At 35.0% G+C, this 72,089-nt stretch overlaps 1 long non-coding RNA gene across 1 annotated transcript; it reads left to right on the forward strand.

Annotated features, from left to right (window-relative positions):
• The first annotated feature begins 32,921 nt into the window (after positions 1-32,921).
• LOC122467998 lies at positions 32,922-39,639 on the forward strand. The gene is made up of 2 exons (XR_006293131.1): positions 32,922-33,080; positions 38,634-39,639. It is a non-coding gene; the product is annotated as an uncharacterized LOC122467998 (long non-coding RNA).
• The last annotated feature ends 32,450 nt before the right edge of the window (positions 39,640-72,089 follow it).

The following is a 72,089-nucleotide window of genomic DNA, read 5'->3' on the forward strand; positions in this document are numbered from 1 at the left end:
TGACCATGTAATTCTAACTATTCATCCAAGACAAATGAAAGTGTTAAGTACAGAAGAATAATTTCACATGCACCATATGTTTATAGGAGCTTTATTATAGCAAAACATCAAAAGCGCCTCAGATGCCCATAAACATGAGAAAGTCAAACACTGAAATATTCATATAATGAAATATTACTCAGCAATAAAAAAAAAACCTGATATATGAAAAACATAGCTAAAGCTCATAAGCATTTTGTTGAAAGAAACACTCTAGTCACACAAAAAAAGACATTATTCATTGTATTACATGTATGAATTTCTAGATATGACAAATTCAATGTTTTGGAAAAATCAGAACAATGGGGTGGGAGGGGTGCCTATGTGGCTTAGTCGGTTGAGCATCCAACTTCAGCTCAGGTCATGATCTCATGGTTTGTGAGTTCGAGCCCTGCATCGGACTCTGTGCTGACAGCTCAGAGCCTGGATACTGCTTCAGATTGTGTCCCCTCTCTTTTTCCCCCTCCCCCAATCACACTCTCTCTCTTTCTCTCAAATATAAATAAACATTAACAACAACAAAAAAAAAAGATCAATGGTGCAGTGACACTTGACACTAGGAAGGCACAAGGAAAGTGTCTGGGGTCATCAAAATGTATTTATTTGGACTGCAGTATTTTTTACATGGATGTATACATTAGTCAGAATTGTCACAGTATCTGTGCAGTTCATTTTATGTAAATTTTACTTCATTTGAAGAAAAGGAGCGAGAAGATACAGATTAAAACTTTAAGAAGCCATGCTATCACAATATGTGGTCCTTCTTTGTATTTTGTTTCAAAGAAATAATATGTTATAATCACTTATAAGACACCTTAAGAAATGTGAATATTGAGCAAAAATTATGAAGCTATTTTTAATTTTTAACAACAATAACATGGTATTGTGTTGTAATTTTTTAAGTCCCTATATTTTAGGAAAACATACTGATATATTTAGAGCATATCATATCTGATGTTTGGGGAGACTCAATGCATTGTATAAAGATAAACCAAGATTTTCCAGGTACGAATACTGAGTGTCATGAGTATATTTTATAGTACTGTATAATTTTATTCTTGAAAAGTTATATAATATTTTTTTATGAAATTTATTGACAAATTGGTTTCCATACAACACCCAGTGCTCATCCCAAAAGGTGCCCTCCTCAATACCCATCACCCACCCTCTCCTCCCTCCCACCCCCCATCAACCCTCAGTTTGTTCTCAGTTTTTAACAGTCTCTTATGCTTTGGCTCTCTCCAAAAAAAGTTATATAATATTTTTAAAAGCATTCCCTACTGATGACCCATATTTCATGCACTGTTGTCAGTACAGATATTTAGAAGGTCCGATTATTTTCAAAGAATTTGTGATCCAGATAAGACACCAAATAAAAGTAAAACCTACTGAAACAATTTCATAACAATTACTGCTGTACCATAAGAAATTTTTGTGGTAAGACAAAAGAATCCTTACTAATTAAATCTGAGAAAAAGAGAGAACACATCTTGAGTTGAGACTGGGTGGGACAAGGAAGTTGGGGAGTATGAGCAGCAGAGCCATAAGAGGGAACTCAAACAAACAACGAAAAAGCCCAAGTTTTAGACTTCATACTTTGCCTTAGCCTAGTCCTGCCACTAGGGTACCAGCTAAGGGCAAGCCCTGTGTTGTTCATTACCGCACACACTTTACCTTTGACTGACTTTATTCAGGATACTCCATAACATGACTTAATGAAAAGGAAACAACAGTGAGGGTCTGGAAAAAGAAATGTATGAGAAAGGAAAGAATTTTTTTTTAATAGGAGCAGGCACCAGGATTGGAAAAACCATGGAAAAAATCTGTATTATAAGCAAATGGATGAAATTAAGCCTTTGGAGCAAAGAAAGGTGATCAACCATTAGTAGTGAAGTCACTGTCTGGAGTTTGCCCTCTTTTCTTATACAGAGCTGTGTTTGTTCAGCAGATATACACTAGCCCCAGTACAAACATGGTATAAGAAATAATTTCAGGGCACCTGGTAGCTCAGTCAGTTTGTGTCCGACTGTTGATTTCAGCTCAGGTCATGATCTCAGGGCCGTGAACTTGAGCCCTGCATCTCCATGGAGCCTGCTTGGGATTCTCTCTCTCCCTCCCTCTAAAACGGATATAAAATGATAGACAGATGATAGATAGATAGATAGATATTTGATAGATAGATAGGTTCTCCAAACAATTTATTGTGACATGCTGAGAAGCCATGAGTGGGTTACTGGTGTCCCAAGACTGCAAACTCCTCTGTCCATGGGATCACTCAACAAATCTCAAATATTATCACGTTGCATTTTGCCACAACATAAAAACATCTGGGAAAGCACTGTTCTCATCTAAGGCATATAAAGTTCCAAAGGAGACCTCGAAAGACTACTTCTTTATCTTTTGCACCCTAAAGGGAAGCCTCAGAAGCACTCATGCAAGTGCTTGGCCAAGAAAGAACTAGCCCCAAGTCCTATTCAGTTTTACTGCCCTTCGACCAGATACATCGAGTCAATTTTGGTTGCTGGAAATTAATGTAAATACTCCTTTGCTGGCTTCTAGTTCTGGGTCTAGTGCTGGTATTTGAGTGATTTCCCCAAGGAAACACAAAATATATAAAAATCTCATATTGGTATTAATTGTGTATTGTGTGAGGGTATTCCTATTTTTCATATTCTCCTTAGTAAGCGTGCCAGCCTCTCAGTACATCAGTGAAGCAAATCCAAGCAAACCACCAGCAGAGTTCTGAATTCTTAACAACACTTTCTATCTATCATACTATATACAAAAGCACTGTACAAAGGACATTTTAGGAAAAAATTTCGAACCCATTAGTGGAGTTCTAATTTAATCTGTGTCTTTTGTCTGTTGCATCACTTTTTTAGCAAAAAAATGGGGGCACTGTTGGTTGGCTGACTCACCCTATCAATAACTACCTTTTCCAAAGTTACCTTCCAAGCATTGGTCAAAGGTGCCCATGTAACTTTGTTTTGGCCAATGGGATATAAGAAGGCTTCATGGGGTGAAACTTCCAGGAAGGTTTATAAGGGCAAATATGCTATACGGGCATCATGTCCTTTTGCCCTTTGTTTTTCTGCTGCATCAGGATATCCTAAGAGATTTTGAAGGTGAAGCAGGCATCTTGCAAGTACACAAAAGAAAGCTACACTCAAAAGATGACAGAGAAAGAAATTCTAAGAGATCCCCAAGTTCCTGATAGCACGTCCAAATATTTTCTAATTCCTCTCTCTGTATATTTCAATCATAGGCAGGGATAATATAAAACATAAAATGCATCCTTTTATCTTCCAAAAATCCATTGAAATTGTATTTTTTAATAACTCAAAGAATTTTCTGAACATTTTTATGCATTTTCTATATTTTCACCCTAGAAAAGTGTTAACTTTATTGTTAACTTATCATATAGGTATCAAGTTTTAGACAATGGTTGTTACAAGGGGTTCTTTTACGTCATTATGTGTCTAACACTTCACTCTTTTTTATTGATTTTGTAAATGGGCTCATTCTCCCACTACTGCTATTACTGGTGTCATGACACTTTCAGGGCATGTATCTAGACACCTTGTAAGTTACAAAGTAAGGCTCAGAATTACAGGAAGAATTTTCTTCCCAGCAATTGTTAACTCAAATGCCACTATTTCAGGCAAATTTTTGAGTTAATGTAGAGTTTAACGGTTTTTCAGCCCACTCTACTTAAATACATTGAAATTAATTTTAACCATTGAGACAGTAACAATTTGCACATCCCCCTTCAATAGAACAAATGGACTTAGTTTAAGGACAAATAAATAAAGACAAATGGATAAATTTATTTCTAATAGCAAGATGCATGCAGAAATCCACATTGTTTATACACTTAATTATTATTTTTAAAATATGTATTGATATCTAATAAAGGCCAGAACTAAGTTCAATTCAGGTAATGACATGAAAAAGGAAAAATATCAACCATAATATGAATCCGTTTCAGGGCTGCTTTTTTTCCAAGGCCCACAAGTGTAAAATCTGACAACACAATGTAAAAAGTGTTAGGACAGAGGTATACATTTTGTACCATGAAGGTACTGATGACAAAGTATCGAATGTGCTAGAGATGAAGAGGAAAGGCAGGAGTGGTAATTGGTACCATTAAGCAATTTTCAAAAGAGGTGACAGAAAGCAACCTTGGCTTTTATTAGACTAAAGTTGCCCTGAATTTATGGCTTAATAACTGTGTGTTCTCAACAAGGAAATTAAGAAATAAAATTAATGTCATACACATTCATACAAACAAAAAGAACAATTTTTAAAAATATACATGAATTAGAAGATACTGGGGTTTACTTAAAACAACTTTTTTCACTAGTCACAATATTGTGGAGTTTATCATACTGGTTCTGGGTAGCACCCAAGTTACATCTAAATTCTGTTAAGTTGATCACCTTTTAACTGGTATTTGTAATTTTCTTCCCATAATCATGATATATTATTGTGAACAATACTATAAAATCCTTTGTGGGGCGCCTGGGTGGCGCAGTCGGTTAAGCGTCCGACTTCAGCCAGGTCACGATCTCGTGGTCCGTGAGTTCGAGCCCCGCGTCAGGCTCTGGGCTGATGGCTCAGAGCCTGGAGCCTGTTTCCAATTCTGTGTCTCCCTCTCTCTCTGCCCCTCCCCCGTTCATGCTCTGTCTCTCTCTGTCCCAAAAATAAATAAACGTTGAAAAAAAAATTAAAAAAATAAAATCCTTTGAAATAGTTGGGTTTAAACAGTACCACATTAAGGTACTCACATTGGAATATCATTTCCTATAATTCCGATTTATTGCTATTCATTCCCAAGTATGAACCAGATTTGTTTTGTTATCTTTGACTTTATAGCAGCCATATTTAAAGATAAATCAGATACAAAGGGCTACTGAAAATTTTTTGGCTTGACTTAAACATTTTTTTTCTGATGCATCTGCTTTCTCAGAGAATATTTTCTATTTTCTTTAGTCAAAAAATACATCCTATAGTAATTGAGACTTAAAATATATGACATTTCTATGTAGTATGAGAGGTAATACCCTTTTCAGTTAGTGTCATATTCATTCATAAAGAGTTCACAGCTGTCTACTGAAAAGGTGAAACTGATCAAACACAATCAAGCGTTTGTAATTCTATAAAATACCAATGAGAACAAACTGCAAAAAACAAAAAAATTCTGATTAACAATTTTAAGTTGTTTTAAATAAAAACCTCTACAGTGGTTCTTGAAAAAGAAACTACATATACTTAGATTTTAGACTAGAATTTAAAATATGTTCAGAATTACCCAAATAACATGTTGAATTTGTATTTGAAATGATTTAGGATTAACAGTACTTTGTATTCAAAACCTCCCATAGAATAAAAACAGATTTTTATGGGATTATTGATTTTGAAATATAAAAAGTCCTTACTTTAGGTTCCCTGTTAAGACAAAGGAAGAAAGGAAACTTGGTTAAACCAAAGGGAAAGTTAAAAACCATGGCTGGGTAAGTTTTATTTTGAAGACTTTTATAAAATATTTACCCACAAATAGATACAATGAAGGGATCACAGAGTTACAACACTCAGATCCTTCAATTGCCAATCTCCATCAGAGTTGCCTTCAGCCTCTCAAGAAAGTTACACTTCAAAGGAAAGGTGATGAAGTTCTCATCAAACAGTTAAAAACCCCTGTAACTCTCCTTGATTTTTTCTCAAGATGGTTTAGTAGTGATTGAAGTAAGTAACATTCTGTCAAAATAGTGTTATCTGAAAGGAATTTCTTAAGAAAACCTAGCAGCTACACATACAGTATGCTTTCCCATACAGTATCCATCAGCCTCAGGACATAGCACTACTGATTCAAGTAGGATTTACTGAATTATTAACATGTTTAATCAGCAAGGTTCCCTGTGAGTTATAATTAAAAACACTACATAGTAGTTCTAACTTTAAAAAAAAAAAACTTCCCAAAACCAAACCAGACCCACGTTAAATTTCAGATTCTTTAAAATATGTAATTTTCAATAACTGTCAGGTTATAATTGCTCATTATTTGCCTTCAAGAGTTTAGCATTAAGAAAAGATATAAATGTTGCACCATTTCAATTTTGTTTTATATTTTCAAAAGCTGAAAAATGATGTATATTACATGGTTGATTATTCAAACACTCAAGGTATTTGTTTATCATACAAACCTCCTCTGCTAGTTCAGGTAAGTTCATATAGTTTTTCTCTTCTATAGAGAGAGATGCCATTAGACTATTGATTATGACAGAAACGTATCTGTGTGGGAAATTAGGTATTGCTCTTTTACTGAAAAATATTTTTTCTTCTCTAAATCTAGCTAAGTATTGATGTCTAGATTAGTATTAATAATAATAGGATTATTATCGCTCTTGAGTTTGGAGTAGAGCTATAAGAGACTTAGAATTTAAGCTTCACCTTTATAATTCTTTGAACCTAGTTATGGTCCTATTTCAATAGGATAAATAAGCAAAGCAAAACAGTCGATCTGTTACACTCTTACAATGCTTTTTTTCAACCATATTAGGTTTTTTTTGTTATTATATCCAATACTCTAGCATTCTCTTTTTAAATAAAAACCTCTACAGTCGCTCTTGAAAAAGAAAATCCATGTACTTGGATTTTAGACTAGAATTTAGAATATATTCAGAATTATCTGAATCACATGTTGAATAGCATGTACAAATACGCTCACTCCTGGCCTGAGTGTTATCCCAAAGAGAAGTGCCTCTTTGAGAAGTAGGTTTCTATGGTAGCAAACTCACATGCTTCTACTCTAGAGAATTGTGAAACCTGAAAATGCTAATTCTATTCATGTTGTATTTCAGGAACAGGTAAATGAAGACTCAAAATTTAATTTCTGATATCAATAGAAGTTTAAGAGGTAAAAATAATTATACAACACCATTAACAATTTTAGGAAGGTGAAACATCAATTAATAATGGGTTCAATTCTTTAAGCCAGCCTCTAGAGGCACTGACACTGTTCCTACTGGGAAACAAAGGGGAAAAAAAGTGTATTTCCACCCACTCAAGAGATTTACTTGGCTGCTGCCAAGATTTTGTTCTAGGCTGTGCTGGCAGCTAATGAAAGCAATTCTTTCTATGTGTTGAAATTCAATGGGTTATCTGGGCCTCATATTGCTAGTCAATGGTTGTTAGAGGCTTGCAAGGATCTTGTACATTGGGAGCAAAAAAAGCTGAAGGCTAAGTCAAGATGAAGGTGGTCCTTCAAAAAAATACAAATTTTTTTTAATCACTATCCTTACTGTTCCCTTTCAGTGCTATTTATACTCACTGTGGTTTCCTGTTCTCTTCCTTTCTCTTACCCTAAGTGAGCATCTGGATTAATTGCAAGATACAGCATCTCAGTTAAGATGTCTAACAAAAAGGGCATTTCTTGTTATTAGCTAGCTTCTTTCCATGTCTTTCTCTCTTGGCTTCAACGGTCTCTCTTTTCGGTTGTCTTCCTTATTCTCACACCTTTTTCTCTAAACAAGGTTTTCTATAATAATCTGAAGTTCCTGTTCAGTAACAAAAATTTCTTCAGATAGTTTTGAATTTTCATACTTCCAAACATGGCTTTATTTGTAAGTGGCCTTGAAATTTGTTAAGCAATGATGATATTAAATTTTCCATACCATCTCAAACTCCAGGACAGTTCTTCCTCAGAAGTTAACAATCAGTGTCTTAGTAACTTTTACCTGAAAACAATGAGTACCTAAAATACTCCCTCAGTTTAATACATTAGATACTGACTCCATAATGTCTCTCTTCTCTTTTTACGGAAGTCCCCACCAGAAATCCAACTTCTCAGCTCCTTTTATATAAACTAATTATAAAGCCTATAATACTTTTAAACAGCAAATCTGAAACATATATGCTACCATAAGCAACTCCCTTTAAACTTCTCCAGCTCCCTAAATGTTCATATTCCATCCCTGAGTAAATGAGTTCCTACTGAAAACACCATTCCTCTGCAGCTTTCTCAAGTGGAGACTTATTTTCTCTCCTAATGTATTTAATTCAGATCTTAGTGGAGAAGTACGCAGAACAAACTATCCTACTGACTATTGACTACCACCAGGACGATGCAGACTCAGATGTTTTAACTTGTAGGTATTCCTATCACTCCTTCCTTTTCCAACTCAGTGGCTTAGTAGCTAATAACACTTCAGACAATGGAGATGTCTGATCTTCTTTGGCGCTCCCTTAAAAGCACCACACGCAGAACACAGTCAATATTTTCTACAAATTTGCAACTTCCTACAAAATCTCTATTCTCAGAGTGATGATTTTTTAAAAATTTATCTCAGAGAGTTGTGCTCAGCTATGGGGTGGGGGCTGAGAATAGACCAGTCAACAATAATAATTGGAGACTTCAATATTCCACTTTTAATAATGGGAGGAATAACTAGGGAGAAGATCAACAAGAAAATAGAAGACTTGAACAACATAACAAACCAATTATACCTAACAGAAGTGTACAGAACTTCCAGGCTACAACAGCAGAGTATGCATTCTTCTCAAGACTACATGATCATACAAACATAGTACAAACTATAATAATCAAGGCTGTATGGTACTGGTATAAGAAGAGAATGATAATTTGTTTCACTTTATACTATTAACTGTAATGTTGAACTTGACATATAATTTAAAATTCCATGTATTCATTCATTTTTCAGTTAACTTGTTCTTTTTGTTATTTAACTTTATTTCTGCCTTTATTATTTTACCAGACTGCAAGCCATTACTGTTATTGGGCCTTACTTTATTGCCATTAAACATAAAAAATCATATATATAAAATTGAAACAACTAAGGAACCAACTTAAAAATAATGATCATGCTTCATGCATTGGTAGTATTGGAGGAACAAAATTTTTCACATGAGTATGTGCTTTTTTATAGGCCTTATTCCCTAGGAATCTTTGTTTTTGACTAAATATGAAAAAAAAAACATTTCCAAACATTTCTCAAAAGGTACTTGCTTGCTCTTTTACATATCTGCAATAGGTTTGCAGTGATGCATAGAGGATTTTATATGATTTAAACTTTATTCTCTCTGCATTAAATGATCACCTGAGCTCTCCTTTTTTGTTGTCTATAAAATCTCTCTTCCAGGAACTCTAAGGGATAAGAGTTCCAGGTTATACCTGAAGTGTTCTCTCTCTGGCCAGCCTGATTGTTACAAAAGACTTCTGATCTACTATCCCTTCTAAGAAAGCTATTTAAATTAATAAACCTAATTTTATGAACAATTGTAAAATCCCATATATCTGGAAGGGAGTTGTCCACTATCCCTTTAAGTGTGCAAACTGTGGGATAGTACCTTACCAGGCCACTTTCCCTTATTTTTGGCCATGTACCTGTACTAAGTTTAAAGAAATCTTGTTTTTGATTAAGTTAAGGCACTACTTTTTTTATTCTTTAATTAGCAAAAATAAAAATAATGCCCATAAAGGCATTTAAAATATGTAAAACATAGGAGTGCCTGGGTGGCTCAGTCAGTTGAACACCTGACTTCAGTTCAGGTCATGATATCACAGTTTGTGAGTTGGAGCCTCGCATTGAGCTGACTGCTATCAGCACAGAGCCTGCTTCAGATTCTCTGTCCCCCTCTTTCTCTGCTCCTCCCCAACTCACACTCTCTATCTCAAAAATGAATAAACATTTAAAAGTAAAATAAATAAAATAAAATATGTGAAACATTAAAATGACTTTTAAAATGAAAATTATGGCAGTACTGGGGTGTTTTTTTGACTAATAATTTAATACATGTAGAAATTCATGTCTTTGAGAACTCTGAATGAATAAAATACAGAAATCCAAAATAATAATGTAAATCACATTCACATAGATACAGAATGATACTATCCCAACAAAAACTACTGATAATTGTAAAGAATAAAGTTTTTAAATCATAAAACGTATTGGAACTGATAATAAATAGTCTTAGGAGTTTTTTAAATATATGATTCTTATATGAAATAAGACTATTAACTTTTAAACTTTTTTTTTTCTAGGCGATTCATTGTACCCTCCCATCAAACTAAAGGGAATCATCTTAGAATAACTTGACTCAAGGAAACATGCTAGGAATATTCATGGTTATAGCAGTTTTCAAATTTATGTAATTAATTTACATAAATTAGGTATAAAGTGGGTTTTTTGTTTATTTTAGGATTAAAATAGTTTATCTTAAACACAGTGCTACCGCAAGGAATTCTTCTTTACATTCTCAAAACCAGCTGTATCTCTCTCTATATATTTTTTTCCTGTCTTTAAGTTCGTTTTTTGGCTTTTTTTCCTAAAACAAAAATGCTTTTCACTTCTAAAAATGAAAGATGTGAACATTTTTTAAGAATAAAATGTTTGCATTCAGTCTCAGTGGAATGTTTAACAATCAAATTACAGATCTATACTCTAATTTATCCTTAGTCTTAAGTTTAGGAGAGTGACCTTAGCAAATGTTAGAATCAAAGAAAATCATGCAAATATTTTAGCTGTAAATGGAGAAACACAGAGAACATGGGCTATATTCTCTGTGGGATATATATTGGTCTATAGCTTTCAATTAATGGTGTACAGTTTTCATTTTAACAGTGTACGGTGATTGATGCCAGTGATTAAGAACAAACTAGATTATCTCTGAAATTCTTTAATGACTTCATAATGTTGATATTAAAGACAATTCTTCCCTAATATATGTCACCTAGCATATGTTTATACGATGCTAGTTTTATAAATCTTGAAATGCTAACTAACTCTCTTTCCTATGGAAATGTGTGTATAGTATGTATACATATAGTAAACTATACGTATATATAGTTTACACATATATAGAGATGTATAATGACTGTTTTAAACGATTTCTATTTTCCCAAGTGGACTTGCTATTTCCCTCACCCATAAAATCAGGCCATTGCCATCACTGATTCCTAGGGCTCATTCAAGTTCTTAACTTTTCTTAATATACCCAACCTTCCTGAAATGTAAGTCAATTTTTTCTCTGTCATTTTTCTTTGTCTTTTATAATTTTGTGCCATTACTAGTGAAGATAAAGAACAGCTGCCACAATCCTTTCCTAAAAATATATTTATAGCCTGAGAAGGGCCTTGGGGAGATCATCGATCCTTCCCATTTATGGAGAAGGTGCAGGGTAACAGTGAAGGTCACCCAGCAAATCCATGGTGAGGCTGGGACTGAAGGAGCGGTCTTGTGACAAGCCTGTGCTCTCTCTAGTCTTCAAAGCTTATGTGCATTATTGGTCACCCTAGAGCTTTTTCTTTCTGGCCTCAAGACAAAAACAAATTTTACGATTTTCCTTAAAGTTAATTTATAGAACCATTGGACAGACAAGCAGAAAATAAGTCAATATAGTCAAACTTCTTAAATTGGGGAAAGAAAAGCTTAACCCCTGACAAGTTACTTCCTCAATTTAAATCTAATAGTGAGCTATCATTAAATATAGTCTAAGGATCCCTTTTAGAATAAAGTTTACAATGATACTGTAGTTAATGTATATAAGATTTATTGAAATAAAGCCATTATAAAATAAATGATCAGTAATACTGAATCATTTTGTAAATGTTTATTTATTGATTTTGAGAGAGCATGAGCTGGAACATGAGCGGGGGAGGGGCAGAGTGGGAGTGACAGAAAATCCCAAACACTCTCAGTGCTGTCAGCCGGGAGCCCGAGGCTCACTAACCATGAGATCATGACCTGAGCAGAGATCAAGAGTTGAATGATTAACCAAGTGAGCCACCCAGGAGCCCCTGAATGATTTTTGTACTTGGTGTAGGCTGGTTGGTGTTAGTAATGAAGCAGAAATAACAGTATTTGTAAGCATTTTCTCTTTTTTAATAAAGAAAATTAGACAATTCAGGTAAGTCTTAGCACTAGTAAAAGTATTAACTATTATTTTTAAGCAGAATTTCTAGAATTACACAGAGATAAACATAATAAATGCATTTTTATTAAGTGGGTATATTTAAAACCTTGTATTTATACTACCTTATTAGATAGTAATTACGCTAACAACAAAATCACTAGTTTTATATATGGGCATTATATTGAACATAATTGTGGGTTCAGTTCCAGACCACCACAATATAGCAAATATCACAATCAAGTGAGTCAAATGAATTTTTTGGCCTCCCAGTGCATATAAAAGTTATGTTTACACTATACTGTAGTATGTTAAGCATGCAATAGCATTATGTCTAAAAAAATAATGTGCACACCTTAATTAAAAATTCTTTATTGCTAAAATATGCTAACCATCATCTGAGCTTTCAGGCAATCATAATCTTTTTGCTAGCAGAAGCTCTTGCCTCATTGTTGATGGCTGCTGACTGAACAGGATTGTAGTTGGGGTGACTGTGGTAATTTCTTGAAATTTTCCACATTGATTGACTGTTGCTTTCATGAAAAAGTTCTGTGCAGCATGTGATGCTGTTTGATAGCATTTTACCCTCAGTAGAACTACTTTCAAAATTGGAGTCAGTCCTCTCAAACCCTGCCACTGCTTTATCAATTACGTTTATGTACTATTCTAATTCTTTGTTGTCATTTCAACAATATTCACAGCATCTTCACCAGGAGTAGTTCCATCTCAAGAAACCATTTTCTTTGCTTACCCATTAGCAACTCTTTATCCATTAGTTTTATCATGAGATTATAGCAACTCCCTCATATCTTCAGACTCTACATCCAACTCTAGTTCTCTTGCTAAGTCCACCACATCTGTGGTGACTTCCTCCACTGAAGTCTTTAAGTCATCCATGAGGGCTGGAATCAACTTCCAAACTCCTGTTAATATTGAAATTTGACCACTTCCCATGAATCATATATGTTCTTAATGACATCCAGAATGGTGAATCCTATCCAGGAGGTTTTCAATAGACTTTTCCTAGATCCATCAGAGGAATCACTATCTATGGCAGTTACAGCCTTACAAAATGTATTTCTTAAGTAAAAAGACTGGAAAGAAAAATTAAGCTTTCACCTATAAGCTGCAGAACAGATATTGTATTAGTGGACATAAAAACATTAATCTCATTGTACATCTCCATCAGAGCTTTTGGGTGACCAGATGCATTGTCAATAAACAGTAATATTTTGAAAGGAATTTGTGTTTTGAGCAGTAGATCTCCAGAGAAGGTTTAAAATATTCTGTAAACTATGCTGTAAAGAGATGTTCTGTCATCCATCCAGGTTTTATTGTTCCATCTACAGAGCACAGGAAGGGTAGATTTAACATAATTTGTAAGGGCCCTAGGGTTTTTGGAATGGTCAATGATCGTTAGCTTCAACTTAAAGTCACCAGCTGCATAACTCCTTAATAAGAAAGTTATCCTGTCCTTTGAAGCTTTGAAGCTTGACATCAAGTTCTCTTTCCCAGCTGTGAAAGCCCTAGATGACATAGCCTTCCAACAGAAGGCTGTTGTGTCTACATTGAAAATCTGTTGTTTAGTGTAGGCTCTTAAATTCTCTTAGCTAGATCTTCTGGATAACTTGCTGCAGCTTCTACATCAGCACTTACTGCTTCACCTTGCACTTTCAAGCTACGGAGAGAGCTTCTTTCCTTAAAACTCATAAACCAACCTCGCTAGCTTTAAACTTTTCTGCTATAGCTTCATCATTTCTCTCAGCCATAAGAGAATTGAAGAGAGTTAGGGCCTTGCTCTGTATTTAGCTTTGATTTAAGGGAATATATTATGGCTGGTTTGCTCTCAACCCCATACCACTGAAACTTTCTCCATATCAGCAATAATGCTGTTTCACTTACTAACCATTCATGTGTACAATGGAGTAGCACTTTTAATTTCCTTCAAGAACTTTCCCTTTGCATTCACAATTTGGCTAAGTGGCACAATAGGCCAAGCTTTCAGCTTATCTCAGCTTTTGTTTGACATGGCTTCCTCATTAAATTTAATCATTTCTAGCTTTTGATTTAAAGTGAGAGACATGTAACTCTTCCTTGCACTTGAATACTTAAGAGGCCATTGTAGTGTTATTAATTGGTCTTAATTTCAATATTGTTGTGTCTTAGGGAATAGGGAGGCCTGAGGAGAGACAGACATGTGGAAGAAGATTTATCAGGGGAACAGTCCAAACAGTCCATTTATTAAGTTTTCTGTGCTATAGGAGCACAGTTTGTGGTTCCCCCCCCCCAAATTACAATAGTAATATGAAAGATCACTGATCACAGATTACCATAACAAATATAATAATGATGAAAACGTTTGAAATACTTCAAGAATCAAAAATGACACAAAGACATGAAATGAGCAAATTCTGTTAGAAAAACAGTGCTGATAGACTTGCTCAACACAAGGTTGGCACAAACTTTCAATTTATAAGAAGCATAATATCTGAGAAGTGCAATAAAGTGCAATAAAATAATGTATACCTGTTTTTTATGTTAAAACATACATATTAAATATGATTACTTCATATATTTTCTGGTCAATAACATATTTCTTTTATTTTTTTATTTTTTTGTGTGTGTTTATTTATTTTTGAGAGAGAGAGAGAGAGAGAGAGAGTAATACAGAGAGTGAGAAGGGGAGAGGCAGAGAGACAGGAAGACATAGAATCTGAAACTGGCTCCAGAGTCTGAGCTATCAGCACAGAGCCCGATGCAGGGCTTGAACTCATGAACCGTGAGATCATGACCTGAGCTGAAGTTGGACGCCCAACCGACTGAGCCACCCAGGTATCCCAATATTATATTTCAATGCTATGCACAATGCAATATCTTTGGATAAATTTTCATTCATAATTAATTTTTTTCATAATTATGATAATTTATAACATTATGTACATTTGAGGTAATTTTTGTGCAAATGTTATAGTTATATCAGTTAGACACCTGAGCCCCAGAAGTTAATAACTATAAACCATAAAAAGAACAGCATCAAGATTTTCTTAAAACAAACAACAAAAATGATGTCAAGGTTAATTGCATTTTTTATTCAAAACAATAGGTTAAATTTTGGAAGTCTGTTAATAGGTAAGAAATCATAGAGAAGATGAATAAATGACAACACTTTGCTACAAATAAAGAGTAGATTTAATTTTGTTAATTTTGTTGTTTTTAAATTTATGAAATCTTTCAGATTTCCGTATCTCTCTCCTTCCTTCCTCCATCTCTCTCTTACTCTCCTGACACATATACACGATTTTAAATATGCATATATAATGACATACATACATACACACACATATGTATATATGTATATATACATATATATATATATGTAATATTCTTAAATTCAATGATTGTAAGGTTTTCTTCTGTGTCCCAAGACTTATACCCTAGAAGAAACCAATCTGAACTGTGAAAATCCTCATTTCCACTGGGAACTTTATTTTTAGATTTTCACTCTTCATCCATCTGCGTTTGAGCAATTTTCTGTGCTTCAAGCATGAGCAAGCAGTATTAATCCAATTTCTAGTTTCTGTGAAGCACATTATGTTAGATCATATGCACTTCAGTGCTTCTTCTTAGAAACTTTGTGTTTACTTAACTATTTCACTATCAACCTTTATAGATGAGAGTAGCAAAGAAATACAAAATCTAGGTTAAAATGTTATTAATTTTATTTTCCATCTAAAAAAGCGTCCAGTATTTCAAAACCAATGAAATAATATGATATAACAAAATACTGTCACACAGAGCAAAATTACACATTGCTACTTGAGCAAACATCAATAAACTATGAAAAATAGTTTATTGTTGTTCTAATGGTCAGATACTTCAGCTATGTTTGAGGAAGCATATGAAAACTTCTTCAGTATTAATAAGACAAGATCATTTTATATGAACTCATTATGATTTATATGAATTTATTTCCTTGGTTTCAAACTTATTTTGAGATGTTAGAAAATGCAATATACCCACCCAACATATAAACTTACCATAGGAATTAGGTAATATGAATTTAAAAGCTATATTAACTTCTAAAAGTCAAATGAAAACGTGCAATTATAACCTTTATTATTTTCTAAGTATAGTCACAGCCCTCCAAAACAGATTTAATATATATGATTCAAAGTTTTAAATAAATATTGAAAATTTGATTAAATATTAGATTGATGATAAATTTGAAATGAATGAGCCTTTCAATATTCCCCAAAATTCCTGGCCAATTCCAGAGATACCAACAAGGCTTATTGTATTATCTAAAGGGAGTACCATTTGAGCATATGGTGTCAATCTATCAATATATTTAGTAGCACAACAATTAAACAGTCCTAAGAATTTCATGTTAGAAAGGATTTAGAACATATGTTCTTCAACTGAAACCAGCTGTAAAAAATTTAATTCAATTTCACACATTCTAGGTAAAAACTAGGAAAAAGGCACTGTCGTATAAGCTATGTTAGTCAAACCCCTCAAAATTCAAAAAAAAAAAATCACTGCGTGGTAATAAAAAGAAATTTTAAAAAATTAAAGCCTATACATAAGGAAGAGAATAAAACAGAATGAAATGTTCTTCCCCCCCCCCGCTTTATTGAGATATAATTGACCGAAGAAATTGTATACATTTAGGTGTACAACTCATGTTTTGATATACATATACATTATGAAATGAACACCACAATGAAACTAACATCTATCATCTCACAGTTATACTTGCTCCCTGTGGTGAAAGCACTTAAGATCTACCCTCTTAGCTAATGTGAGGTATACAATGCAGTATTAACTATAGCTCCTGTTCTATATATTAGATCTCCAAAGCATATTCATCTTGCATAACTAAAACACCATACCCTTTGACTGACCAACATTTCCCCATTTCTCCCTCTCCCAGACCCTGGTAACCATCTTTCTAGTCTCTGCTTCTACAGATTTGACTATATTAGAGTCCATATATAAGTGAGATCATACAGTATTTGTCTTTCTGTATCTGACTTATTTTATTTAGCATAATGTCCTCCAGGGTCAGGCATGTTGTTCCAATGGCAAAATTTCTTTCATTATTAAGACTGAATAATACTCCATTATATATATATATATATATATATATATTTGTATACCACATTTTCTTTATAAAATCATCAGTCAACAAACATTTAGGTTGTGTCGACATCTTGGCTATTGTGAATAATACTGCAGTGAACATGGGAGTGCAGATATCTGAGATACTGATTTCATTTCCTTTGTATATAAACCAAAAAGTGGAATTATCCAATCATGTGGTACTTCTATTTAACATTTTTGAGGAATTTCTGCACTGTTTTCCATAACAACTATACACACTCTTACCAATTGTGTACAAGGATTCCCTTTTCTCCACATCCTTAACAACACTTGTTATCACTTGTCATTTTGATAACAGCTATTCTAATTAAGTGTGCAACAATATATCATTATTGTTTTGATTTTCATTTTCCCAGTGATTAGTAATGTTGGGCACCTTTTCATATACTGTTGGCCATCTGTGTGTCTTCTTTTGAGAAGCATCTATTTAGGTCCGTTGCCATTTTTTTTTAATTGGGTTAGTTGTTCTGTTTATTTGTTTTGCTTTGTTTTGTTTTTGCTATTGAGTTGTGTAAGTTCTTTATATATTTTGGACATAATGCCCTTATCAAATGTATAGTTTACAAATATTTTCTCCCATTCCATAAGTTGCCTTTTCACTCTGTTGATTTTTTTCTTTGCTGTGCAAAAGCTTTTTAGTTTGATAAGGTCCCATTTATTTATTTTTGTTTCTGTTGCCTGTGGTTTTGGGGGGTCAAAACCAATGTCAAAAAGCTCCTCGCTGTGTTATGATTTCAGGTCTTGCATTAAAGTCTTTAACCCATTTTGAATTGATGTCTTTTATATGATGTTAAATAAGGATCCAATTTCATTTTTCTGCATGTGAATATTCAATTTTCCCAACACCACTAGTTGAAGGGATTGTCCCTTCCCCACTGTGTGTTCTTGACACACTTCTTGAAGACCTATTGAAAGTAAATGCACAGATTTATTTCTGGGTTCTCCATTCTGTTTCACTGGTCTATATGTCTGTTCTGTTTTGTCAGCACAGTAATGTTTCTATTACTTGGCTTTGTAATATATTTTGGAATCAGGAAGCTGATGCCTCCCTCTTTGTTTATCTTGCTCAAGATTGCTTTGACTATCTGAGCAGTTTGTGGTTGCATGTGAATTTTTGGATTGTTTTTTCTATTTCCATAGAGAATGACATTGAAATTTTGATAGAGTTTTCACTGAATCTATAGATAGCTTTAAATGGTATAGATGTTGTAACAATATCAATTCTTTCAACTCATGAACTTGAGGTGTCTTCCATTTACCTGTCTTTTTAATTCTTTTATCAATGTCTTATTATTTTCAGTTACAACTATTTTACATCTTCTGTTAATTCTAAGTATCTTATTATTTTTGCTGCTATTGTGAACACAATTTTTTTTATTTGCCTTTTCAGATTTTTCATTGTTTATATATAGAAATGCCAAGTTTTTGTATGTTGATTTTATATCCTGCAACTTTACTGAATTCTTATCAGTTCTAACAATTTTTATTGTTGAGTCTTTAGGACTTTCTGAAAATGCTCTTTGGTAGTTAGAAACTACTTGCTTTGTCTTCACAGCAACCTTATTCTGCTACGCATTATCCATTCAAAGTATACTGTGAATTAAGGTGATTAATCATTTTTGATGTCTTAGATCAATAAGTGTCTGTACTTGACATAAAAGAATAGGTGTTTAATAGATCTTTGCAGTATGAAATAATTAAGGCCAGAGCTTAGCTCAGGTGCTGATCTTTCTCCTTAAATTGCAGGCCTCTTCCCTGCAGATCACTACTGCTCAGTAGAAATGCAAAAATATTACCTGGGAGGCAGTACTTTGATCTATTACCAGCTATTATCATTCATTTTAACCCTGTGGTATATTAACAAAACAGGTAGGTTAAAATAATTTCTATAGAACATTACTGTTAAAGTAGAAGAATGAAGAAAGAAGGAATGGAGAAGGACAAACTAGATAGAGTGACCTTGACAACCAAGGATAGAGTATGGACTAGAGATGCAAAACTCAAGGCATTAAAACAAACACATTTACAAGCATACAAAAAGAAAAATGCTACCAGAAACAAGGACACAATTAGGATTGGTGACATTCCTGGAAGGGAATAAAATGTGTCCCACATGGCTAATATGAAGACATTGCTGAGGACTTGTAGGCAGGATTAATGGAGCACATACAATTTAGTAAGGCATCCAGACACCAGTCATGTTAGGGAGCTGTTACTATCCGAACACTTGAAGGAAAAAAAGACAGAAATATTTTTAATTTCTCAGTGAAACTTGAATTAGTGAGGAAGGACTATCCAGCCCCTCGTTGTGCAGAGAAGTAGCTGTGGACACAATGCATCTGCAAAGCAGATAAGAATAGATACTCTCTCTTTACTCCTGCCCTCTAATCTCATGCTGTTGCTTTCCATTTTTAAACCTAATCAGAACGCAGCCAGCATGGGATTCCTGGTGATATTTTCTACAGGGGTTGATCCCTGATGCTCAAGTGGGCAAGGAAACAAAACATGGAGGGGGTAGGAAAGTAAAAAAGAACCACCACATAATTTATCCACTGCTCACATTCTGAAGAAAAAGACTAGTTTGCTTTTACATTTTTATGAATTCACTTAAGTAACTACAAGTGGTCTAGAATGCCCATTTCCAGTTTGGCAAATCACTAGCACTCCGTGCCAAATGTCTAGTCTCTGGAAGACAGAATCACAGCATCAATGACAGTGTTGGCTTAAAACCAAAAGACAGTGTAATTTGGGGAATTTACACTGCCACACTTTCCTCAACTCATTCGTATTTCATTTCATCTTTTAGTTCTTATTTCATTTAAAATGACCATGTTTAGGTCCTACTTAACTTAGTAACTTAGCAGTAAATACATTTTATTTTGTAAAACCTTTACCTATAGATGGAAATTTTAAAGAACTAAATACATTTTTCCATCTGGGAAATTTACATATAACTTGAATTTTTAAAAGTTTGAGTAGCACCTACAAGGGAAAGACCAGCTGAACTCAGGAACAGATATTTTATGTTCTTGGTTATGTAGTGGTACTATGTCAAAATGTTTATATGTTTGTTTGTTTGTTTGTTTGTTTGTTTGTTTGTTTTTATCCCCAAGCTCATAAAGACCTTTACATATAGAAATGATAAAATCTGTCTTGAGAAGCCAAGAATGAAAGAAGCCAAGGAGTGACTCCTTTCCAGCTTCTGCCCTACTGCACATACATTTTATTTGGTATTGTTATTTAAGAAGCTTTTAATTTGAATTTTTTCTTGAGTCTCACCTTTCAGCAATATCTGGCATTAATAACACAGTCATCAAAAATGTATATTAATTCTGTTTTCAGATTTTAAAGTTAAATTAATAGTAGCATGGAAAGAGCATTATATGTGACAATAGGACATATGTGAGCTCAAATCCCAACCACCCTCTCTTTCAACTCTCCCCCCACACTCACAAATAAACACGTCCACATACTTCTATTCTTTCATTCCAACTTTGGATTTGTGCAATGATAACAATACTCGGCACTGAACAACCTCATCTCCCTTCTGAGATTAAAGCAACTATTGCTAATCCTGAGGATTCTTTCTTATTGACTAGAGATACAGCCAAAGGGTTCTTTTCATCATTCCTCTACAGCCAGAATAAATTGACAGGTAGTTGCAAGAAAGTTGAAACTTATTTGTCTTCCCTGAGCTACTTACTCATCATTTTCAAATTGTGGAGTCTTCAGTGGTAAATTGAAATTAACATACATATATCTCAGATCATTTATTTATATTTCATATGATATATATGTAAAGTGACATTTCACAGGCACTTAATAAATATTAACTTGGGTCCTACTTTCTCCCTCTACCATCATCAACACTATCAAAAATACCTACTGTTTACAATAGCAAAAAAAAAAAAAAAAACACAAAAAAGCCCAAACCATCAGATTAAAAAATGGGAAAATAGACATTTTTCTAAAGACATACATAGGACAAATAAGTACATGAAAAGATGCTCTACATCACTAATCATCAGGGAAAGGCAAATAATAACCATAATGAGATATCACCCCACACCTGTTAGAATGGCTATTATCAAAAAGACTAGAAATAGTAAGTGTTGCTAAGAATATGAAGAAAAAAGAAACCTTGTGCATTGTTGGTGGAAATATAAATTGGTGCATCCATTATGAAAAACAGTATGGATGTTCCTCAAAAATTTTTAAATTAAAACTACCATATGATCCAGCCATTCCATTTTTCAGTATTTATCTAAAGAAAACAAACTGCTGACTCAAAGAGACATGTACACCATGTTCACTGCACCATTATTTACAATAGTCAAGATATGAAAACAACATGAGTGTCCACTGATGGATGAATTAGATAAAGATGTGGTACACACACACACACACACACACACACACACACATATACAATGGAATATTATTCAGCCATAAAAATAGAATGAAATTGTGTCATTTCTGACAATATGGATGTACCTCGAGGGCACTATGCTAAGTGAAGTAAGTCAAAGAAAAACATATATTCTGATGACCTCTCTTATAAGTGCAATCTGTAAATAGTAAGTAAATAAATAAATAAATGGCCTTGGCCATAGACACAGAGAACAGAATAGTAGTTTCCAGAGGTAGAGGGTGAGGGGTAGGAGACATGAGTGAACTCTTTTTGTTTTTGTTTTAGTACAATAAATTGAATTAAAAAATAGCAACTTACACTATCTCATTATCTATTAACTTATACTATTTAATTATATTTTCATATAATTTTTGTATATTTAATATTAATATAGTCCATACAATCTACTTTCACATTTCTTTCATTTTACATAATAAATTTATATAGGTTAATGTAAAACTTATTGAATGACTAATTTACTGCATATATGTGTATGTTTAGCTCGATTCAATTCTAAAATGTTTATTGAGTAGTAAACATATAAACAATATCAGACCTCCCTGGAAGAGACAATGAAGTTAAAAGAGGATATAAAGCAAAATACTTCCATTCCAAGAGTTCAAAAATTGAAAGAGAAAAGAGACAAATACCTAAATTAATAGTTTATCATCTTTATTGATGTTCCCATTGTTTTTTACACTGGTTTTAGCAAAGTTTTTTTCCTCTACAGTCAATCTGTAGAGATTGATCTCATCTCGGATTAAATGTCACTACTCTCATCATATTCAGGCTAGAATAACACGTGGGCCTTAATGGAATACTGAGAAATTGCCTATTTATCAGAGTTCCTTCATGCAACCCAAGAGTGGCCTTGAGCACTTCACTGTACCCTCCAGTTGTTTTCCAAAGGTCAGATGGCATCACAGACGTTCTGTCCCTCCAATTCTCCAATTGTAATATATTGAAAATCTCTGTGTGTGTGTCTCTCTCATGTGCACCTGTATACATGCATAGTCTTCTCAAATAGTGCCAAATCTAAGCAGAAAATACAAACAATTTTCCACTTGCCTCAACTCACAAGTTCACATAACTGTAATGGAGTTAGCATGGTCTCATTACTAGGCAGTACGGTGATGCTTCCCTTCCTTCATCCTCCCACCCTCCCTTTTTAAATGTGCTATTTCAGGTCTACCTGGAATAACAAATGAGCTAATGCTGACCCATATATCTCTTACAGCCTGCTACCTTAGCTACACTAAGACCAGGTGGAGGCTTTGAAATTACTTCTTATAAGCACTTGATTAAATTCTTAGCCAAGGGCCATTTTTCTCCCAAATCTCTCCATGGGGAAGAAATAGTCATTTTCTTCTTCCAGTTATAAGAGCTTTTCAAGAAGGAACAAGTGGTCTGTGATTTTGATTGCCGTGGAGAGGTCTTGTTGAGTAAGGACTTAGAAGAGACCATTGAATTTGTTAATTAGTAGGTCATTGGTGAATTGAGCTCTCAAAGACAGTAGTTTCAGCAAATTGGCAGGAGGAAGAATAACAAAGAGTTATTGTAAGTTGAGACGGAAAAAGGTAGTGGAGCAACAGTACTATTTTAAGAATTCGGACAGTGAATAAATTGAAAGAGAATGGAGATTGGGAAAATACTGATTTCAGAAGATAACATTATAAATTTCATATTTAAGAATGTTTAGTATTCATAACTGATGAGACACTGTAGTATTTTTAAAGCCTGAACTTCTAGAAAAATATTATAAACAGAAGAAATTTGTATAGAAACCAACTTCTCTTTGGGGATGGTTAGATAACCAGCATATTTTTTTTGGAAAGTGTGTACAAAGAATTTTGAATGTTGGCCTGATTTTTTTCTTAGGATTTGTTCATATTTCAAAACCATAACCAAACTTTTAGAACTGTCTGGGATGTCCCTCTACTCATAGTGTTTGAAGAAGTACTCCTTTAGTCTCTGTGAGTGTACTGGGGCAGCCCTGTAGAAGGGACCGAAAAATTGGAACTTTGCATCGTTCTGGCAATGTCCCAATAGCCTGAGAGCTAAGGTTGTTAAAAGAGCACTCCAAATTTCATACAACGGGGAATCTATATTCATCTTACCTCTACCCTTGCTCCACTTCACATAACAAGAATTCCTTGTGGACAGACATGGAAACAAACTGGCAACTCAGGAGAGTTTCCTTTTCTCACATCAAGGATGCCACATGAATTGGGCAGCAGGCATCGTGTCTCATCTCTTCAATGGTTTTGCACTAGACTTGAACCACTCCAAAACCTAATTCATTGCTGAGGCCCTAAATCAATTATTCCTGCCTCTCAACAGGGCTGGTATGGGAAACCCAGCCATTGATCACTAGGGAGTGTGGGCTCCAGGGTCAGTTCCCTCAGTCCCAGTCCTGCTCTGTTGCTTGCTAGGAAGCTACAGTCAAATCACCAAACTTATAGAATTTTAAGTCTCCTCATCTATGACATGGAGGTAATAGTGGTATCTTAGCCCATGGTTCTTCTGAATAATAAATAAGATCATATAAGTGATACTCTTATATGATAAACACTTAATAAATTAAAAGCTATTAATACTATCTGTCCATGTATTTCACTATTTTCTATCTTCTATCTACATATATATTTTCCTAATGTTCAGCAAAATGTAGTTTATACTTGATCACTGATCAATTGTGAGTTCAATGATTGCTCAGATTACATGAAAAGCAAGTCCAAAAGTCTTTGGGCAAATCTACTGAAAAATTAGCCTGGCCACAATTAGTATTAACCAGTGAACACTAGAAAAACATACCTGTGCATGTAAAGTGCTACACATCATACTTATCATTCTAGTTCTATTTCTCTGAACAAAAAGTATACAAGGTGAAACAATGATAAGAAACCAATAATACTATAGACTAAAAAATAAGACAGTTTTGTTTTTTTCAAAACAAGATTATATGGATAGAATATTATTTATTATTACACTCCATAAAATGTCTGGAATTGCTTCTTAAGAAAAGGGTTGCATCATCAAAGATGACTGAAAAGTGGAGCTGTGTTCTTCCCACCTTTGGAAAGCACATCAGATTAAGTAATCTAAAAAAAAATCTCTAAAAGGAACCTGTTCAATTTTATCTAAAATTTCCCCCCAAATACTGAAATGTCACAAATACTAATTTTTTGGACAATATACCCCATAAAATGCCGATGGAGTTTGAAATCACATTTTCTTATTCCATCTCTGACCAAACAGGCTGATCAATTTCTAAATGTACAAAACTTATACTCCTGCTGAAGTTCGGAAGGATGAAGTAAGGACTTGACTATGCTAGCAAAGATAATGAAGAAAAGAACACAGAGAACAAAATCAGTCAAACTCTGCTTTGTGCAAGTCAGTGGTCAGACCTATGGGGAAAAGCCAACTTGTTAGGAAGTCTAGTTTTTCATGGTTTTGTTTTACTTTTTTTTTTAATTTTTTTTTTATAAAACACAAATACATTCTGCCATTCTGCCTCAAAAAATATTTCATTTTCTGTAAAATGTGTTTACACTTTTCACTTTTTCCACAATCTTTAAGAGAGATGGGTTAGGAGGCAACAAAGCCATCAGCTAGCTCTTAAAGCACTGAGTCCACAAACTTGGTGACACTCACCATCAGAGATGTCTCTATGCTGTGTTATTACACTATAATTTGATACTACTTTGTTGAAAAAGAAAAATAAATCATTTGACTGTACTGTTTAGAAAACAGCATTTCAAGACAAAATCTCCTTTGATGTCTTATATTCTGTAGTGATTGAAACATTCACCAGACCCACTTTAAGCAAAAAGCTGTTGGTCATGGTCTGGCACCAATCACAACCTTGAACTCCATATATGTTCTTCTTTCATCATTATGGTTTTTGAGATTGAAAGAAATTTTGAAACTTCAAAAAATGTAGGTTAACTTTTATTTTCCTACTACTATATCATCCTGTAAAGGAGACTTTTATCCTCCAACAGAAGGTAAATATAGATAGTTCTCTTTTTAAAAAGTAAGAGAAATTGGTTTATTTGCACCATTATATTATTCACTTTTATTGATTTGTGGTAGTGTTAGCAACCTGAGTTTCAAAAACAAAAGGTATAAGTTTCCTACCTACTGAAATCTTACAGATTACTAAAAGAAACGGACTTTTTTTTTCTAATTTTTTTAATGTTTATTTATTTTTGAGAGACAGAGAGCACGAGCAGGTGAGGGGCAGAGAAAGGGAAATACAGAACCTGAAGTAGGCTCCAGGCTCTAAGCTGTCAGCACAGAGCCTGACTCAGGGCTCTAACCCACAACTGCAAGACCATGACCTGAGTCAAAGTTGGACACTTAACCAACTGAGTCACCCAGGAGCCCCAAGGAAACAGAATTTTAATCAAAATAATTCCAGTGAAGCATGTGAAGTACCATAGTAGCAAAATGTGCCAAATGCCAAATATTGTGGTAGCACAAAGGTTGAAATTAGCCATCCCCCTTAGTGTGGAAGGGGGTAAAGAGTGGAGTAGACTGGGGTTGGCCTAAGACAAGCTTCACAGAGTAGATCACTGAGATGGGGCTTAATGGATCAATAGGATTTCTAATTATGTAAGATTTGAAAGGCAGAAAATGACAGAATCACGTGTATCATATAGAAATTTCACAGTTGTTACCGTATAAATGCTAGGTACTATAACATAAACAATATTAAGTCTATAAATTAAAGATAACTTATAAATGAACTAGACCTAGTATGATACATAGATTTAAATCTTGAGAGTTTAGGTAGTTTGTTGAAACAAACTCAATGAGTACAGAGAATCATTAATAGGTCTAGAATACTGAAGAAATAACTATTTTGATGAAAACATAAGTTTTGATAATGCTATATTTGAGGTGTCTGTGTGTATGCACATGGACTATCTAATGGAGGAATTAGATACATTGATTTAAATCTCAAAAGAGAGGTGTGGGTTGTAGGGAAAAATTTGGAAGAGATCATCTAATTTTTCATGAATAATTTTATATCTATAATAAGGAACACACCTTAATAGTTTTTAGGAAAATATCTTTTGAACAGACAGGGCAACTCTTTGGAGTTGGTAGTCTACTAGGTGTAGGAAAAAAATTATTTTCTGTGTGCTCTGTACAACACAATCTTCAAGGTTGTTCAATGTTACTCTTTCCTTTCATTGGAACTATTTTACAACTCCATAACTTGTAAGTATCTGATAGCAGTGAAAAATAATTACTGGCAATAGATGTGTAAAATTCTGTCCAACAGTCTGTTCAAATGACTTTCATCTATCACCATGTAAACATCCTTTATTGTGTCTATTTTCACAGTCGTTTTGAAATTCCTGAACTGTAAGTACATCTGTTCTTTGGATTCTTTATTAAACTGGTTAAAACACCATCCTAATAATGAACTAAATACAATATTTAACACATTTTAATTTTTTAAGTTTTTTTTTTCATTTTGAGAGAAGATTTAGAGGTAAATAAAGTGCTGATTTTAAATAATGGATTCCATTGGAGTTGGACAGAAAGAAGAAATGGGGATAATTTTGAATACAAAAAGGCATTCAAAACCAAATACAGAAGGTCTTCCAAGAATATTTACTTCCTCACAAGGTCAACAGAATGATATTCAAAAAATTTAGGCTAAGAATGTGATGATGGATTTTATCTTTTTTTTTTTCATTCCAGGTGCTGAAAAAAAAAATAAGCTTAATGATGGCAAGGTGATACATGGAAACTGATTAGGAATAATTAGAGAAAAAACATTACACAGATATTTATAAGAACATCTTGAACATATAGTTCAATGTATATTTACTAAATAAATGAGTGAGTGTGGAATGAGGAATCCAAAATAACTCCTCAAACTATGGATTATGCAACTGGGTGATAGCCAGTGCTATTTGGTGAAATAGGGTTTATCCTATGAGAAAATCTCAAATATGCTTAAATGTTGATAATACACGATAAAGAAAAAAATAGAGAAAAAAGTAGTAACAATCAATAACGTTCATCCAGAGAAAGTAGAAGAAAATAAATACAGAGCCTAGGGCTCTGTACAGTTAAGACACTGTATCCCTTTTCCCATGTGAAAGGAGGGAGAGAGTGTAAGGGTACAAGTTTATGTATTTAGGTTGGTGTATTTAGATGTGGAGAGTTAAAGGAGATGCAGGAGTTTCTGATGAAAAAAGGAAGTTTGCTGATTTCATTAACCACTCACATTCTGTAACTCACTAGAAAACATGGAATTGGGCTGGTTGCTTAGTATTTCTGAACTTTTTCCTGAAAAGTACAATGGTATAAAGTAGTGTTTCTCAAATTTTAGTTTTAGAAGACTCACCTGGATAACCTGTTGAGCCACAGATTCCAGAGAAGTTGGGTTTTGTTTTGTTTAACTGTTTTCTTTTGTTGTGTTTTGTTTTGTTTTTAATCTGGGATGTGGCTTGAGAATATGCACTTTCTATCAGTTTACAAAAATAATTCAGGCCACAATTTGAGTTACACTTCTAAGGGTAGGTAATGTGATCTCACAGAGATAATGAGATACTGTATATAAACGTTACTTGATATACAGGAGGCAATCAAGTATCAGTTACTTTTCTCATCTCAATGAATATTTGCTTGTTGCTGACATCTGAACAGGTATAAAAGTACAAGGAACTGTTTTGTCATTGAGCTAAGTGTATTGTGTCTATGTTGCTTCCCTCCAAAAAGATCAGGATGTTTAAAAATATGTTCAAACAATAAAACTGCTAATACAGAATGTTTATAAATAACACTACAGGAATAACAGAGAACCATATATGCCATCATATATATGAGTCATAGATATATATGTATATGAGAATACATATATAGTCACTGTAACTGAGCATTCAATTTAGCTCTCAGTTTAGGTACAAATAAAACTATAATGGTTTTATATAATTTTTGTTGTGTAATAAAAGAAAAAATCAATTCCTCAGGATAATTAGTATTATTTTTTAGAAATGACTTTTAAAAGGAATTTATCACTTGGGACCTTATTCAATGAATATTGAACAAAACAATAGACAATACAGTTAAAGGTACTTTTGTAGTTAAATAGAGATTTAATAGTCATATAAAATGGTGAAAATTGAATTTAACTTGGGCTCTGTGCTCCCAAAGATTAGTGATGGTAAAAAACATCTCCTCCCACACTTTTGTGTTCCAAAAAGAGCTAACCTCAAAAGAACCACCCTTCTCCATATAACTTACTGTCCATGGACTCTCATGAGTTCAAAGATAACTCCCTTGTTTATCTGTCTGTATAAAACTCTAGGTCCCCTCTTTTTCTTTGAGGGCTTCCTCCCTTAAAGGGCATTCTTCCTGTGCAATAAAGCTGAATAAAATCATCCTCTTAATCAGTCTTTCACATTATCTTGATGCTGCATAGATATTGGGGGTATAACATGAAAGTATTTTTTTCTTTTCAGGGTCTCAACCTTACTCACTTGGCTAACTTCTTTTTTTCCCTATTAAAGAAAGTTTAGAAAATAGGTCAGACAGCTAATTCCCATTACTTTTTTTTTAAGTTTGATTTTTATACATATATTTTGTGAGTCTTAAGGCTTTAAGCTTTCCCAAGTCTTGATGTTTTTATCTGTACATACTTAGTGTTCTAAAACAGAGAGAATTGCAAAGTGATTTTTGTAAAGGTGAAAGGATAATGAGGTAAAATTGAAGAAAGGAAAAAGAAAAAGAGTAAAAAGATAGTTTCAGGTTTTTGTTCTCTACAGGTCTTTAGTCTTGACTTGCTATTTTTTTTTTTCAAAATCTTCCATCTATGAGCTAAATATTTTGTGGTGGCCATTTCCATAGAAAAGAGTTCATTGTGACACTTCTATTTGCATATTCTGGCTTACTCTCTGTACTGCCTGTCCTTTTCTGGTGATAATGAACCAAGAAGTTCCACTTTTAACATTTAAAAATTTGGGTGTTGGCACTTTCTGTCCTTAGGTTTAACTTTCAATTCCCTTCCTTAGACATTGTCCAACTTACATATTTCACTTTTCTTTGCTTCAGAAAATAACAAAGATTTTCTTCACTCTATTTTCCTTCAAATCTGAAACTAACTGAGCTACTCTACTAAACAAAGGCACTATTCTATTAACATGAGAAACACTTCAACCTGTAGTCCTTTCTGGAATTCTACTCAGGTGTCTTGATCAGGATCTCCTCAGACTCAATCCTGAACAGTCTCCATGCTATCTCCCTATTCAGGCTCCTATCTAAGTACTAAATATTTGATAAATCATACATAAAATTGTACATGTACATTGCAACCATGTAAGCTAAGAGAATGTGACACTCATACAAGATGAACTATTCCACTTATTTACTGATACAGAAATTAAATTGTCACCAACACATAAAACTGGTTGGTATAGATGTCAGAACTTTTGTTTTTATGTCCTATATTTACTATTAATCATTAACACTCTTATTCTCTTAACTTGTTCCATGACAGCATGTTTGTTTCTTATAATACTTGGTGAATTATATTTGCTGAGATCAATGGAGATATGGCCTCTGTTTCATCTTAACACAAAGTCATTCTTTATTTGGCATAGTAACTATAGTTATTGAAGTGATCCTTAAACAGCATTGAAACAAACAAATAATATACTATCTTTTGAAATATTGTTTCCATTCATAAAGTAGATCTCAAAAATAACATTCTCATATTGTTTAATTATATTATGAATGATTACGCAGAAAAAAAGAGGACACAAATTTTAGCAAAATATTTCAAATCAAGCATTTACAACACTGCATGTAAATATTCTCATGAAAATTGCTATATTTCATATAAACTTTTCATTAAAATGCTAGAAGAAATGTGAAAATATTTCCTCCATTCTAACTGTAGGCATTTTTTATTAGCCACTTTACCATAAACAGATGTTCATCTTAGATCTAATATTTATTTTTGAAGTTGATAACAAGTAGAAATTACTCTTGGGTAGGGGTGTCTGGGTGGCTCCATCAGTTAAGCTTCTGACTTCGGCTCAGGTCATGATCTCAGAGTGCCTGAGTTCCAGCCCTGTGTAGGGCTCTGTGATGATAGATCAGAGCCTGGACCCTGCTTTGGATTGTGTCTCCCTGTCTCTCTGTCCCTCCCCCCACTCACGCTCTGTCTCTCTCTTTCCAAAGTAAATAAACATTTAAAAAAAAACCTGAAAAATAGAAATTATTCTTGGGTAAAATACATCATCATTTTACAAATTTTTAGTTAAGTTTGAGTTTATCACATCTTGATGTTCACACTGATGCAGGAAGAAGCATTTGAAACATCAGATAGTTGCCAGTTATAAGCAACTAAAATGTGAATATTTAGTAAAGTTAAATTAGATGCTTGTGCTGAGAACTTATTGTTCAAGGTGTTCATAGTTAATCTCCTTAGAAAGTATTATTTAGGCTGCTAAAGATTTAAATAAAGAAGATATGTAATTAGTAACATGTCCTGGAGCAAAGGAAGACTATTGAGACTAGAAATCTGTCATTAGGGAACTCTGTTTATTGAAAGGCTTATTAGTAACCTTAATTTTAGAACCGAAGAATTTTTTAAAAAGACCAAGATTAACTATTAAAACAGAGCACAGTATGTAAAAATATAAACAGTCCCTCTTATTTTACCTGAAATGAAGAATAATTTTCTCTCTATATAACTTAGTTTAGATTTCATGTAGCTAATTACTGACTACACAAAAAATAGTAAAAATGAAGTTCTCAATAAATTTTGGAAAACAATCATCAGTTGTTTATTGAAACTAGGGAATTATCTGGTAGTCACGAATGCATATTCCTTTTGACCAGAAATCCACTTTTCCTACAGAAATAAAAGGAGCAGTTACTAAACATCTCGCAATATCGTCTGTGATAATAAAAACAGGAAATGCTCCTAGCACCCATCTCTAGGGTGATTGTTAGATAAAATATATTATGTCTATGTTACAAAACACTTAGAGGTATTTCAAAATAATGATACAGATCTATATGTACTATAATGGAAATGAGACTGTGAGGATTTAACTGGAAAAAAACACAAATAATAGAAATGCTATATTCAATATCTATAATAAAAACAAGTTGTGTGTGTACATATATGTGTGGTGTGATTATAGATCTCTAACTCAAGTGTCCAAAAATGTAACTTTTAAAATCTTCTCTGTAATCCAATTTAATCTTTAAATTGTCAGTTGGTGGAAATTTAATCTCAATGAATTTAGGAGTTTATCAGTCAATTTAGCCTAACCTTGGTCTCCCCAGAGGTTCCATGTAATCCTGGGATCTTCCATAGTGCTAAGGCATTGGTGAAGAGTGAACATATAATCCTTGTTCCTTAGAATCGATTCATGATGGTATCTGCTAAAACTTATTCATCATTTATTTATTTGATCATCTGTTGTCACCCCACACAGTTGGAATTTATGGTTCCCTTGACTGTGAGAGCAATGCTCTTATGAATAAACAACTTTTGAGTAAGAAAATTTGGAGATGCTTAGGTAGCAAAGTTAATTGTGAAGGATGTGTCCAGGTAATCACTCTTCTCCCAGAATTAAGGAACAAAAGCAGAGTAGTGGTGAGATACAAAATTACTCTTTTGGGGGCACTTGGGTGGCTCAGTTGGTTAAGCGTCAGACTTTTGCTCGGGTCATGATCTCACGTTTCCTGAATTCTAGCCCTGCATTGGGTTCTGTGCTGATGGCTCAAAGCCTGGAGCCTGCTTAGGATGCCTTGTCTCCCTCTCTGTCTGCCCCTCCCCCGCTCACACTCTGTCTCTCTCTCTCTCTCTCAAAAATCAACATTAAAAAAATTTTTAATTACACTTTTCTTCACTAATTAACATCAACCAAAACTAGTTCAAGCCAACATGGGTTCAGGTTAGAAATACAGTCAATTACAACTAAATTTACTACTGATAAACTCTTTGTAATGAATATACTTTTTAACATAAGGCAGTATTTTATTTTATTTTTGTTTTCATTTGATAGCTCAATAGAAAATGTGAAAGGAATTCTTTCAGAGCATTTGCCAAATTTAAGTGGGAGCTGGAAATTCCAACAGAAAGTAACTGATAATGGGCTAAGAAGCTGAGCAGAAATTTTGGCTTTCACAGATTATGGGCTGCCGAGACAAAAATTAAAGAACATTCCAACCAGAATAAATAATAGAAAAACTGGGTATTCCAGTATCTACTAAAATATAAATATATAACTAAATATTTCTAATTATCAAATCCAAGATGTTTTCTCTGCCAAATTATACACATACACATATTTCTTTCCCCCTTGGCTTTATGAGGTCAGCAAATTCTTGATTTCAAAATCTGACAAGGATATCAAGAGAATGAGAATCAGCAGACAACCTCTATCATAATCATAGATGAAAAATAACCAATATATTAGCAAACTGAATCAAGCTATATGTGAAAAGAATAATTTAAGTGTCGTGACCAAGTGAAGTTTAATTCCAAGAGAAGGTAAGAGTTACAAAACTTTAACTCAAAACATAAAGAGAAAATGAAAAAAAGATTATCTCAAGAGGTACAGACAACTAATGTGATATAATTTAACATTCACTGGTGATAAAATCTGTTAGCAAACTAGATTAAAATAAAGTTAGGGTGCTTTTTTAAAAATAAACGGGAGGTGTATGTATATCAGGAGCCAGAAACCTTGGGACCCTTATAGAATTCTGCTTCCTACATGTAACTATCAAAAATTGTCAGCATTCAATATATTCAATGGTAGGGATTTTTCCCTAAGAATGGAAACAAAATGTCCATTCTCACAACTTGTCTTTAAAACTAACTCTTATCCAATGCAATAATGCAAGACTAAGAAATGGAGAACACAAAGATTAAAGAGGAAAAAATTAAAATGTCATTTTTCCAGACTCAAGATACTATACATAAAAATTTCAAAATAATCTGCCCAAAACAATTGGTATCAATAATTGAATTTATGAAGTGTGCTGAATGAATTCAAATGAAGCTCAATATATCATTAAAATAATTTAAAATTGGGGCACCTGGGTAGCTCAGTTGGTTGAGTGTCTGACTTTGGCTCAGGTCATGATCTCATAGCTCATGAGTCTGAGCCCCATGACAGGCTGGCGTCTGTGCTGACAGCTCAGAGCCTGGAGCCTGCTTCAAGTTCTGTGTCTCCCTCTCTCTCTGCCCCTCCCCCACTCACGCTCTGTCTCTATCTCTCAAAAATAAATAAACTTTAAAAAAATAATAATAATTCAAAATGAAATTAATAAATGAGACCATTCACCATACCCTCAAGAAACTTCAATACCTAGAAATAAACCTAATGAACATTGTTCAAACATTCCACTTAGAAAACTACAAAATACAGAAAATGAATGAAGCATAAATGCTTTCACTATACATGTTCATGAATTGGAATACTGAATGTTTATAAGTGTCAATTCTCCCAAAATTTCTCTATAGATTGAAGGCATTCTCAAAATCACAGAATTTTGTTTTGTTTTGTTTTGGAATATGGCAAGTACATTCTAAAGTTCATATGGGGCGCCTGGGTGGCTCAGTCGGTTAAGCGTCCGACTTCAGCTCAGGTCACGATTTCATGGCTTGTGAGTTCCAGCTCTGCATCGGGCTCTGTGCTGACAACTCAGAGCCTGGAGCCTCTTCAGATTCTGTGTCTTTCTCTCTCTCTCTCTGCCCCTCCCCTGCTCACACTCTGTCTCTCTCTGTCTCTCAAAAATAAATAAATACAAAAAAATTAAAGTTCATATGGAAATCTAAATATTTTGAAATCCAAGAAGCTATAGCATCAACAATGAAGCCGATGGAAAATTGGCACTTGAGAAAAAGAATATGTAAAATATCCTCAAGACATGAAAAAGTTACTCAAACTTGTGAGCGATCAGGAAAATCCAATTTAAATCCCAATGGTAAACATGCCAAGAGAAATTAATAAAATTCAGAAACCTAACAAATAACAAATTGTGGATATGGTGGTAATATTTATGCCAAACCTGGTAGGATTCTATATGTATCCAATCATTATGAAAAACTATTTAGCAATGTCAACCTTAAATAAAACAAATGGTAATTTGCTAATTAAGCAAAGATGAGTTTATTCAAGAATAGCAGAGGAATTGCAATTCAGGACAAGCAAACTATGGCAAACCACAGGCAAGTCCAAAGAGACAAAGAGGACGCTAGAATTTATTAGGTTCTAGGAGGAATACAGAGGGTTATTTTGAACATTTCATTGGAAGAGAATGAGAGTTTGAGTTTATGGCAGTTTCTCACTGGCTGTCAGTGGTGGGCAGTTTGCTGTTACTGAGGCATGTAGAAATCTTCCTTCTTCCTACTGGTCATGTGAGTTGAAACAAATGGTACCTGCATAAGACCTCTCCCTTCATGGCTTCTTGACTCTATTTTTTTTTAAATTTTTTTTTCAACGTTTATTTATTTTTGGGACAGAGAGAGACAGAGCATGAACGGGGGAGGGGCAGAGAGAGAGGGAGACACAGAATCAGAAACAGGCTCCAGGGTCTGAACCATCAGCCCAGAGCCCGACGCGGGGCTCAAACTCACGGACCGCGAGATCGTGACCTGGCTGAAGTCGGACGCTTAACCGACTGCGCCACCCAGGCGCCCCTTCTTGACTCTATTTTAAATCAAGTTTCCTTTACTCCTTTTCACAGCAGTATCTTATAAATTAGATGATTATGTACCTTCCAGAACCAGCACTTCTACTCCCTGGCACATTTCAATCACAAATGAATAAAAATATGACAAAATGATATATATGTATATTTATTGAAGCATTATTTGTTATCACCCCAAAACGGATATGAACAACTCTCCTACAATAGTAGAGCACATATATTTTGGGATGAGGACACAATCCAGTATTATATAATAACATAAAGGCAAAAAAAGAAAATAAAACATGTTACATGCAGTAATGTGATTAAATAACACACACATAATATTGCCAGAAAGAAGCCAGACAAAAAAGTAAAAATTGTAAAATTTCAATTATAGAAGTTTTAAAACTGGTAAAAGCTAACCCACGATGCTAGAAATTAGGATAGTGATTATCTTTGGAGATGAGTGTGAATAACTGGAAATGCCCTGAGTTTTGCCACTGATGTCCTCGGGTTCTTGATCACTGTGTTGATTACATATATGGACATGTTTACTTTGGAAAAATAAACTCCCCACGTATGACTTCCATAACTTTTAATGTATTTTATTCTTCAATTAAAATCTTAAAAACTCAGGCTATTATTAGACAGATATCATTAGAACACTCTATTTTTGAAGGAAAAGAAAAGTTCAGGCGTAATATATCAACATTATTCTGCTACATCGTATTATTTTTAAAAAACAGGCATCTGCCATTGAACACCTCCTATACTTGTATGACACCCAACCATACATCTTCCCTGGCACCCCATGTAGGAAGAACAGTATTCCAGCTGTTCTTTGCCTGTCTGAAATCTATTCCTGAATAATTCCAGCTGGCTTAAATGCAAATCTAATTTTACAGAGGTGATTCTTAGAAGCAACATCAAAGTCTTAAAATAGCGGCTAGTAATGAGACCCAACAAATAGAGGCAAACTTTACATATCATCCACACTCAAATTAGTGCACAATCTGGTCACATATGACAACAAATTGTTTCCAAGACATTACAGTGCTGTACCCAGATGCTTATAATCAAATCTGCATGGTGATCAAAGTCAAAAGTCCTACACCTGTATTACATTCTGTTTGATATATTCAAAATGACTCTCGCATAGTAATAAATTAAGGGCAGCAAAAATGTTTGCAGAGATGGTGGCAATATACTCTGGAAGGAAAAACGTGGATATCAAAATTTCATAGCAATTTGCCAGGGAGTGCATCCCTAGATGATTCCACTTCACACCATGCTCCACCCACATTTGTCCAGTATTTCTATCTCTGCTGATATTGTTTATAATCCCTCCCTTTATATGTGCAGTTATTTCACTGGTTTCAAGTTAATAGATGTTATTCTATCTTAAGGCCAATTTTATGTGCATACCAGTAAATTCTAAGGCCACAGAGTTAGTAACAGTTGACTATAAATACGCTGATTTAATATTTTTCATCTTTAATAGTATACTATAGGACAAAGCAGGTAGCATACATAAATAGATGATTAAATAATTAAATAAGCAGTAATGCACTAATGCAGTTGATACAAGCACTATTTCCTTCTTATCTTTTTTACTTTCCCCCGTCCTTCCCAAATGGGTGAATGGCAGCCTATCCTTTTCTGAGTTCTACCGCAAAAAATAAAAAATAAAAAATAAGTCATTTATTTATTTATTTATTTATTTATTTATTATTTGAGAGAGAGAGAGAGTGCACAAGCAGGGGAGAGGGCAGAGGGTGAGAAAAAAATCTTAAGCAGGCACCATGCTCGGTGCAGAGTCAGAGGCAAGACTTTATTTCACAACTAGGAGATCATGACCTGAGCCAAAATCAAGAGTCGGATGCCTAACTGACCAACCAAGTCACCCAGGTGCCTCAGCTATTGCAAAATTGTTGATCCGACATCATCCCTCCATGTTTGGTGATTTTGTCATCTTGGTGTAGTATTTCTCCAAACATATCTTTGATCCAGTATTTTCAGCATAAGGAAAATGATTCATTCCTTTCCTAGTTGAAGATTTTCTTTGACTCACTTTCCTTTGGCTATTCCCTGGTGTTCCATTCTACAAAGCAATGTTGTGGTAAACCAGAAGCCACAAAAAACTGCCCTCCAGATACATATTTTTAAATATGTTTTAAAATTATATCTTTTACTTGATATTTACAAACACCTACGTCTGCAATCTCCTACAAAGATGAAAATCTCAGCTAAGAACAGACTCAATCCCACATGGTAACTGCTGGACATGGACAGTGCAGAAAGCTATCTTTTTCAGTAGGGCACACACCCCTAGTTAGCAGCAGCATCCATTTACATGATGATTGCATAAGCATTTATTCTTGCCACACCTCATTTATTTATATTACCTCGTGGCCACAATGGGCATTTGAACTGATAACCCCCATTAAAATTCCTAACAGGTTACCTAATAGCTCTTGTAATTTGCCTTGAAATGTAGAAATTTCTCTTGCCTCTGAAATGAACTCCTCACCAGGATAAATAACCATTATTTGTCAGTTAGCTATTAAAATCTGCTTCCAGTTTATTCTCCTTGTGGGGCTGAAGATGTGTCATCTCTCCCAGGTTTATTTTCCATGATTCTCCTATTTGAGAGTAATTTAATAGAAACTAAGCAGTTGATTACCTTTTTTAAAAAGCCTCTTTTCCTTCACTGAAACCTGTTACTGAGAATATAAACTACAAAATATTTTAGAAAGTTATCTTTTTTCATTTCGAGCCTAAAGTCATATATATTAGTTTAGTTTTGTTTTGTTTTTATTTTTTAGTGTTTATTTGAGAGAGTGAGAAACAGAGCGTGAGCAGGGCAGGTGCAGAAAGAGAGAGAGGGAGAGAGAGAGAGAATCTGAAGCCGACTCCAGGCTCTGGGCTGTCAGCACAGAGCCTGATGTGGGGCTAGAAGTCACAGACCAGATCATGACCTGAGCTCAAGTCCAGACTCAAACGACTGAGCCACCAGGAGCATCCCCCCTCCCTTTTTGTAAGTTGTTTTTTTTGAATGTATATTTATTTTTGAGAGAGAGACAGGGACAGAGAATGTATATATTCGTTTTTCAATCGTAGCATCAAAATCACCAAAGTCTATTTGCAACTTACAACAGAAGATAGGTATTTTCTTACCATTTCTGCGGGTCAGTCGTCTGGGCATGGCTTACCTGTGTCCTCTGCTTAGGGTCTCAACATCAAGGTGTCCCCCAACTGTGGTTTGAATGGATGAGTCCACTCCTAGGCTCGTGGACAGAGACTGTTGGCAGAATTATTTGCACGCAGTTGGCGGACTGAGGGTCCCAGCTTCTTGCTGGTTACTGACTGGAGGTCACTCTCTGCTCCTGGAGGCCACCTGCAGCTCCTCAAGGCTGCCCCCAGTTCCTGGGCACACGGTCTTTCTCAACGCGGCCACCTGCTTCACTAAGCCAGCAAAGACCCCCTGGAGCGGTCCGCCAGCAAGATGGAGGCTCCCATGACATCACACATCATGGGCGTGGCCTGCATCTCTTCGGTTTGTCCTCTTGCAGAGAAGAGAGCCTCGCAGCCTTGATGAACTGCCTCAAGTCCTTGCTGTTGCTGGATCGGGTCCTCACTGAGAACGGTAAGCTGCTCCTTCGGGGCACCGGCCGGGTCAGCCTTCTGGGCCTAAACCCACGCGGGGCCAATAGGTTCTGCTCTTCCCGGCGTCGCCCTGCTGGCGGCCACCTCGGGCCTCACCCTAAAGACTGCTCAGCAACCATCACCACAGACACCGCCTGACCCGCGGCAGGAAGAGCTCGGCTCCGAGGTGGAGCTGAGACACCACCGAGACGAGTGGGAGGGTAGGCGGATGGTGGAGCATAGGCCTGAGACACTGAGATGCGGCCTCCTGCTGGGCGGAGGACATGCTGGTGCTTCCGCGGCACCGCCCGCAGCCCTCCTCGTGCTCCAGCCCCGCCCCTCGTCCACCTGGGTTTCCCGCCTCAGGGCCTCAGACGCCCTCCCACAGTGACGGGTCGTGGGGCCCACTGTTGCCACTGGACAGAAACCCAAAAGTTGTTGTTATCTCTTAAGGGATTGAGAATTGCATACAAAAACCTTAGGTAAAGTGAAAAAAAAAAAAAAAAAAGATGAACAGTTGGCTGGTGTAAATGCAAACCACCAAATCAAGGCAAAGTAACAACCCACGGGAAAATTATCGCCCAAGAAGGCAAACTGTATCCTCAGGGTGGGACTTAAGAGTAGTCAAGGAGAAGGGTTTACACAAGGGAGCCAATACCAGGACCCTAGGAAGTCACTGTAGAGGCTTGTCATGCAATACAGGGCTTTTCCCCTGCTTTACTGAGGGTATACTCAACAAATAAAAATTGTATATGTTTAAGGTGTACAATGTGATGTTTTCATATTCGTATCCATTGTGAACTGATTACCACAATCAACCTAATTAACATGTCTGCCACTTCACAAAGTTCAGTGTGTGTGTGTGTGTGTGTGTGTGTGTAGTGAGAGCACTTAACATAAACTCTCGATAAATGTCAAGTATACAATACAGTATTATTAACTGTAGTCAATATGTTTTTCGGTATCTTCCTTTTGAGCATTAAAATTCATTGCTACTGCATTAGTTGCATTGGCTTCCCACAATGTTGAAGAAACAAAATTAATGAGCTTTAAAACATCTATTTGATGTAAACTGTGACACTTCTTAACCCCCTCTTTTTAAAATGAAAACCAGAGATCTCTTTTTAGGGTATGATTTTCTAGATAAACTATTTTCCACATATAATATGCCAATTTATTTGTGTCAATAGTACAAAAAGAATCACTGAAAATAACAACTGATTTAGACACCATTACAGAAGAAGCAAAATGCCTACTAGTGTTTCACACAGGTGACTAAATGTAAATGTGTAATTTGTAATTAGTAGAGTCAGGAGAGTCAAATATGGAGAAACTGAAGCTTTAAGATAGATTCACTGAAAAATAAAGAATTGGAGAATGTACAACCAGTGTGGATTTATGCATATAAATTCAGAAATCTTCAAAGCAGGAATTTTTGGCAGTAGGTTTTTATCATTGAATTTTATAAATAACTAATATCTATAACAATAAGGAAAATATGAAAACCAGAAGTGTAAACACTTTCAAGTGCATGAAACAGTCTTTTAGATTCTAAAAGAAAATCATTCAGTATGTGTGTGAATTTGAGGGGTAAGGTGGGTGTGGGGGGAGTTGCCAATCCATCTATCAGAGCTGCAATTCAGCTCAACATCACTTTTAATTTAGTGACTAATTTATTCTAATTTGTTTTTTCCCTCTTCCTGTTCAAGTTAATAAAAAATGGTGTAGTGGATAATAATGTAATTATGTGACTTCTCAATTCAAACTTAACAACTTTGAATCTTCACTTTAAAATATATTATATGATGGTTTGATAATTAAGGAGATAGTATACCTATTAAACTGTTTAACAATACCTGAAAAATACAAAATGCCAGATACATGCTGGCTATTTTTATTGGGGAAAAATGCACACATATCTGTATGCATATGGAAGTGTGTGTATTATACATATAGGTATAGGTTTACACAAACATACATATGCTATCATGTAAATATGCAAATGTATATTATGCAAACATACTAATTTTCTTCCACATAAAAATTAATGAAAAAACATAGGGCGATATACAGTTATACTCCAGCATTTCATAGTAACTAAACACAAAATGTTGAATTGAATTAAGCATGTAAGCGACAGCGGGACTTGAATGGTTCTAAAAGTCAGAGTAGTAGAGAAAAATATCACTAGGGGGAAACCACACGGTAGACTGCTTAATCCACTTTGACTATTAGTTAAAGAATTTTTAAATTGTCAAAGATGAATAATTGTGAAATGCTTACTGCATTTTATGTTGTTTCGACAGCACGACAGCCCCCCTAGCCAAATTTGTAATTTACCGTAGCTTGGTATTCTTCAATTTTTGAGACTATTTTATTTTAAACTTTCCAAATAACAGCAGTGTTATTTGTTCTAATGCAATTCTGCAAATTGTGTCTGTGTACTGTCAATTACATTAAAAGCATATGCAGCAACACATTATAATCTGAAGAATAACACATTCTTCTATTTCACTTTACAGTATATTTTATTTGCAAATTTGCGGTATTTTAAATTTATCATTTATATAAATATAAACTCTAATAATATCTTATAAATGTACTGTTAATGTGAACTGTCTCACCAGAATGAGGCTAATTACTCCGTCATAAAATGCCATATGTCACCAAATGCCAGCATGGATACAGAGAAATTATTTCTCATCAATTGATAGTGAGAATGTAAAAAGATACAACCACTCTGAAAATTTTTTTTTTCAGTTTCTTAGGAAAGAATAACAACAATTAAAACTAAAAATACCCTTACCATGTGACTCAGCAATCTCACTACTAGCCATTTATCCCAGAGAAAAGGAAATTTATGTTCATACAAAAACAGGCATGTGATATTTTATTTGTGGTAGCCTCAAACTGAAAACACCCCAAATGTTCTTCAACAGGTTAATGGCTAAACAGACTGTGATGGGTCCATTTCATGGAACACTGCTTAAAAATGGACAGTAACAAACTATTCGTACATGCAACAATTTGATTAATCTCAAGGGAATTATGCTGAAAGAAAAAAGCCTATCTCAAAAGAATATATACAGCATGATGATGTTTATCTACATTCTTTAAATGGCAAAACTATAGGAATGGTGTTGGAAGAAGTTGCAGGGAAAAAAGGTTTAACTATAACGGGGTAGCAAGAGGCAATTGATGGTGATGGAACAGTTAGGTATCATTTGTGGCAGTGGTTATGTGGCTCTGCATGTGATTACATTGCATAAAACCACACACACACACACACAAGTGCCAATAAAACTGGTAAAATCTGAATAAGGTCTACGGATTGTACCAATGTCATTATCCTGGTTTTGATATTGACTATGTCAAAGATACAATCTGACATTAGTTAAAATGGTAAGGACAGGTTTTAATTAGTATGTACTATCACAATAGGCAAAAGAGTACAACATGAACTGACCTGGACTTCAGTTTCTTCAGAGGTGACTAGGTGTTTAAAAGGAAGAGTAAGAGATTAGTGAAGGAGATAATCAGGGGCTCAGTAGAGTTAGGAAAGTAAAAAATTACAAAAAGCTGAGGGGGTGGTCTATCTGAAACTCATCTGGGTTTGCTGAGCAGGCACTTATTAAATAAAGTTAGGGTCTTCCTCCCACCCCCACTAAGGAGACTAGGAGACTAGAAGACAAAGGCTGATCTTCAAGTATTGGCTGGAAGAAATAGCGTCTTTTAGCAGCCTTGAGTTTTCCCAGGAAGGCCTTTGAAAGGAGGCTAACATCCTCCTAGGGATGGAGCCTTTACCTGTTAGAAACTATGCTAGTATTTGTTCAAGTCTGGACTTGAACAAGGTGGAGGCCTACTCCAAAAGACGTCTCAGAGGAGCCTGGCAAGAGTTGGGTCTAGGAGAATCTTCGTCAACTTCAGTTATATAAGGGAAAACTGAGTTAATGGTACACAGGACCTGTCTGTATTGTCTTTGCAACTTCCTGTGAATCCATAATTATTTCAAGATCAGAAGTTAAAAATATGTAATGTTTTGTATTGTCATAATTTAATGTTGTTAATTTTTAATATGTTTAGAATTTACCCTAATCATTAGCAGTATATGGGTAGAGAATTTCCTAATCAACCAATATTCATTTGGGGATACATAAAAAGTCTTTTTCTCATCAATATATTCTCAACACTAGGCAGATGCTTCCACATTTTAGATGCTTGGTTAATTTTGTATAATAAATGAATATATGGATGGTCAGCTTGTAGGTATTTACTAGAACTGTCTCATTCTCTTTAATCTGACTGTATATTCACCAAAATTATATAACAGATTTATTTGGTAAGAAGCAGAGAGGCTGTCTTGCACCCTATGAGACTACATTTTTTATATCATAGTCCAGGAAGATAATGCTTCCCACCCTGGATTTGCTATTTTTCAAACATATACATTGATTCACTTATTTTTTCAGTGTAAATCAATAAATTGGTATTCAATGGTCACCTTTAATTGTAATATAGCAAATTCATTTCCAGATTGGGTTCCTACATTAATGGAATCAGCATAACAGCCAGAAAGTTAAAAGTCACATTTTAAGCTAATGGTAATCCTTTGAAGACAAGCAAAAAGTTCCATATTTTCCATACCTTATTTCTGAAAAGTGAATGTACGTTATTTTTATTAACAAGTTATTTACACTGAATAAACTTATTTTAAGAAATTAACGTGAGGGGTGCCTGGGTGGTTTAGTCAGTTAAGTGTTCAAGGTCGGCTCAGGTCATGACCTCACAGTTCCTGAGTTTGAGCTCCACATCGGGCTCTGTGCTGACAGCTCAGAGCCTGGAGCCTGCTTTGGATTCTGTGTCTCCCTCTTTCGCTGCCTCTCCCCACTCATGCTCTATCTCTCTCAAAATTAAACACTAAAAATGTTTTTTTAATAAAATTTGAGAAAAATATATTAATGTGAAAACTGAAGCAATGTTGCCTAAAAATTAAGTGTTCAATAATCAATATCTTGATATCTAAACACAATAAGTTTTAAAAAAGTGATTCTTCCCCAAAATGCAGTTTGACTTCCTTTAAGCTCTAGAAATGCAATTCAGTAAATGAAAGGAATTTAAGAAATTTTGAAACTTAAGAAAAATTTTAAAAAATATATGTTTTTCTATTTGAGTCTTATGATTACTACTGAATGATGAGCTCAGGCCTAATTTTTATCATATCCTATCATATGCAGTTTTGTAAAAGTTTTTAAATTATTCTGTAGTATCTCCTTCAATACTAAATAATAATCAGTAAAAGCATTTAAGCAAAATAGTTTGAAACTGATAACCAGTGTGTGGACATATTGGTAATTAATAAATATATATTTCCTTCTGAATATCAGAGAATCACATGATTTATTACATCTGAAATGAAATAATGATTAGTGGAAATCACACTTTCTTTCCAATGTCAACTAATACAGCATTGGAGTATCAGAGATTGAACAAATATATTCGAAAAAAAAATAGTACATTTAAGCTATTTACTTGTGACAAGACTTCTTTTCCTTCTAACAGCAGTGGTTCTCAACCAAGGCTGATTTTGCCTCCAGGGAGCATTTGACAATATCTGGGTCCATTTATGCTTGCTATATTTTGGTTTTCACTGCTACTGAAATATGGTACAAGAGGCCAGGGATTCTGCCAAACATCCTACCATGTCCAGGACAGTCCCTAAAACAAAGAATTATTTGACTCAAAATACCAAGTGTCAAGGTTAAGAACCCTATTCCACAGCCAACTGCATAGATTTAGTACTCCCAATCAAGATAGCCAAATATGTAAAGTCAACCCAGACACAGTAGATAAGAAAAAGAAGGTCACTTGTCACAATTCATTTGATACAAACTCTCCATACTGGGAATTTAGATTGCCTTTGGTTATGATAACTTGCCCAAGGTCATTAAGCCCATTTTGATTGTCTGTAAACCAATCACTAGACAAGAACTCAGATCTGATTTTTAGGCTACCACACGTAGTTTTTAAAAGTAAGGTATTTCAGAATTCAAGTCATTGCACCTAGAGTTGATACCCCTATGTAAAAAAGATAAAACATCTTCTGAAATTCTTGATTACGAAGATGGTAGTCACTTCAGTCACTTTTTTTTTTTAAATCAAACTCTGAAGTGGAATTCAATTTTGAAGGGATGAACATATCACTTTGATAAGATTAAACATTGTCAAAAGAAGTTATTTTAAAAGTAGTTAGATCAAATGAAGGCACTTTGCATGATGCTTTTAGAAACACATAGTTCTTACATATGTTTTCATAGTACAAATCCTAGCATACTCTAATTGACATTAATTACACCTAGGTATGTACAGTTAGTATGACTTTAATCTTTTGGTTTTTGCCAAGCCAATCTTTATTGCCAATAAGGAACCCAGTAATCCTTCTTGTTAGTCTGGAATTTTGTCCTTTTTAAAAATTTAATCTTAAAGCTCATCACAATTTTAGATAGTGAAATGTGTCTATTATAGACCTTACTACATAAAATACTTTATAAGTTACTTATTTTTCCTTTTTTTTTTTTTTTTTTGGACATGTTACTCTTTAGGAAACTGTGATTACATAGCAAAAAATGAGATGTTTCAAAATAATTTTAAATCAATATATCTCTGGCTCAACAACTGAGAAATGGCATCTAATATGCATGCTGCTGAAGTGGGGCTGGCAGTCAAGGTAAGCTCACCAGAACCCAGTCAAGGTAAGCTAACCAGAAGAGGAGGAGAGTGAGAGGAAGGAAAAACTGTGTCATTCAAGACCTACATGACACCAGGAAATATACTGAAGTCAGACTTGACATCACATCATTCAAATAGGAGACTCACAAAGAATAGAATTTCTAGTCTGTTGTGAAAAATTCCCGAGTAAAGCTTACAACATATATGGTCTTGTCTGTTGCATTTTTTTTTCTTTTGTGAGGTATACACACAATGGCATAGCATCCCAGCCCCTCACAGGCAGAGCCACATGTACAGCCCAAGATTTGTCCCTTGGCTCAACTCCATGTCAGCACACTGTCAAAATAAGTAATGACGTAGAAATCTATACACTGTGCCAACAACAGCATTTAAACTACCTGGAGTTCATCCAGCACTACATAGAGGGCACCTTTATGGAGCAAGCCCAGAATACTCTTATGATATCATGTTAGTGAAGGACACTATCAAGGGTAGAGATTTGTGGAATTTTTTCCAGTGATATTTGGCAAATTCTTTCAGTTGTTTATACTCTATATATCTTTTGTGTTATAAAAATAAGTAGTTACGGTTTGTTCTATAGTTTATTAACATAACTGAATTGAATACAATTTACTCATAATACATGGATATGTATAATGGAATATGTTGGAGATATTAAAAAGCACTTGATGTAGGTGAAAGCCAGACTTATGTAAATGGAATTGGATTATCACAATGAGAATTGTAAGAAAATAAAGAATGACTTGAGACGGGGACAAAAGATTGAAACAGTCAGGCTCAGGGACTTCCTGGTTTTGCAGCATACAGAATCAATGTAGCTACGATCTTGGGTTACTAGAAACTGTCATTTCAGAAATGTCTAGTCCTTACTTGAAAGTTTTTCATTAAAATAACAAACTGATGCAACTGTGAGAAGATGAGTTCCCGATCAAGGATTTGGTATGGTACGGTAGTAACTGAGAATTGATAGCAACTCAAGTATTGCAGAAAGCCGGATAGGGAAGTTAATGATATAGCTGGTCAGGGCTCACCCTGTAATTATGGTTGTGACTTGAGATTCTCCACACTGTAATAAAATATGATAACATTTCTGCACATAACACACAGCTACTTGCTCAGCAGTGATCTTCGGGTGGGATGGGGTGGGTGGGAGAGTTGGGGAGGAAAGTGAATGAAAGTGAATGGAACCACACATAATAAGAAGCAAAAATCAAGGCTTATAGGTTTATACATCTTTTGATAGAAAAAAACTTTGAGTGAGTTGCTACTGGTGGTAAGAAAATAAGAAGAGAACTTTCTGCCTGAAATGCCCCTTGTCTTTTCCTCGTACTCACTTCCTATGAAAATGAGACTGAGACAAGTTCAAAATGCTAGAGCTGCTGGTTCCTAAAAACCATTTTGAAAAAATGAACATTTTCCAAAATGATTCTGGGTTCTTTTGACCCTCTTCATAATGTCTAGAAGCATTTTCCTTTTTGATATTTTAAGAATGGAACTTAAAAGAATACAAGTTTTTCATATATTTTGAATATGAAAAAAGGAAGATACTATATATCTAAAAATGCTTGTTTTATAATATACAGTAAAATGCCACACTCCATGGTATATTCCATTTCTAAACATACGATCACTAATAAGAATGAGTAGAACAACTGTATCATTCCAATCATTGCCATCAGAATCTAAGTTTTTAAAATACATTCTTTATCTAATATAAAAAGAACTCTACACTTCACCCTAACTTAGGAAAACTCCATTCACTGTTTTACTGTGTATATAGGACCATAACAGATAAAGTGTTCTTTTTGGGTTTACCTTTAAAAACTTCCCGTGTAGATTTTTAAAGTTAAAATTGGTTTTATAGCATTGTTATTCATGTCAGAAAGGGATGCTTACTCTATGTCCCTATTATATCCGAGAGAAAGAGAGTTCTATAATAATATCTGAGCTTATTTATTTATTTACTAGTAGGACCTTACTGTTACCATATTAACTGCCACAAGATGATTTTATAGCTGATGGAATTTGATGCCAAGCTTTTAGCTTGATGCCTCTGGCTAGATTTATACACCACACAATTTTATTCACTAAGCGTAGTGATTCATTTCTAAAACTACCTTTCAAAAGCTCCCTTACTAAGGAAAATTAGTCTTGTTCCTTTGCATCACCTACTAACATGTCTCTATCACTGACAATACTTTTAACTAATTTACCATATTAATAATAGAGACACACTAGCTTTCTTGTGCTTAGTTTTACATAATTCTGAATCCATCAGTTAATTTTCAAACTATGTCTTTATATTTAGTTCAAGATTTTCATTTTTTATATTTTTACTTTGAAACAATCTCAAACTTACGAGGAAAGTGCAAGTACATTATAAGGAAATTGTTTTCCTTAACCATGTGTTCAGGCGAGAACAATTTCTTTTGTACTTCCTGTTATCATGTCACTCCTGCAGTGACCTTGCAGTCTGAGCAACCCTTCATCCAACAGCTGAATGCCCTTCAGTTCTTGCCTATGTATGGTCCCTCTTTACACCCATACAGTAACTGTTGCATCATGTTTGGAGTTGGTTAACTATGAGAGGGCTACTCCAGTAAAAACTACTGTGTTTTACTAGAATTTATTTACAGATAAATTGCATTTAATGTTTATTTATTTCTGAGGCAGAGGGACGGATCATGAGTGGGGGAGGGGCAGAGAGGGAAATAAGTCTTCCAAAAATAACCCACAGTGGTGTTTTACATACATACATTATTTTAATTAATCCTCAAGACATCTAAGGTGTCTTTTTTTATTTTTTTATTTATTTTTTAATTTTTTTTAACGTTTTATTTATTTTTGAGACAGGGAGAGACAGACCATGAACGGGGGAGGGGCAGAGAGAGAGGGAGACACAGAATCAGAAACAGGCTCCAGGCTCTGAGCTGTCAGCCCAGAGCCCGACGTGGGGCTCGAACTCACGGGCCGCGAGATCATGACCTGAGCCGAAGTCGGCCGCTTAACCGACTGAGCCACCCAGGTGCCCCTCTAAGGTGTCTTTAAAATAATTACTACTATTGCATAGATTTTATATAAAGAATAATCTGAGTTTCAGAGAGATGAAATGACTCATTTGAGATCTCAAACTTAATTTGAGAGATTGGATTTGAATTTTGATTTTGCTAAATTCAATACCCACAATGCCTTAAGACTTAATTTGCTGGTATCATCTATCTGTCTTATAGACAAAAGAGATAAATTCTCTTTTATTTTGTTTTGTTTTTTAAATGTTTATTTATTTATTATTTTTGAGACAGAGAGAGAGAGAGAACACAAGCAGAAGAGGATCAGAGAGAAGGAGACACAGAATCTGAAGCAGGCTCCAAGCTCTGAGCTATTAGCGCAGAGTCAGATACGGGGCTCAAACCCACAGAACCGTGAGATTATAACCTGAGCCAAAGTCAAATGCTTAATGGACTGAGCCACCCAGGTGCCCCAATAAACTGTCTTTTCATTGGAGTGGGGAAAGGTTTACTAATTTTCAACGCAAATTATGTCCCCATATATCCTTCAAAAGGTATGAAATTCTTTTCTTCACCAATTTAGTTTTATCCATTTGTTTCCTTAAGACTTTCCTCCTAAAATTATGCTTAGCTAAAGGCATTTGGCTGTACTGAAACATGATTTCTGTAGTGTAAAATTAACCAACACTCAGCATTTTTTGAATGAAAGTAGGTAACTCAAAACCAAAAACAAATTTTATTTTTTACATAATCAGCTTTGTCACAGGCACTACAGAAATATTAGAAAACACAGTGACAAAAAAGAAAAAAATGAAAATATCCATGATCCCACCATCCAGATGTAATAATTGGTCATAATTTTTCTATAATCTTCCTTTAACTAATGTCTTTAATTTTTTTAACTCTTTCAGAAACACACTTTTGTATGCACATTATACTTTTATGTCAACAATAATCAAAGCTTATTATTTTTAAGTGGTTTATGATTGCTTTTTCAGTCTTTTATGGTATATGATTCTAATGAGTGTACCTTTGTTAGCAGAATGAATAATACATGCTCCATTATAGTTTGAGTTTCAGCTTTTGTAAGCAGCTTTTTGGTGCCTCTTGGTGAAAAAGGTGTATAAACTACAATAGTATGCAGAGGATTATTAGTGTTTTTCCCTTCTAATTATTTATTTAAATTTTTAAACAATCTTCTATCATGCCTTGCTCTTTAGCTCATTAATTATTGATCCAAGATAACCATGAGGTACTACAATTTCAGAAGCTAAGCAGATAATTCTCACAAATTTGTTACACATAGATATAATACTATAGAAGCAGAGGCAGATGTTTCTATTATCACTATAGGTCAGGAAATATTCATTAATATATATCATTGTTTTTACTTTTTATAATATTTGGTTTTGCACTTATATCAAATACTTTGCCCTAGCTGATATTTTAGCAAATTTAAATGAATCACAAAACTTTTAAAAGAATTGGAATACTTGCATATTATATAGGGAATTTTAGTAGAACATCATCCAAATTTGGGATAACATAAATAGATTTACACAAAAGTATATATATGAATGATAAAATGGACTATTTCTGTAAAGTTTTTACAAAATGCTACTACTGTTGTTCTATTAAAAAGTGAATATTGGCGCCAGGATGTCTCAGTCCGTTAAACATCCGACCTTAGCTCAGGTCATGATCTTATGGTTTGTGAGTTCGAGCCCTGTATCGGACTCTGTGCTGACAGCTCAGTCTGGAGCCTGCTTCAGATTCTGTGTCTCCCTCTCTCTCTGCCCCTCCCCTGATTGTGCTCTCTGTCTCTCAAAAATAAAATGTTAAAAAAAATGTAAGTGAGTATTAATATTGATAGAGGGCCCTGCATGTATATGAACAATTAAAAAACCCTCTAGAAACTTAATGAAATTTAATTTATCAAAATTTTTTGGTATAACTTTGTCAGATTACCATTACTACATGAAGGAAAATATATAAAATGCCATGAACATATTACATAGCTATTTGCTTTATAGCTATAGAAATATGTGCCTTAGAGGGGCATCTGGGTGGCTCAGTCGGTTAGGCATCCAACTTTGGCTCAGGTCATGATCTCACGGTTCATGAGTTTGAGGCTTGCATCAGCCTTTCTGCTATCAGCCCAGAGCTCGCTTTGGATCCTGTCTCCCATTCTCTCTGTCCCTCCCTGGCTCGCTCTCTTTTTCTCCCTCTCTCAAAAATAAACAAACATTTAAAAAATATAAAAAATAAACAAAATACTAAGAAAAAACGAAAAAAATATTCTTATAATGAAATGTTTATAAGAATGAAATGCAGCTACACCATGGCTCATTTTGATGTGTCCCTGGTGATTCTCTAGAAAAGAATATAAAGAACAATTTGGGGCACCTGGGTGGTTCAGTCAGTTAAGCATCCAACTGCAGCTAAGGTGGTGATCTCATGGTTTGTGAGTTCAAGCCTCGCTTCAGGCTCTGTGCTAACAGCTCAGAGCCTGGAGCCTGCTTCAGATTCTGTGTCTTCCTCTCTCTCTGCCCCTCCTCCACTCATGCTGTCTGTCTCTCTCTCAAAACTAAATAAACATTAAAAAAATTTTAAAAAGAACACTTTAGTGCCATTGTGTGTTTTATCTATTCATTTTTGTGACTCTATTTTCTACACATTCATGAATTATGGTATATTAGAAAATTTTTAAATAAACACTGTAAATATTGTAGTGTATACTGCATAAAATTAGAATTTCAAATCTGATAACAATATTATATTTATAAAACTTTCATGTTTAAAGTTGTTATAGTCTACCAATTTTGAAGACAAAGGGCTATAATATATATTGTCCCACAATGTCACGTGAAATTAATGAGTACTTTTCAGCATATCCATAAGTATTCACAAGTATTTATTGATTAAACTTTTCTGTAACTAAAGCTTCTTGTTTTAAAACACCTATTTTGGGGGTGCCTGGGTGGCTCAGTTGTTTAAGCGTCCAACTTTGGTTCAGGTCATGATCTCACGGTCTGAGTTCAAGCCATGCATGGGGCTCTGTGCTGACAGCTCAGAGCCTGGAGCCTGTATCCGATTCTGTGTTTCCCTCTCTCTGCCTTTCCCCCACTCGCACTCTGTCTCTCTCTGTCTCTCAAAAATAAATACAACATTAAAAAAAATTTAAAGCAGCCGTTTTGCTTAAAAAGAGTTGTTTTCTCTTTTTTTCAGAAACAAAATTGAAAAGAATAATCTGCCTTCTAAACTGAAAATTCTTTTTCTTTGAGTTAGTGAGGCCTCTTCCACAATCTAGATTTTGAGTTCTGTGAAACATTTAGATGTGTTACTTGAAAAACACTTTTGACTTAAAAAGAGCTACTGAACTGTTTAGTTCATAAACAAGCAATTTGTATATTTACTTTAAATATTTTAAAACCAACTTATGTATTAATCATCAAATGAAGAGAGACGTGCAATCTCATTACATGCTTGAAAAAATACTCATCATTTACCTCGAGAAAATTTACGTTTAAATTGTATTTTTAACCATGCAGTTCAAATAAATGGTCTTCTCAAATTTCACAAAAGCATTTATATATATTCTTAAAATCTACATTAAGCAACAAAAACTTCTTCCTATTTTGATTCCACAGCCATTGACCTCTGAGATACAAATAACCAACTCATGATCCCACTTCAGTTTGTTTTGGAGAACTGTTACTAGCTCATTGAGTGAAGAGTATCCCATAGAGGAATAATGTGTAACCAACAAATGCATCATAGGATATTTAGGTTGTAAATAGACGGATATAAATGATAGGTTACCACTATTCTATTATCTCAAGAAAACTTTGGTGTGCAATTTCAAACTCTATAAATTCCCACAATTTATTACTTATGGATTCAGCCCAGAAAATGTACTACATTCTGTTAAATCATTAGGAATTTCCTTCTAAGAACTCTTAAGTACACAATGCTATACTTTTGTAGTTAGATGAACTAAATAAAGATTTATTGTTATGTTTACTTTGCCTGAGGCTAAAAACTGGGACTGGATGAAACAAAGTTATTTTCCTAGTGTATAATTTTACTACTCTGGTTAAAATTATTTCTTTTCTTCATTACACTAGCACAAGATAAGAGAAGGGGCATTTATTAAACACCAATTAGCCTGCAGATCCTCTGCTAGGCATTTTTATAAATGTCTTTTCAATTTGTATTAATAAACACAATCATTTATTATAAACATTGTATACTCACTTCTATTTCCTTTGCTCAATATACTATAGCTAACAGGAAGCATAGCGGTTTCACATTTTTAACTTGAGAGAGGAGATTCTGCCCAATATAACTGAACATGTTTTGGGAGATATTTATACAATCTAGAAAAATCTAAGTGTTGCAGGAAATTAATCCTCATAGAGCAGATTCATAGAGAGTACAACACTTTAAATACATTTTTATTTTTTAAATTAGAGTTAAGGACTTTTTAAATGCAATAGGAAATACACATAAATTCCCCAAATCAAGCATCTTTGATATAAATTTTGAATACAATTCAAAAGTCATTTTGCACACATTATGAAAATTTTAACAGTGGCATTTTTGGCAGTTCTTTTAAAGTAATAGGTATTAACCTCAGATATATTCTCACTTTTAATTTAAGTAGAAATATAAAAGCATAAAATTCTCTTACAGAAAATACTGTGCTACTTTATCTAGTTGTGCATTATCATTAGAAGGATGGGCCATAACTGGCCATACAAAGTCTCCATGATAATGGATCTCATCTGCAACTATTCACCTCATACCAGAGAAGAATAATACCCATGAAATGCACCATATTTGATATAAATCAAAAATGTTTTTAAATGGAGATATTAAATGAGGACATAGTGTGTGGCTTGCAGCCCTTAACAAGGTTTTCCTAAATTACCACTAATACATCTATGACAACTCAGAGAAAAGCTGGATCTCATGAAACACATTAAAGAGTTACTCTAACAATAAATAAAACTATCTTCAGAACCTGAAAGGTTCCTGAACAATAACCAGAAGTGAATAGAGCTGTTCTCAAAATTTTAAATATTAATTGCTAAAATGTTGGCCCTTAAAAGTTGCCACTTTTTTATTCAGACATTATTTATGTCCATTTATAAAGACATTTTAACACCTCTAAGAAAGGGTTCAATTTCTATTCCAATCAGGACCGTACGTAGGAAGGCATTCCTCTCCTACAAACACTGTTTGTTCAGGTGACCTGGTTCCCTTCTTCCTCAGTGGCTTTCTTTGGATAACTGGACTTACTGTTTGAGGACTAATTCTAGAACACCTATGGTATCTGACTTTCAGCTTTACAAAGTTAACATTCAGCCCATCTTCTGGTCCTTCATGATCTCATGCCTAATTCTCCGGGGGGGGGGGGGGGGAAGAGACAACAAATTAACAAATCAATTTTAAAAATAAGTAAACACACAACCAAACAAATTGCTAAAGAGATCTCTTTTACAATTTACATTGAAGAAACAATGGCTCTCACCCCACAGTCCCTTCAAAACATTCATTGGATAGCATTTTGTAAGAGCTCTGCAGTGCAATCAATGTAAAATCGCCATTTAATAATTAGTAGAAGGAACAGACTTGATGATGTCAGAGATGTGGCAAAGAAAGGCTTAGACCCTTCTAACGACAAGAGAAATGAAAAGCTTTATGGAAAAAAAATTGGCTGTGTAACTTACGGCCCCAATATGAAGGAAATTAGAAGATGACATGACTTTATGAGGTTAATAGAGTATTAAAGAGTGATTCCAATCCATCTTGCCTGTTGCATTTCTCTCCTGAGAAAGAGTAAGTTTTAAAGAAAGCTGATCCTGCACCCTCTACAGATCCAATAATATGGTTGTTCCCAAGGTAATATTTACATTACTATATTGTAATAGTAAGTGTTCACGACCTTTAGTTTCTCAGAATCAATCAAAGACAGAGCATGTAAAGGTATAGCTATGTAATGAAATGTAAATGTTATAAATACCGATGTGAAATGTATGCTATGGCTGATGAGCAGAGGGGAAGTGGGAAGGTGAGGCAGAGATACGGCAGTACCAGTTCTAACATTTTGTATTAAGAGAAGTAAAAGTATACTATGCAAGTATAATGGATCAAAATTACATTTCAACACATTACTAAAATTTATGGGAAGGATTAAAAAATAAAAAAACAGAACCAAAAACACATCTCACGATGATTGGAAGGAGGGGGAAAGTGAGAAGAAACGATAGTGAACATCAACCATGGGTGTCAGCTCTCATAGTAGAGGATAAAAAGATAGGATTTATGTTGATAAATAGGAAATAATGTATAAGGATATTGCTTACAATTATGAGATGCCCACTAGAATAAATAAGAACAGAAACAATCAAATATAATTTCTAAAAAAATAGATTTAGGTATTAGGGGAAGTTTTCAACACTGTTCTTTTTTTATTTTTTAAATGCTTCTATCACTTTTAGAATTTACAAAGAATGGAAGAAATGAATAAGTACTGAGTTAATGACAAACCCCTAAGATACTGAGATAAATAAATGTGAAATTAATACTTTCACTAAATTTATGTACTCTACATAGAGTGTATGAATAGTGAATGGTCAGCTTTTAAACACTGTGACACTTGGCTCATATTATTTATTTATGCTTCTAATCATCAGCTACTGAAGCTGCTAAAGAGGTTTAAATATGACATAGTATGCCTCTCTAGGCCAGGATTGTATCTGTAAAAATACAGAACCATGATGGGCAGCAGCACACAGAAGAGGGCACGGGGCAGTGAAAGAGCTACACTCGGTGGCTGCAGTCAGCAGGGGTGTGGGAGTCTGGGACAAAATAATTATGCATCAGTACAATAAATGTCTTCTGCACACTGGGAAATACTTTCCAGGTATGACTCAGCCTAGATGTTGTTTTCTTTCCCCTAAAACTAGGTCAATCTTTATAACTCCCCTCCTGGCATTGGAGCACAAAGATGAAATCATTCCTCTGAGGTCAAAGGCAGTTGTGACAGGCATAGCTTTATCAAAATGGGAGAGAAATAGTCCCCTTTAAGTTTCCAGATGGGATGAAATTGTGCAGCAGATAATGGGGCGGGGTGGGGGGGGGGGAGGATATAATCAGAGCTCTAGAAGACCAGATGATGAAGAACTGATACTTAGCCCTTGAATTTCTTGCAATTATAGTAGTAATTGAGAAAGCTTGGGAAAAAAAATTTGCTCTGAAAAGGAAGTGATTCCTGATAAAGACTAATTTGAGATGAATAAATGTTTCAAAATTTAGAACCAGGAAAATGAAAGAGAACAGAAGACATCAGATGCAAATAAAACTGTGATGTTTCCCTTGATCACATCCCCCGAGAAACGTCAATTCCCAGGTGAGGCTGATTAAGATAAAAATCACACTGCACTTAGATCTGCATATTAATTTTAGGCACAGATATACGTGCGTGTCTGTATGTGTATACATCTTTCTGTGTGTGTCTGTGTATTCTGATGCTAAATTCTACATTGTTCACTGCTTAGTGTTAATGCAGTCAATTTCTAGTAATGTGTCTGTGTATTTGATTCTATAACAGTAAGTGGAATACATACTATTAGAGACATGGAAAGCTGGAAAATATGCTAAACTGATATTTTGTCAGATTCTGTATGAAAAAGTATACAGCATTCTTAAAGAATGTTGTCTGTGATAGGCAGAGGATGTCTAAAATCTCATCCCTGGGGGCGCCTGGGTGGCGCAGTCGGTTAAGCGTCCGACTTCAGCCAGGTCACGATCTCGCGGTCCGTGAGTTCGAGCCCCGCATCGGGCTCTGGGCTGATGGCTCAGAGCCTGGAGCCTGTTTCCGATTCTGTGTCTCCCTCTCTCTCTGCCCCTCCCCCGTTCATGCTCTGTCTCTCTCTGTCCCAAAAATAAATAAACGTTGAAAAAAAAATAAAAAATAAAATAAAATCTCATCCCTGGACCCTGAGAATATGTTAATACACATAAGAAAAAAAGGACCTTGCAGGGGCGCCTGGGTGGCTCAGTTGGTTGAGTGTCCGACCTAGGCTCAGGTCATGATCTCAGTTCGTGAGTTCGAGCCCTGCATCAGGCTCTATGCTGACAGCTCAGATCCTGGAACCTGCTTCAGATTCTGTGTCTCCCTCTCTCTCTCTCTGCTCCTCCCCTGCTCATTCATGTGCTCGCTCTCTCTCTCTCTCTCTCTCTCTCTCTCTCTCTCAAAAATAAACATTGAAAAAAATTTAAAAAAAAAGTACCTTGCAAATGCAGCTAAGGTTACAGACCTTACAACCCGCAGAATATCATGGATTATCCAGCTTCATCTAATGTAGTCAAGTGGGTCTTTACAAGTGGGAGAGGGAAGGTGGATGAGTGGGTCAAGTGATGTCGCAGAAGAAGAGGCAGGAGAGATGCAAAGTATGAGAGAGACTCAACCCTTGTGGAGAAAAGGACCATGAGCCAGGATATGTAGGTAACTTTTAGAAGCAGAGAGCAGCCCTCAGGTGACAAAGAATTGGGGACCTGTGTCCTATAGCAACAAGGAAATGAATTAATTCTGCCAACAACTAAAATGAGTAAGAAACAGATTTTCTCCTAGAGCCTCTATAAAAAACCTTCCCAGCATCTATATTTTAGCCCAGAGAATCCAGTGTTCGGCTTCTGACATACAGAACTACAAGATGATACATTTGTGTGGTTTTAAGAGGCTCAATGCGTGATAATTTGCTATGGCATCAGTAGAAATCTAATCATTTCCAAACTGTTACTCTGCTATCATCATGTGTCTGATTATATGCTTAGTGCAAATTTACTATGTAACCAGTGATAGTAAAGGGCATCACATAAGTCTGATCTTCACAGAATTCTACATTTTAGATATTATTATTTCCATTTAACAGAAGAGAAAAACCGAAGTCTAAAAAAAAGGGACTTTCTCAAAGCTACACAACTGTCAAACTCTGAATAGTAGTCAAAAGCAGGGCTTCAAATCAGATTATGTTTTAAAGAGTATGATCCATATTTACATATTTATGTACACACATTTCCATATATGCCCACACATACCTACTACATTTCAAGTAGGAGATATTTTATGGAATATGGATCAACTACTTCATCAGAGTTCGTCATCATTGGAATAAAAATTTGTCTCCCAATATATATCTAAATGAATGCAAATTACATTGGTTTATCCCTTTGAATACGTTGTTTTATTAAAAAGTGAACATGTTTACTGAATTTAAGGCTAAAGTTTTATTTATGTAAATTTTAAAACTACCTTAGATTAAAAGCAATTGTAACAATGTAAATATGTGCATTTAAATATATGTTACATAAAAGCACACCCAAAATTAAATAAGGTTTGATAACCAGTTGTAAGCCAAAAATAAAAATAATTCTGTATTTTTGTATTCTTTGGGTAAATACATAGTAGTGCAATTGCTGGATTGTAGGGTAGTTCTATTTTTAGTTTTTTGATAAATCATAATACTATCCTTAAGAGTGGCTGCACCAGTTTGCATTCCTACCAGCAGTGCAAGAGGGTTCCCCTTTCTCCACATCCTCGCCAACACCTATAGTTTCTTGTGTTGTTAATTTTAGCCATTCTGACAGATATGAGGTGTCATCTCATTGTGGTTTTGATTTGTATTTCCCTGATGATGAGTGATATTGAGCATCTTTTCATGTGTCTGTTAGCCATGTGGATGTCTTCTTTGGAAAAGTGTCTATTCATGTCTTCTGCCGATTTCTCAACTGGGTTGTTTGGTTTTGGGATGTTGAGTTTGATATGTTCCTTATAGATCTTGGATAATAAACCTTTATCAGATATATCACTTGCAAATATCTTCTCCCATTCTGTAAGATGCCTCTTAGTTTTGCTGATGTTTCCCTTTGCTGTGCAGAAGCTTTTTATCTTGATTAAGTCCCAATAGTTCATGTTTGCTTTTGTTTCCCTTGCCTTTGGTGATGATTCAAAGGGGTATGTGCACCCCAATGTTTATAGTAGCATTATCAACAATAGCCAAGCTATGGAGAGAGCCCAAATATCCATTGACCAATGAATGCATAAAGGATACACACACACACACACACACATATATATGTGTATATATATATATATATATATATATATATATATATATGATGGAATATTACTCAGCCACATAAAGGATTAAGTCTTGCCATTTGCAATGACATGGATGGAGCTAGAATGTATTAAGCTAAGCAAAATAAGTCAATCAGAGAAAGACAAATACCGTATGATTTCTCTCATATATAGAATTTAATAAACAAACCAGATGAACATATGGGAAGAGGGGATTAAAGAGAAGAAAAGGGAAACAAACCACAGAGACTCTTAAGGATAGAGAAGTAACTGAGGGTTGATGCAGAGAGGAGGTTGGCAGATGGGCTAGATGGGTGATGGGTATTAAGGGGGGCACTCATGATGAGCACTCAGTGTTCAGTTAAATTTAAATTTAACTAAAATTTAAATGAAAAAAAAGAAATGAAAAAAATAATATTTCTTGGTCACAAAAATCATAGAAATTACAAGGAGAATTAGACAACTTTCATATATTTATTTGGAGCTTAGTTTACATCTTAAAATGTTGCATTGTAATTCATTATCTAATGTTTCCTGAAGTCTATCTTAGTATTATCACAGCAGCACTTCCATCATTGCCCCTTTACCCTCAAAGGGGACTAGATAGTTCAAATCATGCTAGAGAGATAGTCTAAATATGGATTGAGGTCTTGAGAGCCAGAGTGGAAGTAAACACTGGCTCCTTAAGATGAGGTGAGACACCAGAGCACAGGGTGCAGGAGTGAACTGAGCCCTTCTGTAGGAATAGAGAAAGTTGGGACATATAGACAACAATAATTTTTTTAAAGGAGACAAAAGAAATGTTGGTCAGCTGGACAAGAAAGAGATTATAATTTAACTTAAATGGTCAGGGAATGCACTGGGATGATGAAGAAATAGTCATATCAACAAATCTCAAATATAAAGAAAAAGGAAGTGTAATAATCTTAATGCAAAAATGAAAAATGTGTCTGGAAATGAGTGAATGAATTGGGTGAAGAGAGTAATAAGAGACAATGTTGGATACAATGCAGGCAGGGACCAGAACATGATAGTTTGGATTATAATGGGCTGTTGAATGGGCTATCATTGAATTTTTTTTAATTTCTTTATTTAATGATCTATTTGAAGATATATCTGATGAATTTTCAGAAGATACTGCTGGTTATAATATGAATTATAGATTATAAAGCATCAAGAATAGAAAAGGTAGATTTTCCTGCTATTGCTGGTGTCATGAGAGATGATGCTGGGTAGACTAGGAGTTGAAGATAGGACCTGCTAATTGATTACATAGTGGATGTGAGAGAGTTGGGAATGACTTTTTTGGTCCTGACCAATAACCCAGATAGTGCTATTTGCTTGTTTGAAAATAACTTGGGCAGGGAACAGACAGTAGATATCAATAATAATGGATTTTTATCAGGATTCACACTAACAGAAACAGTAATGCCATTGGAAGGCAGGGTGTTAACAATTGCTACTATACCCAGCTGTGGTAGAAAAAATTCCCATTTCCTATGCACAAGCACTATATAATTACCTCTCAGTGTGGGGCTAACAGCAATGAATATGACAGGATATCACTTCCATAATTAGGTTCCCAAACATTTGACTTTGAGGGTGGCCCTGACCTAACCATGTGAGATCTTTGAAAGAAAGTGAAGTAACACTGAAAATTTTTCCTGGGGGCCTGAAAGAAAGTAAATAATGATATATGTTGTAAACTACCTATGGAGGAGAACATAAGAATTGGACCTGAAGGAAGCCTCTGGAAGTCTGCAGGAGCCAACAGCCAGCAAGGAAATAGGGATATCAGTCCTGCAACCACACAGAACTGTATTCCATCAACCACCTCAATGAAATCAGATGAGGATCCTGAGCTCCAGATAAGAAAAGTGGCCCAGATTGCACTTTGGTTTCAGTTTAGTAAAGTCCTAGAAAGAAAACCCAATTATGACATTTTTGAACTTCTGATCTCTAGAAACCTGTGAAATAAGTTTGTGTTATTTGAAGCTGATAAATTTGTGGTAATTTGTTATGGAATTAAAAGAAAATTAATACAAATATTGGTACCTGGAAGCGGGAGCCTACTGATACAACACCTATAATTTGGAAGAAACTTTGGAATCAGGCAGCCGATGGAGGAGGGAATAATTTTGAAGAGCGTAAGAAAGAAAGCCCAACTTGCCTTGAACAGACTGCCAGTAGATATCAAGGCTTTTAAGGATGCTATCTTAACTTTGAAGGCTCAAAATGAAGTCAAGAACATTTTGGGGATTTGGAGGAAAGAGGATCCTTATCATATATTGGCAGAAAGCCTAGCAAAACTGCAGGAATGTTGAAATCAGAATTTTGAAATAATGCATTTACGTAAGGAGATTTCCAATGGAAGTGTTAAAGGTACCACCCGGTTTCTTCTTGCTACTTACAGGAAAATCCATGAGAAGAGAGATAAATTGAGGAAGAGTTGTTAAAGAGGAATCGGGATCAGATGATTTTGAAAACATTCAACCCCTTTGGATGGCAAAAGACTCTAAAATTCAGAAATGGCTGCTGGAAACTTGGCATAGCAAAAAAGCTGCTGTGTTACTATATAGCTATATAACCTTTTGCTAAAATCTCAGGTCAAACCGCAAAGCATTCAATAACACAAAGGGGGTGCTTTACTGATCCTCTCAAACTAGAGAGCCTCTGGGAAGCTTAAGGCCATTGTCCCTCAGCCATCTTTCTAAAGGCCAATGATATAGAAGAAATTATCTCGAAAATCTTGCACGTGTGCCTTTAACTATTGTAGTAAAACCTAGTAAAATTTACACGAGATACAGAAAGTCCTTAAGAAAATTGTTGCAGCACAATGCTAGTTGAGACTGAAAGAGTGAAGGTGATGTTAGAGTAAGCTGTTTTCTGAATATTATTGCCACTGTATGTGTATTCACCCTTTCTTTATGTACTCATCTGTTGTCAGGCACTTAAGTTGTTTCCATATCTTGGCTATTGTGACTAACACTACAGCAAACATGAGAATGCAGATGTTTTAGACATCCTGTTTTCACTTCCTCTGGGTAAATACCCAGAAGTGGGGTTGTTGATTCATATGGTAGTTCTATTTTTAATTTTCTAAGAACCTCTATACTTTTGTTTCATAGTGGCTAAACTAATTTATATTCCTATCAACAGCATACCGGGTTTTCTTTTCTTCATATTCTTGCCAACACTTGTTATCTCTTGTCTTCTTGATGACACACATTCTAACAGGTGTGATATGATATATCATTGTGGTTTTGATTTGCATTTCTCTTATGTTTAGTGATGTTGAGCATCTTCTCATGTACCTGTTGGCTATTATTTGTCTTCTTTAGAAAAATGTCTATTTAGTTTCCCTACCCATTTTTAAATTGGATTGTTTATTTTATTGTTATTGAATTACATTGCTTTCAGGTACACATTTGAAAGTAATAGATAAATTTCTGGAGATCTGATGCACGGTATAGTGATCATTGTCAACAATGCTGTACTATGAGTTTCAAAGTTCTAAGGGATTCATCTTAATTTTTCTCACCACAAAAAATAAATGATAACTATGCGATATGATAGAGGTGTTAGCCAATACTATGGTAGTAATCATATTGCAATATATTAATGTATCAAATTAATACAATGTATACCTTAAACAATGTCATACATAAATTACATCTCAATAAAAAAAATGAGCTCTTGGGTCCCCAAATTCTAATGACAGGAAGAAGGTTCACAACACTGCTCAGCCGCAAACACGTGCAGTCTTCCATGAAAAAGGAAGGTGGAGTCAAGTACCCAAAGGGTTGAAACAAAAGCTATAGATAACTAGTGCCAGGACTTGGAAGCTAATCATGAAAGTATTGGGGTATGCCTGGACAAATTTCTAAACTGACTTGGATGAATGCCAAGGATGGTAAATATACCATCTTTTTCCTCCCTTTAAAAAAAAGTAGTGTTTATTCATTTTTGAGAGAGAGACAGAGAGTGAGTGGGGGAAATCCCCCCTTTTTGAACCAGAATGTATGTAACTGTTAACCTATACCTGTTCTACTATTGTACATTAGTAGCATTGAGGATACACTGGGAGCGCTGAGGATGTGTTTAGTTTCACACATCCACAGATGGAGAGGGAATGTGCCCAGAAGCTGTGCTTAATAAATTACACATACAAGCCTCATCCACATCTAATTTAAGTGATCTATATGACTAAAATTAAGGTTTGAACTGAGCTATAATGGTATGAAACTCTTGGGAGTGTTAAAAGGGGGGGCACGAATGTAATTTGCTTGTGGGAGAAACATGAATCACTGTGGGCCAGGAAGTGGACCCTTATAGGCAGAATCCTAAGAAGACCCCCAAAATTCCCACCAGCCCCTCATGTGTGTATGTTCTTTATGTCTTCCCTTCTAGCGTAGGCAGCACCAATGAACATTACAGCGTATCAATCCTATTACTAATCTCTCAGGTATGGAAAAGGTTTTTTGGGGTTTTTTTAGATGTAATCAAGATCCCTACAGAGTTGAGTTCAAGTTAATCAAATTAGAGATTATCCTAGGTATGCCTAATTTAATCTGCTAAACTCTCAAAAAGAAGGTAAAGCATCATCAAGATATTCTAGCCTGGAAACAAGGGAACCATCATATTATAATCTATGAGAGAGGCCACACAGCTAGGACCTGATGGTGGTCTCTAGAAGCAAAGAGCAAACTTGGCTAAAACTAGCTAGCAAGAAAACATCCCTACACATGCAAGAAACTATGTTCTGTAATAGAGACAGAGGTTGGAAGTGGACCCTGAGCTCCAGGCACAAATTTAGCCTCAGCTGGCATTTTAGTTAGCACTTTGCTTTCAGTCTTATAAGAGCTTGAGCAGAGAACCTAGCTAAGGAGTATCTGGGCTTCTGACCTACAGATATTGTGAGATAATGAATTTGTGTTTTATAAGGACCACATTTGCGGGCCTTTGTTACACAACAATTGTAAACTAGGAGGCTATCCATGAATGTTTTGAATAGGATTGCAGTTTTCCTACATTTCCAACATCATGGCCATTGACCCTACTAGGCCATCACTCAAACTCATCCTGAGGCAGAGTGACCAGATTACCTCAAATAGGCTGGCCACCTGGCATCTTTTATGTGGATTCTTGCAATGCAATAGATGTCTCTTTTCCATATAGTGGCCATGTTTCCTGCTGGAGGAACAAGGCTATCACAGAGAAAGAGTAAATGGAGTCAACAGCTAGAGCGAAAAATAAATAAATGACACAGCAAATATGAAGATTGATGGTATCTGTGTTCCTGTTCTAACCCCTATTGGCCTGTGACTGTCCCTGGATCATAAGTTGCCAAGACTTGATTATCTTCCCCTTTAACTTTGTAAGCTACTCTGATACACATCAATTAAATTCATTTTTTATCATTTTTTTTTACCAAATTGGGTCTTTCTTACTTAAAACCAAAAGTATCCTGGGTAATATAATATAAACTATTATAACTGTGTCTATTGATGGCCACAGCTAGTGGTCCAAATTTACTATTCTTTCAAATCCCTTCCTTTCATTCATTTTGGCAGATGTTCACCACCTTCTTTAATGAGCATTACATTTCTCAATCTCTCTTTTACCTTGATATTTTTCTTTTCTCCCTTGAAAACTTCCCTATAACATTAAACTGCTTTTTACCTGTTCCTTTTTTTTCTGCTTGTAGGAAAGATGTCACTTTCCTCCATTTTCAGACTAATAACATCTCCTTTATCCATTAAACTAAATTACTTCTATTGCCTCTGGGACCTGCAGCCTCATTCATTCCCTCCTTCTCATCAGTTCTCAAGCTTTTTCATTCCACTAGCATCTCCCTCTGTCCCCAAACATCGTCAGATCTTCCATATGCCTTGAATCAATTCTTTTAGGACATGCCTGTCTCTTTTCTCTTTATTGCCAAGTCACTTCTATCAAACTATATTCAGTCTCTACTTATTTCCTCAATACATATTCCCTCTGTTTCAGCTAGAGTCCAGTCAGACAGCAGAATCCATCCAGCTATTGGAACAGAGAGCGTTTGATATAATAATTTTTACTTAGGTATAAATATGTTAGTCATTAAAAAGGTAGACAGAAAATTCCAGTGTATCAGAGAAGTAGCAGCTGTAGAAAGTAACTACTGGGGTGACTGGGTGGCTCAGTCGGTTAGGCATCCAACTTCAGCTCAGGTCACGATCCCATGGTTTGTGGGTTCGAGTCCTGCGTCAGGCTCTGTGCTGACAGCTCAGAACCTGGAGTCTGCTTCAGCATCTGTGTCTCCCTCTCTCTCTGCTCCTCCCCTACTTATGCTGTGTCTCTCACTCTCTCAAAAATAAATAAATATTTTTTTAAAATTTAATAAAAAAAAGAAAGTAACCACTACTCCTAGGGCTGGGAGAACCAAGAAAAGATGTTGGAATTATGAAAACTTAAAAACTTAGAAGAGGATGTCTCCTAAGATCCCTGAGGAGGGAGTAGCTGTCCAGCTGTTGATGGACCTGAGCTTGGAGGACAGCCCTATGGGAGGGGGCACTGCTAAGTTGTTTGTTTAAGAGGCAGTTACGTGAAGCCACTGTGGCACATTTTGGGAAAACTGGCATCTGGATTCAGCTGCTGCTACAAAGATATATACTTACTTTAAGTGTTAATAGACTTTATTAGGGTGATGTTCACACAAATTGCAAGCCTAGGAAAGTCTCCTAGGAAAGGAATAAATCCTTTCTTCCTCTTCTAGCTATGCATCTACCTTCCAGCACCTCTTGTTGGCAAATCCTAATATGTGGTATTCAGGATCCCAGCTCCAGTATCACAAAGTCAGTATAGAAAGCCAAATTTGGTGCTAAAAGGCAGTACCTTAAACTCATGACACCTTGGCTTTGGTGATTACACCTCATAGCAGCACTTTTTAATTAAAATTTCACTATTATTAGAAATTACATATAAGCTCATAATGCATATTTCCAAAAAAATGCATTTTTCCATATTTATTTCCAAAAAAAATCTTATCTCTATTTTCTCTTGTTTGATTACTCTTCTTCTTGAAACAGCCCATAATTCTCATCTGTAATATTTGACTCATAGTTTACCTAATATCTTGGTGTTAACTTTCTAGTTTCTCAATTGATTCACCATTAACTCTTACCACTTTTCTAACTTCAACAAATACTAATTCAAAGCCCATCATGGGCCAGCCACTGTGCTATTTGCCAGATAGAAAATGATCAAGATTAATATAGTTCTTCTGCTGAGGGTTTTATCAGGAAAAACAATTACACCAATAATTCTTCAACTGCAATTTTCAACAAGGGCTAAAAAACTAAAGCACACTATACATAAAAGATGACACACACACACACACATATATACATATCTATATGTATGTATGTATATATACATATACACACATATACTTTCCATGTTTGTGCATGTATATATATGTGTGTGTGTGTATATATGTGTGTGTGTATATATATATATATATATGTGTATATATATGTATATATGTGTGTGTGTGTATATATATATATATCTTCTCTCTTTGTATGTGTGTGTGTGTGTTTACTTATATATTTCAGGATAGTATGCATGTGTGTGTGCATGTGGTATAATAAAATTACCTGACATATATTTGAGGATCAGGCAGGGTTTTCCTGTAGCAATTTTGATTTTTAACTTTAAGAAGAGTTAAATCTGTAAAATAGTGTATGGAGTTGAGAAGGGTTTCCAAGAAGCGGGTAAAACAACAAGAAATAGGGCACTAAATATTTTAAAAGTCCTAATTATTTAGATTATGATTTTCTTTTTCGGTCAGTTGCCTGAATTCACTGTAATTCTTCAGGAGTTTAGTTCCAGGTTGTTCGTCTTTTCCTTTCCTTTCCTTTCCTTTCCTTTCCTTTCCTTTCCTTTCCTTTCCTTTCCTTTCTTTTCCTTTCCTCTCCTTTCTTCTTCTTTTCTCTCCTTTGCTCTGCTCTCCTCTCCTTTCCTCTCCTCTCCTCTCCTTTCCTCTCCTCTCCTCTCCTCTCCTCTCCTTTCCTTTCCCTTTTCTCTTTCTTATACTCACATTTAATGTTGTACCCTCCTTTCTTTCTTTGAAAATCCTTGATTTTCTGTTGTAACAATACTGGAGAGCTGAAAAATACCTGCACCCAGTCAGTTAATTATGCTAGAATACTCACTCGATGACCTATATTTATTCTAGCATGTTCAGGTTTTATTTTTGGTTAATTTTGAAACAGGCTTATAAGCGTTTTTCTACATAAAAAAAATTAACAAAAAAACATTTCTCAGTGTGTAGTAAAGAACTGAACCTTGATCAAAGACCTGTCCTTTGCCCTTGGTTCCTGGGAAGTGATCTCTAAGCCCTTGGAATGTCCTGCGTGATATAAGCGTCTTTGTTGGTGTCTTTAGGCTAAGCCAGGCAATCGAACAGTGTGGTTTATGGTAGGTGGCTTTGAGGGACAAGATCTCAGCTCAATACCTCCAGAAACTCTGGGGAAAGAGGTCAGTCATGTGGATAGTCCACCATGGCTACCTGATAGAGTCCACTAAAGACTCTGGGCACCATGGCCTGAGAGAACTTCCCTAGTAGGCTGTGCTTCAAGTATATCATCATGTATTTTTGTAGGAGGAATTAAAGCTGTCCATTCCTTGACAGAAAGAGCAAAATTGGATGCTGTACATCTGGAATTCTCCTGCACTTTACCTCATGCATCTCTTCCTTTGACTGATTTTGATCTGTGTATTTTCACTGTAGTAAGCTGTAACCATGAATATAACAGCTTTCAGTGAGTTCTGTGAGTCCTTCTGGGAAATTACCAAAACTGAGGGTGATATTTGGGAACCCCAAACTTGCTATTGATGACAAGTGAGAGTGATCTTGGGGACTCTTCCTTAATTCATGCTCAGTTTATGAAAATGTTTTCATAACACAGCGAAAGGGACACCTGGAAGGCTCTGTCGGTTGAGCATTCAACCTTGACTCAAGTGGTGATCTCACAGTGCATGAATTCCAGCCCTACATAGGGCTTGCTGCTCTCAGTGAAGAACCCGCTTGGATCCTCTGTCCCCCTCTCTTACTGCCACTACCCTGCTCACTCTATCTCTCTCTGTCTGTCTCTCTCAAAAATAAATAAACATTAAAAAATTTTAAATAAATAAATCAGAGTAGAGTTAACTTAACGTGGCAATATATTAGGGTAGTAATATTTTAGCCTGGTAATACTTTAGCATTTATTACGATAAAGGAATTAAAAAATAAAATAATACTTATTTCTCCATTGATGCTATTTCAAATATTATCTTTATGAATTATTGAACTATATCTCAAAAGAAACATTGCTATTTTTGACACCCAGAAATTTTTCAAACAGTTCAGAATTGTAATATTGCTAATACAAGGTAGGAAATAAAAAATAGAATCAAAGAGAATACTAGACACTGCATAGAGAAGGCATGAAATTTTCAGATCTAACTCTTCTCCAAATGAACTCACAAGGTTTTCAGCATATCACTTAAACTGTATTTCCCTTTTCTATTACAATTTTTTTTTGTGGAGTGGGCAGTGTGCAAGAATATAAGGCATAAGAAAATTTATTTTCTTCAGGGACTTCTTTTTAATGTTTATTTATTTTGAAAGAGAGAGAGTGAGAGGGAGAAACCCAACCAGGCTCCATGCTGTCAGCAACATGGGGCTCAATCTCATGAACCTTAAGATCAAGGCCTGAGTCGAAATCAAGAGTCTGAGCCACCCAGGCACCCCCAGGGACATTTTTATCATAACACTTTCTTTCACTTCTATGAATTTATATTTTTAAACCAAATTTAATTCGGTAGAAAAACATTAAGTAGAAATGATTGATCATCATAAAAGTCTAGAAAGAAAGTGGTAGTTGTCAATTCTCCTAGAAATACATGAAATAATTCAAAAGCATTTGAGAATGGATTATTGTTCATGTAGAAATATCCACTTATATCATGAATGTCTTCTTGGACCCAAGAAATCATTTGCATCATCTTCAAACACTACTACAAAATTTCATTCAGATTATATATCCTGTTTATAGGCAATAAACCACCACTACATTCTTTCCCATGTTTTGGCCATTGATAATTAAAAATATTTCTAATATGTTTTCCTTGTAATAGAAAAGATATCAATTCAATTCCAATAGATTATAAACTGCTCCTCACTGAAGCTTTAGAAGTCAAAAACCCATCTTCATCAGTATTGTCAGAATGGAGAGAAATTGGGTAATCCAATTCACAATGATCATTGAATTTTAGTGCTATCAGTGGGGACTATTCTTAAGCAAAATTTCTTCTTCAGCTCATTAGCTAAGCCACATCCTGAAGCTAATTACAGTTTTCTGTAGTTGGATCCAACAGTGCCATTGTCAAAAATTTGAACTAGCATGAAGAAGTCCAATTCTAATACTGATTTTCCTAATAATTTATTACATGCATTGTAAGTACTTTCACCTTAGTTATATAGAATAAATCGCTACATCCCCTGGTCCATAGTGGTGTCCTGATTCTGCATTCTGATTCTAGTTACCTGGCCAGGTCACCAGTCTTTTCCCAGAAATGCTTTTCTCCAGTTCATTCTCTAGAAATTGAAGTTTATTCCCAAATAACAACTTGTAGTTATCTGTAGGAAAACAAAGTAAATAGCACGTGATGGCATTTCTGCACATATAATTATATGTCTCCTTATGTTCTCCTTCCTGATGGGATACCACTAACTTGTCTCAGATTCCTTGATGTTGAACATTTTTTATATCAGGTCCTCTGTTATATTGCACTCTGTTTCCCAAATACATATAGCCTAGCCTTCCCACCTGAAATCCACATGGCTCCTCTACCATTTTTTTTTAAAGCAGTATACTTCAACGATGTTCTTAGACATCATTAACTTACTCCTCCATGCCATATATATAAACTGCCACATAAAATGCCACATACCCTGGATTATGGCTATACACCATTAAAGGTGCAAGTTGGTCTATAAATCATAATAATAAAATAAAATTTCATGTAATACTCTTTCAGTACTCAATAAAGTCTATGAATATATCATATAACAATTCTTTAGTAACTTTTTTTTTACTTTGATTTCACTCTCAGCAGTGCTGATCAGTGTGAAATCTCAATTCTCCTAGAAATAACTAAAAATTCAGTTTTAGACATGGAATTTAGCTAGATCAAACCCAACAGAGATTATAGCACTTATACTGAACATGGGGGAAAATCAATCAGAAAAGATGTAATGCTTATATAGAGAGATACAAATCTCTAGGAACATCAAAGGAAAGTGAGATGATGAATTAGTTTGATTAAAGTAACAGGAAAAAGTTTGAGTAGGAAGATACCAATGAAAATGTTAGATAAGCTGCTATCATGCTCACTGGCAAATGTTTCAGGAACACTGATACTGAATAAAGTGAAAACAAATAAAATGCTCTCAATCAGATGCAGAGTCTCCCTCATTTGCAATGAAAGTGCCCTGAATATATGTTTGAAAGTCAAATGTTGAAAGTGTAAAAGTAATATTACATAGTAAGTGAGGTTTTCTTCCAAGGAAGCTAATAAATAATTCTTTAAAAGTAATGTGATATTTGCCTCTCCTGTTGTAAGCAAATTTAGCAGATGGGGGATAAAATTTATGAGAACTCAGATTATCATGAAAGCAGATATGATGTCAGGAGACTGGCACTTTACTTCTGTGATCTTCTTTCCCAAAACCCATAACCATAGTCTTAGTATGAGAAAAAACATCAGACCAATCCCAACATACCTGACTAGCACTCTGGAAGATATTCTACAACATACCTGACTAGCACTCCAGAAAATTGTCAAGGTCATCAAAAAACAGGAAAATCTGAGAAACTGTCACAACAAAGTTGATCCAACCTAAGAAGATATGATTATTAAAAGTGATGTGGTAACCTAGATGGGGTTCTGGATCACAAAAAAACATCAAGGGAAAAACTAAGGAAATATAAATAAAATATTGACTTTAGGTGATAAGAATGTATCGATATCAGTTCAGTAATTGTAACAAATGTACCAAAGTAATATTAGCAATGAGAGAAATGAGGTGTGACATAAAAATAATTTTGTCAAGAATTCTTATAACATTTTTCTAAATCTAAAACTATTCTTAAAAATGAAGTTTATTAAATATTTAAATAATGCATGAAATAAATGCAAAATAAAATGGTTACAATCAATGAAATAAATTCATTTTGTATTCTACCAGCTAAAGTGCAAGAGACATATTCTGTCAAAAGTCTGCAAGTGCTTATTATGATATTACACACAATGTCAGAGAGATGCTATGAAGAAAGTAATATCAAGGAATAAGAATGACAACTACACTAGATAAGCCTTTTGGTTTATAAGCAACAGAGCATCAACTCAGGATGCCTTAAGCAAAATGTTGAATTAATTGAATTGCATAGCCAAACCACAGCAAGAACATGGATGGATATAGCCTTAGGAATGACTACAATCACTGATTCTAGTACCATCTGCACTCAATCTCTCATCTCTGGTGTTTTCAAGATACCAATCTTACTATTTTAGTTAATCATTCCCTATGACCGTTGGCATCTTCATGCACACCTACAGAGCTCCAGCCAAAGAACAAAGAGGACTCTTTCTTGCCAGCCTAATTAAAAGACCTTAGGCAAGATCACTGGTTGACAAGTCTTGAGTCATGTCTAGCAGAACCACTCACTGTATCCAGAGTGGTGGACATATGTCTATACATCAGCCTGTCACTGAAGCCAGGGAATAGAGTCATGAACAAGAAGTCACCTGCTATTCAGACAACCTGGTTACTGTGAGGGGAGAAGGTTGTGAAGGGACTACTTTCCAAAGGAAGGAAGTGGTAACACAGACAAGGGGCTGTAGCAGAGGCCAAGCTTTTGAACCAGACAGTTGGAATAAGTTGCATTTATGCTATAAAATTTGTGTAATTTATTTACAATGTTTCCCCAGATGCCAGGAAGTTCAGAGTGAGATTTGTAAATTATATGTTTTTATATTCTTTTTATATTTATATTAAATATATTTATATTTTATATTTATTTAAGTAAAATATTTTACTTGGTTTGTGATTGCATATTAACCAGAGTCTCCTGGGTCCATATACTTTCAGCTCTGTTCTCACATTTTCTTTTTTTAAACCTGATTTTGTATGTGTTTATGTTTTTCTTCCTTTTTTAATGAGCCATATCAACTGCTTCTTAGGATTAGGAAATCCATCAGTTTGGATTCACCAAGAAAC

Source organism: Prionailurus bengalensis, chromosome A1 (genome assembly GCF_016509475.1).
Source record: "Prionailurus bengalensis isolate Pbe53 chromosome A1, Fcat_Pben_1.1_paternal_pri, whole genome shotgun sequence".
Classification (NCBI taxonomy): domain Eukaryota; kingdom Metazoa; phylum Chordata; class Mammalia; order Carnivora; family Felidae; genus Prionailurus; species Prionailurus bengalensis.